This window comes from Parambassis ranga, chromosome 19, assembly GCF_900634625.1.
Source record: "Parambassis ranga chromosome 19, fParRan2.1, whole genome shotgun sequence".
NCBI lineage: Eukaryota > Metazoa > Chordata > Actinopteri > Ambassidae > Parambassis > Parambassis ranga.
Genome location: NC_041039.1, coordinates 9,149,281 through 9,219,669, shown reverse-complemented (window position 1 = coordinate 9,219,669; position 70,389 = coordinate 9,149,281). Strand labels below are relative to the sequence as shown.

Here is a 70,389-nt window from a genome sequence, read left to right as displayed (position 1 = left end):
TGATCCATTTGGTGTACATGTCAGAGGCAATGTTCCCGGAAGATTCTGCATTTTGGAGGAAACCCTGCTCTGCTTGTGTGGCAGCCAGGTGGTTTGACGCACAATAGATCAGTGTCTGGTGTTCCTCTAAACTAGCTGCTCTGGCCTCGTCAGCGATGATCCATTTGGTGTACATGTCAGAGGCAATGGTCCCGGAAGACTCTGCCTTTTGGGGGACACCCTGCTCTGCTTGTATGGTAGCCAGTTGGTTTAACGCACAATTGATCAGTGTCTGGCGTTCTCCTAAACTAGCTGCTCTGGCCTCATCAACGATGATCCATTTGGTGTACATGTCAGAGGCAATGGTCCCAGAAGACTCTGCCTTTTGGGGGACACCCTGCTCTGCTTGTGTGGCAGCCAGTAGGTTTGACACACAAATGATCAGTGTCTGGTGTTCCCCTAAACTAGCTGCTCTGGCCTCGTCAGCGATGATCCATTTGGTGTACATGTCAGAGGCAATGGTCCCGGAAGACTCTGCCTTTTGGGGGACAGCCTGCTCTGCTTGTGTGGTAGCCAGTTTGTTTGACACACAATCGCTTAGTGTCTGGCGTTCCCCTAAACTAGCTGCTCTGGCCTCGTCAGCGATGATCCATTTGGTGTACATGTCAGAGGCAATGGTCCCGGAAGACTCTGCCTTTTGGGAGACACCCTGCTCTGCTTGTGTGGTAGCCAGTTTGTTTGACACACAATCGATCAGTGTCTGGCATTTCCTTAAACTAGCTGTTTTGGCTATGTCAGCGATGATCCATTTGGTGTACATGTCAGAGGCAATGGTCCCGGAAGACTCTGCCTTTTGGGAGACACCCTGCTCTGCTTGTGTGGTAGCCAGTTTGTTTGACACACAATCGATCAGTGTCTGGTGTTCCCTTAATAATATCCCTTCGGAGTCGACGGCATCGTATACAAGCTGCTCTGGCCTCGTCACAGATGATCCATTTGGTGTGCCTCTCCATTTGGTGTGCCTCTCAGAGGCAATGGTCCCAGAAGACTCTGCTTTTTGGGGGACACCCTGCTCTGCTTGTGTGGCAGCCAGTTTGTTTGACACACAATCGATCAGGGTCTGGCGTTCCCTTAAACTAGCTTCTCTGGCCTTGTCAGCAATGATCCATTTGGTGTACATGTCAGAGGCAATATTCCTGGAAGGTTTTTTTTGCTCCATTTTTATTTTTCCTTTCAGTGCATTTTCTGCATCTATAATATATACATATATATATATATATAAACCTAAGTTTGACATCATATGTGTGTGACATCCATGCGTATATGACATCATACATATCTGTATGACGTCATATACGCATGGCTTTAATGTTGTGTCAGATGTACTACAATGTTACAATTTTATTGCACTAATGTGCATGTTTTTTCTACCTATTTTTATGTATTTAAGTACATATCTGTGTAGCTGTTTTCTTTAGGTGTTCTATATATGTGTTAGTACAACGTTATCATGCTCCGTTTTGAGTGTCTTAAATCTCCAAATCTATTTTAATGTTACAAATGAAATGAAATAATAAAGCACTGTCAAATCACTTTGAAGTAACAGGTCATGATTGCTCCTGAATGACACATAAGGTGTCTACTGCACTCTGAGATACACATAGCTTGTCACTGTTAACAGCTGTGCCAGGGCTTCTAAAGCAGGACTGCTCAACTGGTGGGCCTGCAGGCCAAATTTGGCCTGCCAGCTTTTGTTTTGGCCTTTCATGGCATTTGAAAATTTTAGAAAGACCTGGTGACCCCTGGCCTGTTATCAACAACCCCCCCCCCTTAGTGTTAGTTGATGTTAGAAAAATGTGGACTACAACTGAAAATGGAGAACAACTTTGTTTGGCACACCAAAAAATCAAATGCAACAGCTCAGCCATGGATTACATGGATTACAGCCATGGATTACTAATAATACAGCCATGTTATGAAAGAGGATGGAAGGCTATAGGGATGTATTGGAGCACCTGAGAAAGTTGTAGTTGTTGTCATAGTAGTGGTGGGCAATATATAAAAATCAACTAAAAACTAAAAATGCAATGCCAGGATGAGTAGTTTTTTTAAATGTATATGTATACATGTCTCCATGGTGATGTGAGGTGCCTTGACCTTGGCAAGAGTTCCATTCACAGTGTGTCTTTGCGCTTCTGTGAGAGGAGACAGGCAACAAACACAGAGAAAAAGTGTCTGCAAAGTCAACATGACTCAAAAACACGGGGAATTAGTTTACAAGGATTTCTTCGACCTGGAGCTGCTCTGCGATGCTGTCATCAAGGTGGAGGATGATAACTTTTCCATCCACAAAGTCATCTTGGCGAAGTACACTTACTTCAGGTGAACTGATTATCTCGATTTTAAAAGATATGAAACAGACACTGCTGAAGACAAGAACAGTATGTAGTCATGACCTTAAAGAATAGCCTGTGAATAGACCATATGAAAGGTCAGAGGCTGGAATAATACCATAGGATTATAAGAAGCACAGGCTGTGTGATTTTAATGTAGAAAAGTAGTATACAGTTGAAGGATGATCAATATGAGTCATACAATGCTTATAATGTGATAAAGACTACAAATATGGCTGCTTTGTATGCTTCTTGTGTGTCAGCCTGTTATCATCGTAACAACCCTGCCTGCCAAATTAAGCTCAAATAATGTTGCAGACTCAGGTGTGTCAGCCTCCTTTCACTCCTCTCACGGCAGATCCCATGTATTTTATTGGGGGTTGCACCCTCCGAACAACTTTTTGTCCAAACCGAAGCCTTCAGACAAAAAATAAGGACACCGTGAGAATCACAAGAAGTTGCTCTGCAACACAGTATAATTTTTATGTCTTTGATGTCAAAGATGTGGAGATGTTGGAAATGTTAGAGTTAGAGAATATGGCTGCTCTGCTTCTCTGTTTTTGGTTTTACATTATGTCTTAATGGAAGAATGACCGGCACTCAGAGCAATTCAGAGCTTTGTATGCCTCTGTGTGTCAGCCTGTCACCATGGTAACAGCAGAGGCCTCAAAAACCACTCCAACTTTGAGACCCTAGCGTGCAGAAACGATTCGGAATTAGACAATTCTGAATACAAGTTTGATAGAGCAGCATCTAATGAGCGTTTTAAGACTAAAATCGAGTCTGTAGCTTGAAATTTGTAGGAGGAGATACATTTGGCAGATGACACCGATATTGCTTAATATTTGAAAAACTATAATTTCTTTAAAAAACTTGAAGTTGACCCGGAATGTCCTCTGTGAGATGAATATTCTGATAGTTGAATGGCTGAAATCGGTCAATGAATGCTGAAGATACGCTGCGCCAAAAACAACAAACGGAAGAATAAGGAAGAAGAAGAAGAAGAAGAAAGAGGGTGAAGAACAAGAGTTTGAGTGCCGTTGCTAGGCAATCAAACTAATTAATGTGTTAGTAACCTTTACATAGGGAGACAAAAACAAAGATTTGTTGTAGTTTATGATGTGAGTGTTTGGAGATTATTCACTGCAATCTTGTTTTTATAGCTTGCAGTGTTTCAGTGTGTTTGCTGATATTGTTGTGATGACTAGTCAACTGCTGGGGAAAATGTTGTCAGCCTGACCTCATAAAGAACGCAGCGGCAGTCCTTAATGTTTTAACATGACAAAAACAACCAGTGAACAAGTGAGTGTTAATCTGCTGGCCCCAGGTGGGACTTGGATGATACATGTTTTACATGTTGACATTAAAGCATCTAATAGTGATTTCTCCCTCTATAGGCTCAAATTTATTTTATCTTAAACTTAAACTTGATGTATAGTTTAGAAGTCATAAGTGAAAGATAATGTTACAACAATCAGATTTAGACCTTTAACTAGACTGTTGAATAAAGTTACCCATAAATCCACCAGTGACTTAGTGACTAATTTTGCATAAAAGTGGTGTATAATGTTGTGGAACTTTTTCTGTGTCTTTCAGAGCTCTCTTCACACGCTGGTCTGAAGCTAACAATAATGTCTACAGTATTCCTGACATATCCTCAGACGTGATGAAGCTCATCATTGAGTTTGCATACACCGGTTCTGTTAACGTGACAGAGTCGAATGCACGGAGGCTTTTCATGGCAGCTGATTCCCTTAATATAGTGAAGCTGGTGCAAATATGCTGCAACTTTTTTGAAAAGACGCTCTGCCCAGACAACTGCATCGGCATCTGGCAGTTCACAAAAACCTACCACGCCCCTGAACTGCACCTCAAGGCTTTCCACTGTGTCCTCACTCACTTTGAGGAAGTGGTTTTTGATGAAGAGTTACTGCAGCTCTCGGCCCAGGATGTCAGTGACATCATCAGCAGTGACTTACTCAATGTGAGACAGGAGGCAGTTGTGTTTGATGCTGTCATTCGGTGGATCACACATGGACCTCAGGAACGCGAAGGATACGCAGCTTTTCTCTTGTCAGAGGTACTTTATATTATACATTATAATTTTCACTTTATATTTCAAGACAGTGACTGAAGCCAACTTCAGCCCAATAGAGGGTTATCAGTTGTTAGATGTGCTCCATGTCACGACGATGGCCAGTACAGCCATCCTTTTTACGTTTTATAGGCCAGAAGGTGCAATATCATCTATTCTGATGAGTGATAAAAAGAAAGCAACACCGACTACCTGAGTGACGCATTGTGCTCATGTGCATGCTGGTCTCTGGAAATGGAGGAGAATTTATGCAAATTATAATCTTTTCCAAAACCTTACCAAGCATTTGTGGTGTGACAACCTACCTATGAAAGAGCAAGAAATGAAAATATAAGAAAACGAAACAAAAGTTACTAAACCTCCTTGTAGGAGCCACATGAACCAGTTTATGGTAATGTGATTTGACATTGACATTTAAGACTAGTAATTTGGGTTTGATATTATTTAAGTAAGAAGTAAGCAATGTGCACGATTATAATTTAGTCAAATTTATACGATTGTTATTAGTTACATGGTCAGAAGAAAATAGGGCGTGTAGGTTAACGAGGGGAAGGAGGGGCGGATGGCGTATTAGTTGAGGAGATTCAGGTAGGAGGAAGAGTGTGGCTATAGGAGCCGAGAGGAGCGCACAGTTTTCTGACCATGTGGTGGGATGTGATACCATTACCATACCATACATTTTTGTGGAGCTGGCAAGCAGCAAGTTATGTTTTTTTTGGCTTTGTTGGATCCACGTTTTGTTCATGAGTTCAATAAAAACAAGAAAAGAAATCACTGTGGAGGACACATCCTTTTTTATACATGCGTCAGCCATAAGCTCCAGAGGAAGGTTTTACTGAAAAACCTAAACATTAGTCAGAAAACCTTAAGTCTTCCTTACGGTGAAAGAGGACCTGTGGAGCAGACACGGCTCGTGAGGAGAAGGACTGCTTAGGTGGAAAAATAGAGCATCCTGGTAAGAAGCAACAGCATTGCTAAGTCTGTGCAACCTAGCATGATGGAAGAGGAGCTAACGTGTGGAAAGAGGGAGCCGAAGATGACGGAGAAAGCTGTGGAGGAAAAGTTGCGTCGTTTAACTCGGTCGAGGAATGCTAAGCTGGGTCATCTTACCAGCCAGGCTAATGATTTTGAACGGCTAATGGAAGATGATGCTAACGTAAACACAGTTAAACAGAAGTTACGTATTGACTATCAGGATTCTCTAGCCGAGTTTTGCAAGATAAATAATGCATTAGCAAACTTGCTATGTAAAGAGGAGCTGGAAATAGATCAGAGTTCATGGTTGAGAGTTCAAGTTACTGTGCACTCGCGGAACTATGCAACAAGTGGAGATGTGGATAAAGGCAGCAGAGGTTCGTGTCAAACAAGCTAAAGAGTGTGATGCGGACGTACAGCCGACAGATAGTGTGTTGCTGGTTTCAGCTGCTGAAAGCAGACAACGTAGCTCAGCTGTTGGGAGTAAAACATCCAGCTCGTACAGCGCTTCCTCTGCGCGGCTTAAGGCTGAGGTAGAGAGAGCAGCATTACTTGCAAAGGCTGCAGCTCTTAAGCAAAAGCAAGATCTGGAACGGCAAGAAGCCGAGCTGAAACCAAAAAGAGAGGCTTTGGATTTGGAAACTGCCATTGCAGCATCAGATGCAAAACTTAAAGTTTTGGAAAATTATGAGAGTGAACGCCTCTCACATGTGAGTGCACGTGGTGGAACTAGAGAGTTTGGATGCAAGCGGTTACCTGTGAGTGAAAATCCAGTTAACAACATGGAGAAAAGACATGATGAAGTTAGGCCAGTGCAACCTCTGACTGCTGCATCATCACAATCCAGCGGTAGCCTTCTAACAGACAATCATACTATGGAGTCTCTCTGCAATGTTATGGCACAATAGAATGGCATAACAGAGCTAATGATAAAGCAACAAAGAATGATGACATTGCCCAAGCTGGGCATTCCTACATTCAGTGGTGACCCTCTGGATTACCATTCCTTTGTTAGAGCCTTCGAACATGGAGTGGAATCTCGCACTGAAAGCCATAAAGACTGTCTCTATTATTTAGAACAGTTCACAAGTGGACAGCCAAGAGAGCTAATAAAGAGTTGCCTGCACATGAAGCCAGAAACAGGTTACCAAAGAGCCAAACAGCTACTAAAAGAGCACTTTGGAAACAACTATAAAATAGCAGTAGCCTGCATGAACAAAGTGATGGACTGGGCACCTATCAGACCAGAAGATGTCGCTTAATGCTTTCTCACTCTTCCTCACTGCCTCACCATGTCTGAGGTGAGTTACATGGAGGAACTGGATAATGTGATCAATTTGAAGGCTATTGTTGCAAAGCTTCCTTTCAAGCTGCGAGAAAGGTGGAGAAATGTTCCATATGGCATACAAGAGGACTGTGACAGGAGAGTCAAGTTTAAGGATTTAGCTGAGTTTGTGCACAAACAAGCTAAAGTTGCTCTTCATCCAGTTTTTGGAGACATAAAGGATCATCCTGCAGCTAAAATATCCTCAGCTAAACTGAACCATCACCAGGAGCAGAAAAAAGGCCAGGAAGTCGTTCACCACCAGTGCTGTGAAACTGGAAAAGAAAGATACAGGATGGCCTGAACACTCAGCTCCTGCCTCAACACCGAGCTGTCTCTTCTGCAAAGGTGAGCATGCCTTAGAGACCTGTAGCAAGCTTAAAGGCAAACCTCACAAAGAGAAATTGGAATTCTTGAGAAGTAAAGGACTGTTTTAGCTGTCTCAAGCATGGACACATGAGTAAAATGTGCAAGGCAAAGTTGAGCTGTGAGGTGTGTTCTTTAGTACATCCCACACTTCTGCACATAAAGAAGAAGGACACAGAGACTAATGAAACAAAAGGCACAGACAACACTAACAGCCAGACAGTCACAAGTGCATTCCTTTGTGCTCATTCTGAGGCTCATGAGTGAAGTCCAAGGTGGGGAGTGAGATACTTCAGTCATATGCATTCCTGGACCCAGGCAGTTCAGCGACCTTTTGTACTGAGGCCTTGATGAATGACTTGAAGCTTAGCGGACAAAAGACAAGCATGTTGCTAAAAACCATGAATGATGAGAAACCCGTCAGTACTTGCATGGTAGCTGGCCTGGGGGTCGGCAGTTTATCCGGTGACGAGTTTATAAATCTGCCAGATGCTTTCACACTCAAAACGATTCCTGTAGGAAAGGAAAATATACCACGTCAAAGGGATCTAGAAAGGTGGCCTTACCTTCAAGGAATTGAACTGAGATTGAAGCCGATATTGGATTGCTCATTGGAGCAAATACACCGAAAGCCATGGAACCGTGGGAAGTGGTGCACAGCATTGGTAATGGGCCGTAAGCTGTGAGGACCAAGCTTGGGTGGACCATCAACAGGCCTCTGAGAGAAAGCTGCGGGGGCACAGGTGAAAGAAAACCTACCAAGACCATGTACAGACCACAATCGTATTTCGGTGGTTGGTTTAGAGAGCATGTGGCTTCAGCAGGGAGGAAAACATGAGGAAGTGGAAATGTCCAAAGAGGACCATCAGATCATGGATATGGTCACAGAATCTGCGAAATTAGTGGATGGACATTATGTTGTATGTTTGCCTGTGAAAGACAAGATGGGAAACATGCCAAACATTTCGACAAGGTTCATTTGGTCTTCACCTATTTATGAACTATGATAGAATTCTTTTTAGTCAGACCAGTGTTTTTTGTGTTTTACCTTGACTTGACATGTTTCGACTACTTCCTGCAGTCTTCCTCAGAAGTCACATGATGTTACGTGACGTGTCTGCCAGCTGATCTTATGCAGGTTGTGGCGCCATTCTCCCACTACTCCAGGTAGTGGGGGAACAGCGCCACCTGTAGTCCGGCTTCCTCAGCGTTGTGTCCCAGGTGTGGGACAGCAGTCTGGTCTCCTCAGGACAGTGTTCCAGGTGTGGGACAGTGTAAAAGTTCCCTCGTCCCGGTTCATTGTCCTATTGGCCCGCTTCCTTATTTCGATGGATTCCTTAATCCACCGTTTGAATTTGTTGTCCTCGTTTCCGATCACTTTTGCCCCATCCCAGTCCATAATGTGCCTTTCTCTTTTGCAATGATCCGAGATTGCTGATTTCAGGTTTTCTTGTTGTGCTTTCTGTTCTGTTGCCCTTGTGCTCATCCCAGCTGATTCCTTTTCACATTCTGTTTTATGTTCTTTTTTCCGTGTGCTGAATGATCTTCCTGTTTCGCCGATGTATGTTTTATTGCAGGACAGGCAGGGTATTTCGTATATGACGTTGCATTTTTTGTCCGGTTCGATCTTGTCTTTGGGGTGCACCAGTAGTTGTCTGAGTTTACGATGTGGTTTGACGGGTGTATTGATGTTGTGTTTACTCATTGCTCTTTGTATTTTTTCCGTTATTCCACGATGTAGGGGAGTGTCACCATTGTTTTGTTTTGTTTTTGGTTTGTGTTTCTTTTTTTCTTTGTTTTTTCTGTTGTCGATTTGTTGTTTTCCTTTTTTGATTGCCCACATGGGGTACTGACATTTTTGTAAGGCCTTTATGATGTATTTTTCTTCCTCCTGTCTGTCTTGTGGGTCTGTGATCATGGTGGCTCTGTCGAATAGTGTTCGTACAGCAGAGAGTTTGTGTGCGGTGGGGTGTTCAGACGTCCATAACAGGTATTGGTCGGTGTGTGTGGGTTTCCTGTGAATTTTGATTTTTATGCTGCCGTCCTGTAGATTTGTGATGTTTATGTCCAAAAAGGTTATCGTACTGTCTTTTTCCTCCTCGTGTGTGAATTTGATTTTTCCTGTGCTGTCTATTTTGTTGAGGTGGTCTGTTAACTCCTGTGTGTGGCCAGTTTTTATTTTTTCCAGGATGTCATCCACGTATCTCCTCCACATTTTGAGACCGCATTGTGCAGGTGCCGTGCAGATGGCCTTCTCTTCCAGGTCCTCCATAAAAAATCCACTCATGATGGCTGAGAGTGGGTCCCCCATTGCAAAGCCCTCCCTCTGTCTGTATAAAATACCCCTGAATTGGAAATATGTGGATGTGGATACGAAATGTAGCAGCCGAGTTATGTCGTTAACTGCTAGATTGGTCCGTTTGTGTAGTGTCTTGTCTGTCCTGAGGCGATTCTCTACTATCTGCAGTGTTACGTTTACTGGTGTTTTGGTGAAAAGGGATATTACGTCATGTGATATGAATATTTCGTCCGGGTGTACTGTGGTGTCCCTGAGTTCCTGCGCTAACTGTTTTGATTTTTTATAGTGTTGTTCGGTGAGGCCTAGTAGTGGCTTTATGAGGTCAACTAGTGCTTTTGATAGGTTGTATGTTACTGATCCGATGCTGTCCACTATTGGGCGTAGTGGTGTGTTTTGTTTGTGGATTTTGGGTGTGCCATATATGCGTGGTGTGATACTAGCTGTGGGTATGAGGTGGTTGTATGTGCTCTTGTCTATTTTACCTTCCTGTAGTAATGGTTTGAGTAGTGTTTTGAGTGTCCTTTTCTTTTCTTCTGTGGGGTCCTTTTCGAGCGGTTCATATGTTTCAGTGTCCTTTAACATGTTTTCCATCTGTTGCTCGTAGTGCTTAGTGTCCATAATGACTGTTGTCCTACCTTTATCCACGGGTATGATTGTGATGCTCTTGTCCTGTGCCAATGTTTTAATTGCTTTGGCTTCTTCTTTTGTTATGTTAGCTGGTGGTATTTTTGCGGATTTTAGAATACCTGCTATCTCGTTCCTTAGCTCTGCTTTTTTCCCCTGGTCCGGTATGGATTGACACGCTAACTCGGTGGCTAGGATGAACTCTTCGTGTGGTATTTTGTTTGGTGTGACAGCATAGTTAAGTCCGCGAGACAGGACGTCTATTTCTATCTTTGTTAGGCGGCGTTGTGAGATGTTTTTGACCCATTTTTCTTTTTCCGCTTCGTCTGTGTCCTTATTCCTATGTTGTTTTCGTGTTATTAGCGGTGGCGGAATCCAAGATGGCGCCAGTGTGTACGGCCCGCTCTCTGTCTCCACAAACTTTGGTTGTAATTCTGCTGTTTTTATTGCTTGCCCTTTTAAATATCAACGCTCTGCTGGTGTATGATCGCCAAACGCTTCTGAATCTTCGACTGTCCTTTGAGAATTTGGAGCAGTTTGGACATGATGGACAGAAAACTTTCTGCCCCCCGGTTCTCTCTGGTATACCGGCTTACCTTCTCCGTGTTCCGCCTCTACCTGCACGCAGAGGGCGTAGACGCCGGGGAAAACGCAGTGGCAGACTGGTGAAGCTGAAAGCGTGCTTGGCGTGCTCTCCTGAGGCCGCTTTGGAATACTTTGGACCCGACTATCGCCGCTTCGTCTCGTGGCGCTCCCTGGATCCGATCGCCTCCTCCCTGGTTACGGTGGCTGGTACAGACGAGGGACCGGGGACTTGTCACTCCTCCTTTCGCTACCTTCATGAGCGCGGGGTGAACCTGCACATCTTGCGGCCACTTCTTCGGATCCCACAGACGACTAATGCGCCGGCTCCAGCTCCGGTCAGGATGGCCCTGGTGAATGCTAGATCACTAGCCAACAAAACTTTTATCCTTAAGGATTTTTTTACGTCGCGCCGGTTGGATTTTCTGTGCGTAACAGAAACATGGATGACTACCGGTGAGTCCAGTGCTCTTTGTGAACTTTTGCCACCTGACTGCTCATACTTCAACTCTCCCAGGACGTCAGGTCGCGGAGGAGGCATAGTGACTGTTTACAGGGAGAGTTACATTTGTAAACAGCTCTCGCCGACTCCTTCTTACTCCAGCTTCGAGCTGAATTTATTTGAGCTGGGCTCTGTCTCTCCAGTGTTGTGCGCCGTCATATACAGACCTCCCAAGTACTGTAAAGACTTTGTTGATGACTTTGCTGACTTCTTGTCAGGAATAATGCCTAAATATGATCGAGTTTTAATAGCTGGGGATTTTAATATCCATGTGTGCTGTCCTGTAAGGCCATTGGCTAAAGACTTCTTACATCTCATTGATTCTTTTAATCTCATTCAGCATGTGTCTGGTCCTACACACGAACACGGACACACGCTTGATCTTGTTTTATCCCATGGTTTTACTGTTTGTAGCCTAGAGGTTTGTGATGCTGTGTTCTCGGACCACATGCCTGTTGTGTTTGAGGTACCTCTGCCCTGTCACACAGTCAAACCTCGCGCTCCTGTGCAGCGCAGTCGTATTATTAACTCTTCCACTGCTGCTCAGTTCTCCTCAGCTTTTAACTCGGTGTTCAGCCCAACTGAAGATTTGGGCTCAAATTGTGATGTTGAGGCTCTCTCCTCTTATTTTAACTCAACATGCCAAACTGTGCTCGATGCTGTGGCTCCACTAAAAACAAGGCCTTCCAAACCCAGACCTAAGCCGTGGATAAATGACTCTACACGTGCTGCCAGACGCGAGTGCAGGAGAGCAGAGCGAAAGTGGAAGAAGGACAAGCTACAGGTGTCTTTCCAGATGTTGAGGGACAGCTGGCGTTTTTATCAGAGAACTGTTAAGGCTGCAAAAACCAAATATCTTTCTGATATTATTTTATCTAATTGTCACGATCCTCATGTTTTGTTTAAAACTGTAAATTCTGTTCTTAATGCTCCACAGTCATTTTGCTTGGAGAATTCCACTGAAGTATGTGAGAACTTCCTGAGCTTTTTTATCGACAAGGTTGTGAGCACTAGGGCCCTGATTACTCTCCCTTCTTATGATCCTTCCATCTCTGTCACATGCTCGGCTGTGTTCAACCAGTTTGAGCATGTCAGCCTGCCCTTTCTGAGAGACATAATGGATCATATGAAACCTGCTGGGTCTCCCTGTGATCCAGTCCCCCCTCGTCTTTTTAAAGAGGTCTGCTCTACTCTGGCACCACACTTGCTTAACATCATAAACAGCAGTTTGTCAAGTGGGAGTGTACCTGTGAGTTTTAAGCATGCGGTGGTGACACCACTGGTTAAAAAGCCTGGCTTAGATCTTTCTGTGCTTTCTAATTTTAGGCCAATTTCTAAACTCCCATTTCTTTCTAAAATTCTGGAGAAGATTGTCTACTGCCAGCTAAATTCTTTTTTAGAGGGGCACCACATTCTTGAGATGTTTCAGTCTGGGTTTAGAACCCGTCACAGTACGGAGTCAGCACTGTTGAGGGTTTTTAATGATGTTCTTTTAGCTTCAGACGCGGGTCACTGTGTTGCTCTGGTTCTGTTGGACCTAACAGCGGCCTTTGATACAGTGGACCATCAGATCCTCTTGTCTCGCCTGGAGAACTGGGTGGGCATCCAAGGTGGTGCTTTAGACTGGTTCAGGTCCTACCTAACAGGGAGAACCTTTTGTGTACAACTTGGAACAGCGGAGTCACGTGCAGCACCTCTCACATGTGGCGTTCCTCAAGGCTCTATACTTGGCCCTATTCTTTTCCCCCTGTATATACTTCCTCTTGGATCTATTTTCAGAAAGCATGGTGTCACATTTCATTGTTATGCTGATGACTGTCAAATTTATCTGCCACTAAAACAGGGAGAGGCTTCTTGTTTAGAGAAACTTTTAGAGTGTATTGCAGAGATTAAGGCATGGATGTCATTAAACTTTCTCAGCCTGAATGACGAAAAAACTGAAGTCATGTTGTTCGGCCCTTGTGATGCTTCCAGAATTCATGTGGATCTGGGTCCTCTGAGTCAACATGTGACACAAACAGCCACAAATCTAGGGGTAAAAATGGACAGTGGTCTGAAATTTGATGTGCAGATCAAATCAGTTGTCAAGTCCAGTTTTTATCATTTACGACAACTAGCCAAAGTCAAGCCATTTTTATCAAGACATCACTTTGAGATTTTAATCCATGCTTTTATCTCATGTAGACTTGACTACTGTAATGCACTTTATGTTGGGCTCAGCCAGACGCTGCTGTCTCGTCTGCAATTAATTCAAAACGCTGCAGCCCGTCTTTTAACAGGTACCAAAAAATTTGAGCACATCACTCCGGTTTTAGCTTCCATTCATTGGCTCCCAGTGCATTTTAGGATTGATTTTAAAATTCTTTTATTTGTTTTTAAATGTCTTAATGGCCTCGCCCCACAGTATCTGTCTGACCTGCTTCAGCCATACACTCCCTCACGCTCTCTTAGGTCGGCAGATCAGTCTCTTTTAATAGTCCCACAAACAAAGAGGAAATCTAGAGGGGATCGTGCTTTCGCAGTCACTGCCCCCAAACTATGGAACAATCTGCCCCTGCACATTAGGCAGACTGACTCTCTTGTAGCTTTTAAATCCTCTTTGAAAACATACCTTTTCTCTTTGGCTTTTAACTCAGTCTGAGATGTTGACTTTTACTGTTTTATGTTTTTACTATGTTTTTATTGTTCTTTTTATCTTCATGTGTTTTATATGCTTTTGTATTTGTGGACAGCACTTTGGCCAACTTGGTTGATTTTAAAGTGCTCTATAAATAAAGTTGAGTTGAGTTGAGTTGAGTTATTAGTCTGTCCAGTTTTTTGATGTGTCTTACCTTTGTCTGTTCAAAAAGTATTTCGTGCGTCTGCCTCAGGTGTTCTTTTACGAGTTTCTGTGTGTTTTCTTCCGTGGGGTATTTCAGTCTGAAAGCTTCCGTTTGTGTTTTTATCTCTGTGTTGATGTTGGTTATTTTGCTTGTCGTGCAGCGTATCCTTTCTTTAAGGAGTGCTGTGCGGGTTTTCTCTATTATCCTATTTGCATTTTGGGTTGGGATGGGGTTTTTTACTTCCAAGCTTGGTGGTGTTACTCCCTCGTCTCGGCATCTCAGGTTGAATTTAAGGTGGTTGCGATAGCGTGCCCTTTTTTGTTCCAGCTGCTCCAGGCGCCGGAAATCTTTGACACATTGTTGTCCAAAACTTGTTCGTAATATTTCGACAAGGTTCATTTGGTCTTCACCTATTTATAAACTATGATAGAATTCTTTTTAGTCAGACCAGTGTTTTTTGTGTTTTACCTTGACTTGACATGACTTGACTTATTTCCAAATTCAAACGGTGGATTAAGGAAGCCATTGAAATAAGGAAGCGGCCAATAGGACAATGAACCGGGACGAGGGAACTTTTACACTGTCCCACACCTGGAGCACTGTCCTGAGGAGACCAGACTGCTGTCCCACACCTGGAACACAACGCTGAGGAAGCCGGACTACAGGTGGCGCTGTTCCCCCACTACCTGGAGTAGTGGGAGAATGGTGCCACAACCTGCATAAGATCAGCTGGCAGACACGTCACGTAACATCATGTGACTTCTGCGGAAGACTGCAGGAAGTAGTCGAAACATGTCAATTCAAGGTAAAACACAAAAAACACTGGTCTGACTAAACAGAATTCTATCATAGTAACATGCCAAACAATCGAAAGATGGCTGAGCAGCGAACACAAAGTTTGAAGAAGAGATTTATCAGAGACGCTAACTTTCACAGGGAGTACACAGACTTCATGAACAACCTTCTGAAAGGTTACGCTGTGCAAGTGTCTGAAGAAGTAAAGAACAAGGAAGGAAAAGTGTGGTACATACCACATTCAGCTGTGTATCACCCTGTGAAGCAGAAGTAATTTTTTACGTGGATGACTGCTTGAAGTCTGTGGCTACTGAAGAGGAAGCCATAACAATGTGCCAAGACCTCATGGAGATCTGTGGCTATGGAGGCTTTCGTCTCAACAAATGGGTGAGCAACCGTCGAAAGGTGCTGGACTCCATCCCAAAGTCTGAGCTGGCAAAGGAGATGAGAACCCTGGATCTCGACCAGGATGAACTTCCTATGGAGCGGGCCCTCTGTCTCAATTGGTAGTGTATGATCCATTGGGCATTCTGGCACCTGTGATTTTGCCTGCCAAGATTCTCTTGCAAGATTTGTGCAGGTTGAAGGTTGGATGGGATGATGACTTACCTGAGGACATCAAAAAGGGATGGTGTGACTGGTTGGCTGGCCTCCCTGCTTTAGAGGAGGATTCAGTTTTCCCAGATGCCTGAAGCCTGAGAGATTTGGAAACTGTGTCAGCACAGCTACATCACTTTGCCGATGCAAGTGAGCAGGCATATGGATCAGTCAGCTACCTTCTCATGCAAAGCACTGCTAACAAGTTGCATTGTGTGTTCATGTTGGGTAAATCCCGAGTGGCACCTCTCAGGTCACCTACCATACCTCGAATGGAGCTAACCGCTGCCACGGTAGCTGTGAAAATGGATGTCGTGCTGAGAAGAGAGCTCCAGTTAAACCTCACACAGTCACTCTTCTGGACTGACAGTACTGTAGTTCTTAAGTATCTGCAAAATGAGACAACACGTTACAGAACGTTTGTGGCAAGAGAGTCAGAGTGTCAGCTATTTTAAAAGACTCTGTTGTGAAGCAGTGGAGACATGTTGGCACTGACAAGAATCCTGCTGACTGTGCCTCTAGAGGGCAAAGAGTTGGAGAATTTCTGAAGAATGCAAGTTGGGTGTCAGGTCCAGATTTTTTGCTCAGCCCTGTTGAGTATTGGCCTAAAAACCCAGTGGGTAATGCAGAAACCGACCTGGAAGATCCTGAGATCAAAAGATCCACTGTAAACTACATCGCTGCAGAGTTAAGTGATTCTCCATTCAAAAGACTGGTCAGTTACTTCTCCTCTTGGATGAAGCTGAAGCGGGCCGTAGCATGGTTCATGAAGCTTAAAGCTTTGCTTCATAGTCTCTGCAAAAGACGGAAAGAGTTGAGATGAGCATGCCGTCGGTGGTGGTCAGCAGCATGTGCAGAGCCAAATGAACAGCTTTAAAGGTAGCTACAAGAGCACACATGTATCAGTGGAAGATCTGAAGGCACAGCTGTGCGTTATTCAATTTTGTCAGGAGGAAAAATTCTCAGAAGAGATTGCAGCTCTAAACAAAGGTAAAAATGTCAAGCGCAGCAGCCCTTTGTACAGGCTTAACCCAGTCTATCAAGATGGAGTACTGCGGGTTGGAGGAAGGTTGAGCTGGGCAGCTATGCCTGATCACAGCAAGCAACCTATCATCCTGTCCAAAGATTTTCACATCGCAGATTTGATCCTCCAACAGATTCATAAAGAAACTGGGCATGGAGGGCGCAACCATATGCTCTCTGAGTTGCGTCAACAGTTTTGGATTACAAGAGCCAACACGGCTATCAGGAAGATGTGTGGAAGGTGTGTGACATGTCGCCGCCTGCATGGAAAAGCTGGAAAACAGCTTATGGCCGATCTCCCACAAGAGCGAGTGTTACCGGATGACCCCCCTTTCACGAGAGTGGGTGTGGATTATTTCGGACCATTTGAGGTCAGGCGTGGGAGAAGCCTTATAAAAAAGTATGGAGTTATATTCACGTGTCTACGGCCCTACGGCGGTTCATAGCACGGTGAGGACAAGTGCTAGAAATTCGCTCTGATAATGGAACGAATTTTGTCGGAGCCAACCAAGAAGCCATTGCTGACTGTAATTCTTCAGAGTTTCAGCATCTGTTCCACCAGCACAGCATTAAGTGGACATCCAACCCCCCCGCAGCCTCTCATCATGGCGGAGCATGGGAGCGACTGATAAGATCAATAAGGTTCTCAACTCTACAGTGAGGGAACAAATCCTGGATGAAGAGAGCCTTTCACACTGTGTTGTGTGAGGCAGAGTCAATTATAAACAGTTGACCTATCACAAAGGCGTCTAGTGACCCAAACGACTTGGAGGCACTAACTCCTAATCATCTCCTGCTCTTGAAAACCAAACTTGTCTTACCTCCAGGAGTGTTTGTTAAGGATGACCTCTATGCACAGCGTAGATGCGACAGGCTCAGTATATGTCCAACTTATTCTGGAGAAGATGGGTCAAAGAATACCTGCCGCAACTTCAGGAGCGCCAGCGGTGGGCCTCAACTGCCAGAAACATCACAGAGGGAGATGTGGTTCTTGTTGTGGACGAGTGCACCACGAAATTCGTGGATCATGGGAAGGATCATTGAAACAGTTCCAGATAAGAAGGGTGATGTCCGAAGAGTTCGGATAAAGACAAAGACTAATACCCTGGACAGACCCATTACTAAGGTCTGTCTGCTTGTGGAGTCTGAATGGGCCAGTGGTAAAGATTAAGCCCCAGCGATGAGCTAAGTGCTAGTAACCTCTGGCTCTATTTCAACTTTTTCATATGGACTTTACATCATGGAGTTGATTAACATGGTGCTACATGTTCTTTACACCTGTTAAAGGCAACCTTTTCATGTTTAATTGTTAATGATATTCAGTGAAATATTAAGAAAGTGTGGTAATTGTTTTAAGTTACTGTGTTACTAAAACAATTAGGGGCTGGTATGTAGGAGCCATATGAACCAGTTTATGGTAATGTGATTTGACATTGACATTTAAGACTAGTAATTTAGGTTTGATATTATTTAAGTAAGAAGTAAGCAATGTGCATGATTATAATTTAGTCAAATTTATATGATTGTTATTAGTTACATGGTCAGAAGAAAATAGGGCATGAAGGTTAACGAGGGGAAAGAGGGGCGGATGGCGTAGGAGTTGAGGAGATTCAGGTAGGAGGAAGAGTGTGGCTTTAGGAGCCGAGAGGAGCGCACAGTTTTCTGACCGTGTGGTGGGATGTGATACCATTAAGTTTACGTTGCTGGCAAGCAGCAAGTTGTTTTTTTTTGGGTTTGTTGGAACCGCGTTTTGTTCATGAGTTCAATAAAAACAAGAATAGAAATCACTGTGGAGGACTCATCCTTTTTTTTTTTATTTATATCAAACATTTTATTTATATTTTCATTTGAAAATCAACAACATAATACATGGTACAACATTTACCACGCACCCCCCCCCCAAAAACAACCAGACAGCGCACATTCTCCATAATTACATACAACAAATAATAATAATACTAGTAATAATAATAGAGTGAATAATTTAAATGCAGAAACAAAAAAACAAAAACAAAAAAAAAACAAGAAAAACTGTGTGTTTTAAAGGTCACGTAACCAGTCTTCTACAGAATGTTACATATTTTCCGGTTCATGACCTACATAAAGGAATTTTGTTCCACTCAGAAAATGGCCTCCCCATTAATAATAGGTTCTTTAGGTCTGGAGGTATATAATTTAAAAAAGGCATCCAAATGTCTAAAAATAGGTCATCTTTACCCTTCAACACAGCTTGTAACCGTTCATGGGGAAGAATACTAAATATTCCTCTGTACCATTGGGTGACAGTTGGTGGAGAGGGTTTAATCCAGTTTTGTAGGATACATTTCCGAGCCACCACTAGGAGTTTCTCTAGTAGTTTGTAATGTATTTTAGGGAGATGTAAATCCTTCGAGGGAAGACCTAAAAGAAAAACACCTGGATCTTTCTTAATTTCTTTTCTTAATATTCCACAGATCACTTTGGTAATGTGCGTCCAGAATCTGAAAATCAGTTTACATTCCCAAAAGCAGTGGAAATATGTCCCCTGACACAAATGACATTTGACACACAGTGGAGAGACTGAGCGATCCATTTTGTTGAGGGTAACAGGAGTAATATGTAACCTATGAATGATTTTGTATTGAGTTTCCCTCAGTCTGTTACATGTAAATGTGGACCTGACCTGGTGTATCGCCGCTTGCCAATCATCCTCAATATACTGATTGTCTAAGTCTCTTTCCCATCTCTGTGAAATGTTTGGTAAATGGTATGAATTACAGGAAGTAAGAACAGAGTAGCGCAAGGCTATGAAATGTTTAGTGTTTTGGCAGTTAAGGAGAAATCTCTCAATGTCGTTGTTATGTACATCTACTAAGGAAGAGGGGAGGTCAGCCAGTATCCAATGTCTAACTTGTAAGTATCCAAAGAAATGATGTTTGGGAATATTGTTTTCTTCTTGGAGTGAAGAATGGTTCTGAACGTCGTCCGTTAGTTATAACAGTAGCTGTCGGTGAATCATATATAGTCTGAATCCATCTAAGAAAGTCACCTCCAAGGCCAAACCTTCCGAGAACATCAAACAGGTAGCTCCATTCTACTCTGTCAAAGGCTTTTTCCGCGTCTAGTGAGACAGCCAGAGCCTTTAGCTTATTCTGAGAAGAAAACTGTATGATATTAAGAAGCCTTCTCATATTGCTTGTTGAAGTACGTCCATGAACAAAGCCAGTCTGGTCTGGATTTATGAGTGTAGGAAGTAGCTTCTCCAGACGTTTGGCAAGAAGTTTTGAAAGTATTTTGTTGTCCACAGAAATCAGACTGACAGGCCTATAGGAGCTGCAGAAATCTGGAGGTTTATTCTTTTTTAAAATAACTGAGATGTTAGCAACACGTAAAGTTGGAGGGAGATGACCCTTATTAAAAGAATCTAGGTACATATCAGTAAGGGTGTCCACTAACTCCTGGTTAAATGTCTTATAAAATTCAGGGATAAATCCATCTGGTCCTGGTGCTTTACCTCCTTTAAGAGTGCGTATGGCTTCTAGCACTTCTTCTCTACTGATTGGTTTGTATAAGCCTGCCTTCTGCTCATCTGAGAGTGACGGTAACTTTATTCTGTTGAGGAAATCAGTTCTAGTTTCGAGGGAGGGTGTGCATTCAGAACTATAAAGATCTTTATAGAAGCATTCCATCACTTTATTTATATCAGCTGACCCAAGGCGTCTCACCCCCTTACTATCTATAAGAGAAGGGATAGTATTAGGTTCAGTTTTACCCCTGGCTATACGGGCTAGCAATCTGCCAGGCTTGTTGCCAGATTCAAATAGTCTATGCCTAGCAAAGAAGAGCTGTGTCTCTGCTCTCCTAGTTAATAGTTGATCCAGGGCTGAGCGGGCTGCAGCCAGGCGCTTTGCCAGAGAGTTACTCTGAGACACCTTAAACTCAGCCTCTAGGATGAGTATTGTCTTCTCCAGATCCAACTGTTTCTTTAGCGCATTTTTTTTCTGTGCTGATGTGTAAGAGATGATTGCCCCTCATAAATAAGCCTTGGCTGACTCCCACAGTGTGGAGGGACTAATGTCTGGGGTCTTATTTTCAGCAATAAATTGTCGCCATTCTGACGTGATATAGTCAACAAACCCATTATTACTCAGTAGGCTGGGGTTTAAGCTCCAATGCCTCTGGGCTGGGTCCTTATAAGGAGGGCCAATAGTTACACTCACCGGAGAGTGGTCAGAAAGGAATTTAGCACCAATTGTACAGTCTATTACCCTGTCTAAAATTGTTTTGGAGGACAAGAAATAATCTATTCTGGAAAAGACCTGATGGGGGATTGAGAAGAAAGTATAATCTTTGTCCAACGGGTGCAAAACTCTCCAGACATCATACAAATCCATATCCTTAACAAATCCACAGGTCTCCATGCCTTTTTTGGACTGAGTGAGACGGGAGGGAAGCATGTCAATATTTGGGTTGAGTGGGCAGTTAAAGTCGCCTCCTAAAAGTAAGTGTGATGAGGAGAAGGCTGCCAGATCTGAGAGAAGCCTTGGAATGAAAGGTGCTTCATATGTAGTTGGGGCGTAAATACATCCAAAAACCACATGTTCTCCATATAAGTACCCAGACACCAATATGTAGCGTCCTTCCTTATCAGATGCTGATTTAACAAAAGTGAATGGCAACGAGCGGTGGAGCAGGATTGCAACTCCCCTGCTCTTGGAATTATATGATGAATAAAATACCTGCCCCACCCAGCTCCTCCTCAGCTTTACATGTTCCAAGTCAGATAAATGAGTTTCTTGGAGAAAAGCAATTTGGCACCTTTCTTTTTTAAGAAAGAGAATTTTCTGGCGTTTGATAACATGGTTAATACCCTTAACATTAAGTGAGGTAACCTTAATATCACTCAATTATTATATCTAAAGAAACTAAAAATAGTGCAGTAAATGAGGCTGTCTGTAAAAAACAAAACAAGAAACACAACAAAAAAAACCTCAAACAGTGGCTTAGAACACAAAAGCCAAATCCTTCGATTATACAAAGGATAACAATTCTCCCTTCAATCGACACCATCCTGTGGAACAACTCGGGGTAGGTGAAACTAAGAGGTATGCCCCCACCAATGAGAGGGAGTAACAGTCCAGCTGCAGGAGCATCACTAGGAGCATCACTAGGCATCCTACTATGGTGTCCCCCCTCTACACCAACCCCCCGTCCCCCAGTTTATCAATATAAATCATACTGAACCCCAATTTTTGTCAGCTATACAACAAAGACACATAAACATATTATTAAAGTGGATGAGTCAGTGCATATCCTTTATAGCGTGTATACATCCAAAATAGTCCAGGAAAATATATCAACAGGAAGCCGAGTAAATTATAAACTCAAAATTGAGACCACTTAACAGAGCACCTCCAGATCAGCAGTGTAGATCGTCTTCGTACGTTCCGCCTGTCTTCTGAAGCGTCTGTAATCAACGTCCGTATGTGGTCAGCATCCCAGTTCCTCAAAATAAGCGTCAGACCAGTCCACAGCAGGTCAGGATGGCAGAAAAAAAAAAATAACATAAAATAAAATAGTAATAGTCCTCGGAGCGCACTTAACCTTCCTTCGCCTCTTTTAAGAAGTTATCCGCCTCCTGTGCCCTTCTGAATGAGTAATCCTTCCCGTTGTAGGCAAAATTCAGGTTGGCCGGGTAGCGCATCTGGAAGCGTATTCCTCTCTGGATAAGTCGTTCGCACACTCCGTTGAACTGGCGCCTGGCATCCCTCACCTGGACCGAGAGGTCTTGGCGGATGTAAATCTTGCTGCCTTGGTAGTTGAGCTCACCTTTCTCCCGGGAGGCTGTGAGGATCCGTTGTTTGAAGTTATGTAGCTTGAGGATAACCGGGCGGTTGTAATCCTGCTTCGGTGGACCGAGAGCTCTGTGTGCCCGGTCAATCTTGATTAAGCCTTTTTTGGTCTCCAGCTCTAGTATTTCTGGAAGCCAACTCTCAAAAAAGCCTACGGCTTGTTTACCCTCCACACCTTCTTTGAGGCCGGTGATCCGTATGTTCCCTCTGCGGCTCCTGTTCTCGCTGTCGTTAGCTCGCTCTATCAGCACCATGACTTTCTTTTCAAGCTCTGCAACTTTGTTTTCCAAAGAGCTAGTGCGATCCTAGCCGTCAGAAATTCGGTTCTCAGTCTCTGTGATCCTCTTAGTATTGCCGTCTACGTGGTTGCTCAGCTTATTCAGGGTGGACTGTAGCTCGGCAAACATAAGTTTCATAAGCGCGCCGATCTTTTCAGTAACAGTTTCAGCCACAATACTAGCCATGTCGAGTGACACACTGTCGCCGTCCTCCATGTTAGCTTTGGTGTTAGCTGCATGTGGCCTTTTCTTTTCAGAGCGTGTTCTGCGCTGTAGTTCTTGTAAGTTCGTGCTCTCTTCGGTTCTCAACATATTCTCCATCTGATCCTGCTCGTATAGTCAAGGTTCAGCAAAGTTCAAACAATAAAACTACAAATTAAGAGCTGGGAAGACGGGAGGTCGCGAAAGACAATCCTCTCAGTTGAAGCCCATCACATGACCCCCCCATCCTTTTTTATACACGCGTCAGCCATAAGCTCCAGAGGAAGGTTTTACTGGAAAACCTAAACACTCCTGTTAAAGCTGGGCGCTGGCACAAGCATTTATAATAATTGATTATTATTGCTACAAGTACATAAACTAATAAGGAACATATACATGTAATGCTGGCTATTTGCCTTGTGTGAAGGTTAATGCAACTCAATCAATAAGCTGATAATGTGACAGATGAAGGGAGGAGAGTAATGAGAGGAATGAAAAAAATATATTAAAGATAAGACTTCAAAGAGGGCTCAGTCCATCCTGACCAGTGGTGGAGGAAGTACTGATGCTTGGTACTTAAGAAAAAGTACAAATACCCAGCAAAATATATACTCAAGTAAAAGTAGATGCGCTACATCAACAATCCTACTTAAGTAAAAGTCTTAAGTACTGACTTTTAAATGTACTTAAAGTATTAAAAGTTAAAGTACTCAGGCACTGAATATATATTATTGAATTCCATTGGATATAATTCCACTGGATATCTGAACAGGTTAAAATAATCAACGAAATCATCTCAAAATTAAAATGGACAATGTGTAGTAATTTACATTTTCAGTCCAGAAGCAGCTATGGACAGGTCTGTGTGTCATGAGGCAGGCTGTGGGCATGAAGTGAACAGAGAGGCTGGTGATAAAAAAACAGGCATTCACCATTTTTACTGTGTAAGTATTCCTGATTTAGATTAATGTTATGATTAATGGATGGACTTGTGTTAGCAGACAGTAGCTAACTAGTTAGCTAACTGAGCCAGAGCACCGGTATGATGACTGAGCCTCATTATAGAAACACAGCTGGCAGCGCGACACCATCTTCTGACCTCACATCAGTCCAGCACTGTGTTCATCAAATGTAACAAGTAGAAAAGTAGTGGAGTAGAAAGTACAGATAACAGCTGCAAAATGTAATGGAGTAAAAGTATAAAGTATGCATTATTTACAGTAACGAAGTACAAATACTTAGTTACATTCCACCACTGATCCTGACTGCCTGCCTTGATGTAGAACAAAGAGAATGAAGACCTTGTTTGTTCCGGTTGCTAATAGCATTTCAAATAACTGACCATTATTTTATTGTTTTACTTGTTGTATTTATTGTGATGTTCTTTATTAGGAACCATGATTTTTTTTATGTATTTTTATTTATTCTGACACAGTTAAGTTACATCCTCTTTATTCTCTGTATTGTCGTAGGTCAGGCTGAGCATTATTCCTACAGAGTACATACAGAGTCATGTGCTGTCCAATAAGCTGGTGACGGACAACTTGAGGTGCCAGGCCATGGTCTCTGAGGTCATCAAATGCAAAGACAGAATCCTCGGTCGGCCTCGTCTGCCTTCTGCCATCCTATTGGCCATTGGAGGCTTGAACAGCAGCACAAATCTAACTAATGTAATCGAGGCATTTGACGTCCGTGCAAATCACTGGATGAACATAACAAACCTTTCTGAGCCTCCTTGCTGCTTTCATGGTGCAGCCTACCTCGATGGGTATGTCTACTGTGTTGGTGGCTTTGCCCAGGTGTTCAAAGCCACCAATAGTGTGCGCAGGTTTGACCTGAGCTCACGGACATGGCAAGAGGTGGCACCGATGCACTATCGGCGCGGTTATGTGAGTGTGACTGTGCTGAACGGGTGCATCTATGCCATGGGAGGCTCTGATGATCACACAAATCTCAGCAATGCTGAGTTCTACCAGCCAGAAACCAACCAGTGGCTTGAAATTGCACCCATGCATGAGCATAGGAACCGTGCCAGCTGCACAGCACTCAATGGCAAGGTGGGTGGAACACAATGGAACATAACAAAAAACAGAAACATTTGTTTACAAAACACTGCTGCCAGTTTGAGCCAACAAAAATGACAATTTCTTATTGTCCCCCCCTTTTGTATTCAGATCTATATATGTGGTGGATTTGATGGGAATGAGCAACTGCAAACAGCAGAGTGCTACAACCCAGAGACCAACCAGTGGACCTTAATCTCTCCCATGAGCAGCCGGCGCAGTGGAGTAGGAGTCATTGCATACGACAACCGTGTTTATGCAGTAAGTGCATGAAAGAAATCTGTGACCAGCTTTTAACAGCGGTATGTGACAATTGAATTGATAAGTGATGCATCTTCTCATCTTTGACTCCAAAGGTTGGTGGCTTCGATGGAACAGGCTGTCTGCAGACCGCTGAGGTCTACAACCCTCACACCAACACCTGGCACAATGTGTCCTCCATGATGACCCCCCGCCGCAACTTTGGCATCGAAGTAGTTGAGGACCGGCTCTTTGTTGTCGGGGGTTTAAGTGGCTTCACCACCACCTCTAATGTTGAGTACTATGACAGTGAGACGAATGAGTGGTCTCAGGCCTCCGACATGGACGTCGACCGCAGCACTCTGAGCTGCTGTGTGGTTTCTGGTCTTCCCAACATGGCCGACTACACCATCCCTCGTGATTCGTGATTTCTGTAAATCTTGTATAAATATGAATGAATGAATAAATGTGTAAAGTGATGTAACAATACTGTCACAGTACCTGGCTGTAAATGTATATCATCTGTTTATTCCACTCTTATGGAATCTGCATGTATGTTTTAGGCTCACAGTTATGCTGTACACACCTGGATTACTAGACCTGTCCCATCCACCATACAGTATGGTACTGTTTGCAACAATGAGCTCTCTCTCACTTAGTGTCAATTACCTTAAATTATATATATTATAAAATGAAGCACTCTCTCCTTGGTAAAAGGAGTGTACCATTAAAACACTAGTATTTGCTGATTTCACCCAAAATGTAACCTTGATTAAAAGTAATTTTTAATTATTCTGCCCAGATGGATGAACTTCCTGTCTCTCTTCAGGCGGTTCACCTCGACATCAGAGCGTAAACGTACCAATAACTACACAGAGATCGCCCTTCAGGACAAACTGACAATGCTGCTGCTGGCAATCACTCTCCTGACGGAGGAGGCCCGTCATCCTGAGGGAGCTGGAGTACCAGCGGGTCAGTGTGTCTGCCTGTGTGGGGGTCAGGGTGGAAACGTTTGTGTGTCTGTCTGTCTCTGTGTGTGTCTGTCTGTGTGTGTGTGTGTGTGTGTGTGTGTCTGCCTGTGTGGGGGTCAGGGTGGAAACGTGTGTCAGTGTGTGTGTCTGTCTGTCAGCTTCAATAAAAACATTGCAATTAACCAATGCTTCATGCAAAACATGTCAAATTGACAGGGGTGCCAATACTCTTGTCTCCTACTGTAGCTACGGCCTTGCACCTCAGGTAACAGCACATAAACATGAATACAAGCTTTTCTTTGCTCACTCTGTCTGCACAGACTTCGTCTGCAACCTGCATATGACAGAAATCCTCACACACAGCACACACGCAGAGAATCATGATTCTCTGCATGGTGATTTGATAAGAGCTGTGGTGAATGTCATCTTTTCACCACAAGAGGGCAACAAAGCCTCTGTTCAATCGCTGCAAGACAGATTCGAGTTCATGGCTTTTATGTGTGTCATTTTAGACAAAAACAATTCAAAGATAAACAGGGAGACATTTATTTGATGTATTCAATAATTTTAAACAGTTTCAATGTCCAGGCCTGTTTTCACTTAAACTTCTAATTAGTCCTCCGGAGGTCACCAGCGTGTTGGCACCTTACACACTGCATCTGAATTCTGAGTCTGTATAAGCCAGTAGCTTCAGGGTATTTGTTTGTTAATCCTTCATACTGATATACCTGTCTGAATGCTGTTTTGATGGCACCCATAGATGACATTTGAAGAAAATGCTGTGACATCACACCAGAGATTCACCTTAGTACTGGCTGAGTCAGACAAATGGTCAGTCTATAGTATGAAAATATCCTCTCCAACACTTTGTGTACACACAGGTTTTGGAACGTTCATCACATTTCCTTGATATTAAATAAATGTCAGGCTATGCTGCCATCCTAAACCACAGAACTCACACGCACCAACGCATGCATGCACTCACTGCACTGCCTGCACGCAGAAAAACTGTTGCCATGGCAATGAAATTCCCAAATAACCTCAGTATATATTTGCAGTATAGCCTGTATATGCACAGGTCAGAGAGTGTCCTTTTTGATAAAAATGCATCAGTAAACTATGTCTATACTATAAATTAAACATAAACAAAGGGATTTTGAGGAGGTTCACTTGATTCCACTCAGTCTTTCACAACCTCATCACAAATGACAAAAATAATAAAGTACCTGAGAGTTGTGAAATGTACCACTGAAAGGAAGTGTGTGTGATCCCGCTAAATTACACAGCATAAAAAAAATCGTGTGTGTGGTGAGTGAGGTAGGGGCGGGGCGTGAGAGAGGCGGAAGCTGGCAAAGCTGTTAAACGCACTTCCAGACACCAGGCGGACTGTCAAGAAAGAAGGATGCCACTGGTCACTAACTTTGAATTTCTTTAGATGTTTTTTTTTGCAGTGGCTGTTTATAAGTGATAACTACAGATTATTCAGTCAGTCACATCATTCTTGATCCTACTTGGACTTTAGAGTTGCGCGCTTGGCTGCTGCGGAGGTGACCGGCTGGATGCCATGGACCCGCTGCTGCCCGCAGAGACAGAGGTGATGGAGCGAGAGTCGGACAAGGACGCGAGGAGGAAGATCCAGTTCTCCGTGCCTTCCTCCGTGCCCACCCAGCTGGACCCGCGACAGGTGGAGATGGTGAGGGCGTTGTAGGGGTGTGGATGGATGATTTTGAGTGATGTGTGTGTAGAACTTTCCTCCATGACTCACACAGAAGTGAGTGCTGGCTCCCTTTGGGGCATCTGAAGAATCAGTCCCTGCATCTGAGGTTGACACAGTTACATAACTAATGGAGCAAGACTTTGCAGAACGGTGTATTTTGATGTTGGTATTAGTGCTCTGTGGGCAGCACTGGGATTAAGCTTAGCCGTGCAGTTTTTTGGAGCCCTTAAAAGTGATGAGACATCTCTGCCCTTCATAAACAGATGAGGAGGAGGAGCAGGGGGAGGATAAAGCACATGAAAACACACAAATATGGAACAAAGAGCAAGTGGTGTTAAATGTGTTAAGTTAAAATAAACAAATCAATATTTTATGCTTAATCTTGCCGTAGCAAGTGAAACATGGTGTGGTGCATGGTACAATATGGTGGCCTGTGCTGTGGCATTAATGCTACCAGCCCATAAAGCTAGCACAAATTTGGACCCAGGACCGGAACAAATGATGTTCATGTGTTTATTCCATATTAAAAAGACACAAATCTTAACCTCGCTGGAGGGAAATCTCACTAGAGACCAGGTGCTAAGTCTGACATTTCCCCCAAGTTGGGGATTTGGAGGATTTCACAGGGCATCTGGTTGGAAAGTTTTTCTCAGGCTGGAATGTAAAAATAACCTAATAAATCAACTATATCTGGGTACTCAAAGATTTTTCACACATCTGTTGTTTACATCCCACTTGTGGTCTTACAAATGCTGCTCATTGTTTCAGCTATTAAGTCTCTTCCCCTCATGAATGGTCATTGACATTATCATGAGTTGTGTCAGGTTTCTGTGTAATAGCTGGCAATTTGTCAGCTCATGAGCTACTGTCATAGTATATCCAAGGTCTTCTTATAGCCAACAATGTGACTAATTCACCTGTTGCTGACCACACAAGAGAGGAATCAATTAGAATCAGAAATACTTTATAAATCCCAGGGGAAGTTGCTGTTGTTTCTGTTATACAGGAATGATTGCAGCTGCTACATTTGTTTATAATGCACAGAGAAAACAAAAACCTCTCTACTTTATCTTCAGTTGGCTACTACTGCAGCCAGGACTCGGAACTGCCCTCATCATGGTCTCTCTGAAAAGGGATTCCTGGTACAGTAACTGATAAGCAGCATCACTTATCTACTGATTTATAAATTAGACCTGAGATGTACTTGAATGTGTCCTATATTTACAAATAAACTGAAAGGATTCTTAGGATTTGGTCAATGATTCACTTCATCCAACATGACTGCTGAATAATACAAAGATAGTCTTTAAGGCCACTTTAATGTCACAGACACAGACAACAGCAACTGTGACTGCTCAATGGGTTCAATTCCTGGCCGTGACTGCATACCAGTATGTCCTTGGGCAAGATTCTCTAAGTTTAAGTTGCTCCCCACCATTGCGCCATCAGTACATGCAAAATGGTATGAGGTTCATATTTCTACTAGTTACCCCTTTAGCATCAATGTTCATGAAATTTTACATTTAGGAGCAGAAGCCATGGCGCTGTAACAGTCTCTCCTTTTCTTGTAGGTCAGGCAAGATGTGTTATGGTGCCCACACCAAGTGTCACCTATTACTGAACCTTGCCAAGTAGTTTTGGTGCCTAAACAAACAGCATTTTACAGTAAAGACTGTGACAGTGCGAAAGACCCACCACTGCTTTGTTGCATTATCCTGCTAAAGAAATCCTGCAGTTTTGTACCTGATGACTTCCTATATGATGAGTTGAAATGATGATGGTATGAAAATAGGTCTGACATTACCGGGAAATTATCAGTCGTTGTTTGAATTGTTAAAGCAACTTAAATTAAACATCCATATCTGATCGTTTGATGTCTAAACCTAGCAAGGACATGAAACTCAGGCTCCTGGGTTTAAATTGAATTGGATCATATTATCCACCACACTTTCTTCTGTATAAAAGCATTGTCGCTGTACTACCTGTGTCAAAACATCCGTATCTATCATTCTGGGAGTCACTGGCAATCAACATATTTAAGCATGTGTTGGACCAAGGATATGTGGAGTCCTTTGTTGCACATGTGCACGAGATGTAACTGGGCTATTGTGAAATAATGTATAGATTTGTTTGATTAAGAAAATCAAAAAGGAATAAAAAATACAAAGACAGCTGACAGGAGGCAGGCAAGATGCAAAGGGAGAAACATTATCAGCCAAGGAGACAACTGATTAAAAGAGATTTGCAGTGGATGATGAGGCCTGAATCAAGGGCAAGGACAGCTAAAGTCAAAAGCAAATTTTCACCACAGCACATCCAAAAGCCCAAATAGGGTCTTATTCAACAAATACAGCATACCATCTACCATCCGCTCTGACACATCATTCGCTCAACTACCACCAGTTGATTAGAATAAGTGCTAAAATCAGACTCTGTGCACCCTCTGATCTAGTTTAACAAATTACTCACTGAAAAAAACTAAAGTCAAATGTCACCAGTCTTAATTTTTGAACATGTTGTAGTCAAATCAACCTGACAAAGGATTATTCAGTGAATCAATTGAAAGCATCGTATGAACACAGCAGCAGGGATTTATGCTTTCACTGTGTGGTCTTAATTGTTAAGGAGATATTTTAGCTTTAAAAAGGCCTCTTTAGGTCACTGTGTCCCTCCCTGGTGTGCATTATACACATCCGGAATGATGCACTAAAGTTATGTAATCATGAAGGTCATCCTACCTACCACAAATTAATTAAGAAGTAATAACTTACTATGTAACTGTTATGGTGCTATGTCACCTAAATTTAGTCGGTTTCTTTGTTGTTGTGCTGACAATAACAGTAGTGTGTCAGTCACACCTGGGGTAGACTTCGTCTCTCAGCTGTCAACAGGAGGGTGATAATGTGCGAACCATGATGAGTTACTTTTTAATTTAATTTTAATTTAATTAATTTAATTTTAAATATTTATCAAGCATTTTCAGCCCTTGAATCATTCGTAGTTTATTTTTCGTCCGGTTGTTATTGTTTGTTGGTCTTAAGCCGCTGAAATTGTACACAATCCACCAATAACTGCTCATCTCTATATCCCAGTGCTGCCCATGTACACTCAACAATACAGAGGACTTCATAAATTAGGTGTGATAAAATAGCAAAGCTTGGACATAAATCTACCACCACCTTTCTGCATGTGTACTAGCTGCTGCAAACAATTAGGTGCAACAAATAAGTGTTCTAGTGCCAAATCACTGAGCCACATTGGTATTAACAGGCATTTCAGACATGCACAAGGACCTGATGAAAATACTATGTTTACCTGCAGGTACCTGACCTGCTAACCACAACAAAACACTCAGAAAAGGTCAGCGTGGCTGAAAAGGCTCTCAGACAGGTGCTCAAACTGGGATTTTCGGTTTCTGCTGAAGTGTGTGTGTGTGTGTGTGTGTGTGTGTGTGTGTGTGTGTGTGTGTGTGTGTATCAGTGTTTCCTCTCACTGCAAAACCTGGTGAAAGTAATGACAGTGTTTCCTTGGTCTGTGTGGGTTATTGTGTTCTAATTTTTTTTAAGTAATATAACTAATAGAGGTGTGTGGGTATGGGTGTGTGTGTGTGTGTGTGTGTGTGTGTGTGTGTGTGTGTGTGTGTGTGTGTGTGTGTGTGTGTGTGTATGTATTTGGGGTGTCTGTTTCTGGGAGATTTAACTTCTTTCTTTAACTTCTGGAAAGCACTTTGATTTTTTCTAAAAGGTGCTTTATAAATAAAGTTTGATTTGATTTGATTTGCATGTAAAACTACTCATGTTTATTATTAAAAACATTGATAACACTTTTTCCCCAGCAATGGCCAGCATGTTTAACTCTTGTGTGTGTGTGCATGATAAATATTTATGAATCTGCCGCACAAAGGGAGGCAGAAGCTGTAAGAGTTACTCCAGAGTGAAAGCATGCCCACACATTTCATGCCCACACTCTCAGCTGTGATTGGCTTGGCAGCCTCTCGCACCTCGTAACACTTTTATTGCCGTAACACATGGCAGCAGAGTGATGAATATCTTACATATTTCAAGAGATAAACTACAAGGACACACATATCATATCATATATCATACACCATGTCACACGTTGCATCGTGTCGTGTTGTGTCATGGCGTATTTGGTCACGTAGTATTAATATTACATAATGTTATCATATCATGTGAGCTCAAGTTAAGTGTTTTTTTTATTAGTAAATTAAGAATGACCAACTTGAATTCACATTATTTGCCAGCTGAATTGCGTAATGCTCTTTTGACATAGGACTGATACCGGTTTGAGATATTGATATTGCATCTCAGTTGCATAACTGATACTTTCTGTGACTCACTCTGTTTCACACAGAAGACAACAAGTTGCCACATATTTGAAGGAGAGATCACAGTGATCAACAGAAGTGAAAAGCCTCAATGATTACCTGCAAAGGATCATGGAACGCATCATAAACCAGAAAGCAAATTTAAATAATCCAGGCGCCATCTATGATAAAATGTAATCCCATCCAGGAACAACAATCTTTTGCTTGGTGTTATGTAATAATATGCATTTTCTCATTGCATAGATGTCATAGAACAAATCCTTTGCCGACATTACAACAAAAAACAGATTGTTAATAGTCACTCTTTGTTCTTGTTTTTTGGACACAGTTGGTTTTGCATTGCACATACACGCACTCTCTCACACACACATGCAAATACACTGAAATTCATACAGAAAAACACTGTTTCATACTCTGTTTCTCTTTGCTAAGATTCGACGCCGGAGGCCGACACCCGCCACACTATTCAGACTGACAGACCCGCCATCACCAGAGGAAGACAGTGGCCCACATCAGGTAGATCAGCATGTGTTCACTTATTACAAGTCACAACAAAGAGCAAAAGAAGCAGGCGAGCCATGTTTCAGTTTAAAAAGATTTTTGTGAAAAAACACATAACACTTGCCACATTAAGGAGTCAGGTTACTTGTGGCCAGCCAGGTTTCACTAGTTAAGGGTCATAGTCACTTTTGTTTTTAACAATACAATAAACAATAAAAGTAACACTTTATGACACATTTTCTTTTGGGGCTCCAGAAAAAAACAAATTTGTAATGACAGCAGAGGTTAGAATGAAAGAGTTAACTCCAATTCTGATTTAGATGTTTTTATTCTGCAGTGGGTTCTTGGGGAAAATGGAGCTTTAAAGGCCAAACTGGTTCACATGTCCACCTACCAGCCACCCTCACTTAAAGGTAAATGTGCTGTCTGCATTTATTTTGTGTTTGTTTTCACGTATGTGTTTTAATTTATGTAACAAGTGACACAAAATGAGAGAATTCGGGAGACCTAATTCTGCTGTGGCAACTGCCATGTGGTCTCTATCCGTCTGGAGTACTGGCATATCCAAAAAACACTGTGAGAGTTGTGTGTGTATGTGTGTGTGTGTGTGTGCGCGCGCATGTGAATGTGTGTTATGTGAGATTAGGAGCAGAGACAGCTGTGGGTCTGTTCTGGATCATCCTGGATTATAGGATGGGCACACAGCTGCAACATGGTCACGCACACACACACACTCACACACACACACACACTCTCTCTGTCAGATATAACTGGTGAGTATGTGTAGGAAATATGTAGTGTATTTCATCAAGTTGTTATTTCTTCAGTCAAACAGCCAAACCCACGATCTTGCCGGCCAGATCGTGAGATTATCTGGCTCATCAAACGCACAGTATTGTTTGCCAAACGCACAATATTGTTTGCCAAATGCACAATCCCAATCCCAGAACCCACAATCTTACTCACCAAATGTGCACTGTACTTTTCACCACATGCATATAAAAACCCACATTCTCTCAAACGCTCGGCAATTGGACAATTTAACTTGGCAAACATACAATCTCACTCATGAAGCACACAGTATTTTAATCATTTATTCCATCCACCCTGCATCCTTCCCTCAAATACTGTAGAGCTGTAAAGTGATTTGTATTTTCAGCTGTCCAAAGGATGGCACAGGCCCACTTGTCCTCCCTGGACATGGCATCTGTAGACAAAGAGGAGTCATCCTCTGGAGAAGAGGAGGATCAACACGAGGAAGTGAGCCAGCAAACAGCCTCAGCTACAGGTGAGTGGGATAGGACAGTCAGATAGATGATCATTGTTTCTCTCTGTGACTTTTTCTTTTTGAATTTCCTATTGTGTCAGATCTAAGAGAAGAAAGCAAACCATACAGAGATCAGTGTGGTCTGCTGGAAAGTTCATCCACAAGTGCTGATCTCAGCCATCACCCTGAGGACAAAGAGGAGGCCAAAGAAAGAGAGGAAGGAAAGGGGGAATGACTGATAAAGAGAGGAATGTGATGGAGGATTTGACTTGCATTGTGTGGACTATTTGTATCTGCATGAGTGAATGGGTCTGTGAGAGTATGCATGGAAAAGGTAGGGCAAACACGCAAGAGGTCACTGAGAAGGATCAGAATATTAATGATCTGGCGTGTAGAAAAAAGTTTAACCTGAGATTAAGTCTCAGTCAGCAAAGGAAGCCAGCGCTAAATTAGAATTGGCCAAGTGTGAGAATTGCACATTAAATTCTGAAGTTAGTCCACGTTAGAAGAGTCAGATTTTAAATTGTGCATGTCCATGACTGGAGTGCTACAACTCCTCAACAATGAAAGAAGCACATCATTTATGAAAGTACCTGTATTTGTTACAAAGGGTAGCAAACACATTATAAATACTGTATATTATGATTACGCGTATATGTCTGATACACAGAAAAAGACTGTTACTTTTAAGTGAGTGCAGAAGATAGATCGGATATTAAATGATATTTTAATATGACTGATGCTGCAGTGCTGTTTCCAAACTTCAGCTCTGCTTTCCTAAGTCTTTGAGACATCTGGTTGCAAGGTCAAGGAAATAAAAGGAGGATGGATTACAGATATTCTGAGCCCAGCCACAGCAGACCAGATTATATCATTTCAGACTAATCCAACTAATCATGATAATGCAGCACAGTTTTTCCGCACTATATTTTGCAAAGGGTTTTTGTAACATGGTGATTAGCAAGAATGATCTGTTTTGGACATGTTAAGTAGGAAGAGACATTAGATTTATTTTTAAAACATATATATGGTGAGAGTGAATTATTACCCTGTACATAAATGATGTTTTGTGTTGGTTGCTAATAAAACAATTATAATAGGCCGTTATGTGGTTGTGTGATTGCATGGATGGCTTGCTACCACTTCATGAACTCGAGCATCTGAAGCCAAAATTAAGTAAGTGCTCCTCGTGGCACAATTATTAAATGCAGATCCTTGGTGATTTTTTTTTTTTTTTGCATAATTTTATCATCATATAACCTTTCTGCAGTTATACAAAGAAATCAGAAGATGAACAGCAAACTAAAACACACCTGAGGTCAGGAAACCTGTTTTGGTTGATAAAATCCCACCTACAGTGTAACTGGGATGAGTTTGGTTAATCTGAGATGGTTATATGGTGACACCCAGTGTTCAAAAATACACATTGCACAAATTATGAAATAATAATCATAATTTGGAAAATGGAAAATTGTTGAGATAAGAAAACATAATAGAATTAGGGTATTCATTTATTATTTATTTTATTCACAAATTAAAAAAAGAAAAACACAAAATTGACTCAATTTTATAAAACATGTATACACAGACTGGTTCCTGGTGCTGTAGTAGCTGTGATTAAACTGCAAGAGGCGATGTCTAACTACATTTCAAACACTAATTAGTACTTTGGCAACAAAAGGGGCTACAGAAGACATCTGCATCTTTTGAAAAGACTCTGACAAAAATAATATGTAATGAAGTTAAATACCTGTTTTCCATGTTAAAGTGTTTTCCTGCCTGAGCACCTTCTCAACCAAAACAAAAATACACCTGGATGTTGAATTGAAATTTATTCTGATTCTGTTTTCTTCAGTATTTTCTCCCACAGCCTAATCCTTCCTTGCCTTTGCAAAGAACACTCCTGTCACATCATCAACCCCCACCCTCATATCCTGAGTGAGTGTGTAAACCTCCAGCCGGATCAGTGTGTAGCCACTCTCCTTTAAACTAGCACAGACCTGGGCCTCACTCAGCGGGACCACGGGGATCCTTACCCCAGGCCCTCCAAAGTAGTAACTCTCTCCCAGGGCACCAATGAGCATGAGATGACCACCGGGCCGCAGAAGCTTCCGGATGTGGCCTAGGGCCTTTGTGAAGGCAGCCAGGTCGGGGCTGACACTTTCTAGGCAGAAGCAGGACACCAGACAGTCGGCTCCTCCTGAAGGAAGGGCATCAGGGGCCAAGGGCTGAGAGCAGTGCACATCAATGGGGAGGATGTCTGTGACAACTTGACGTAGCCTGGCAGCCTTCTCTGTCCATGCTGAGGGCCTTGAAGAGACAAAATAGATGAACTATCATTTTACATGCAAGCTTCTGCAAGTGCATATCACTGCATCCTATCAACATTTACAGGTCATTTTATGAGAAATGTCTTGCCATCAAATGTGGTACACACTTTCATGTCTGCCTCCAGTTGAACTGTAATATTTTGCTGATTTTGTCATAGTCTAAAAATCATGATAAATCATCTCTCTTGGGATTTCCATACCTTCGCCCCTCCAGCTTGCAGACATGCTGTAGGTATGGCGTCCAGTCCAGACTGCATCCTCCCTTATTGTGGAGCCAGCGCCTCAGCTCCTGCCGGTTGACCTCCAGGAAGTCTGTCAGGATCACCTTGTCGAAAACCTCACAGCCGCTCAGCACCTGGTACAGTGTGGGTCCTGCGCCTATGTCCACCAGGAGCCCGCCACTCACATCAGCTGGGGTGAGAAAAACAAACATTCTTTTAAAAATAATCAGTTTTTCAGAAAATGTTTTTATAGGCTAACAAAAAAACAGTAAAAAAATAACTGCCTGATCCTGATAAAATTGTCTGATCTGAAGGTGGCTTCATTATTTAAGATAAAAACTGAAATGTTTTGGTTCAAACTGTCTTTTTTGACCCCTCTAATGTCTACATTTGTATTTTCGCTGTCAATTATAGGACAAGGAAAACCCATTTACGATTGCGATTTTACACAAGCCATGTCCTTACCTTCAGTGAAAGCTCTGTGCAGGCAGGCCAGCTTCCATGGCACAATACTATCATTTCTTGTAAAATCAGCCCGTGGTGGAGTGTAGTTGTACTGCAGATAAGCTGCAGGGTCAAATTTCTGGTAGCAGGCTTTCATCGCAGCTACTCCATTCTCTTCTCCCTTTTCTTCCATCGTCCTGTTTCCTGTCTTTCTCTATACCTCACACCTCTGGTCAGTCTTTAGGTACACTGCAGCCCCCTAAGCAGAGTTTTATACCTGAGTGTATGCATGTGTGTGTGTGGGGTGGGGGGTGGGGTGTCTGTGCTATTATGTGTCTGTGCTTTGGGCTACTCTGAGTTTCATGGGCAGAGATAGCGATCCTGTTTTTCGGACCATGCTGCCTGATAGCATTTGTTCTGCTCACCTTCCCTGCCCTGAGGCACTGATACCATCAGATCAGGGGGCTTCCTCCAACATTGGACTCACTAATGGACTCTTCATATGGCTTTCAGGGCCTTCACAGTACCTCTCTAAGGCTTGTCATATCTATGCAATCATTCGAAAGGCCCTTTTATACTCACCCGGTTTGTCTCAGTTTCAAACAGACAAACAGCTTAAAGACAAACAGATCTGTCTCTGTCTTAGTCAACCATTTCAATTGATGGAGATGTTTGTAGAGATTGTAGCAAGGAGACATTGTCTTTCAAACATGCAGTGTGAGTGCATGTCACTGTCAACAAACCTACCTTTTCAATATTGTATATATTTTGTGCCTGAGAACAAGACCAATCTTATTTATTGTTCTGTCAAAATTACCAGCAGCTCCAGATTTAATGAATGTGCTCTATTCCCAGCATATCCCAAAACAGCATTTTATATCAAACAGTGTGGAACATAGCCATGTAATAATCAAACCTATCTTTCCCTGGGGTTTTTTTTAACAGCTCGCATTCATCCCTGGCAGCTGCAGCAGAATCCAAAACACACACACACACACACACACACATATACACAGAGTAGCCCTCACAAGACATTCAAAACATCAGTGTCCAAAGGGAAACATGGTAATTTGGATGTGGAATTGTGCCATTCAGTGCTGTTAAAATGAGGATATTTGGAGATTGGAGAGTAAAAGGCTTTCTTTTCCAGCAGGATATGAATGTCAAATTCTTTTTCACCTCTCTTGTTGACAGTATATTTACCAAGAATAAGAAACATCAACAACCCAGAGGCTGTATTCTAGGGGGTGCTACTGAGCCATTTTGCCATGCCCATTTTCAGGTTTATTGAGGCCTCTCCCATGCATCATTTGATGAACTCTACACCACCACCAGCAACAATAGAAACATGGCACTAAACGCACTTGCACATACACATGAAGTCATGGACAAGCAACACACACTAAACACACAGAGGATCATAGCAGAGGTGGGCGTTAGGTAGGTTCAGTTCTTTGCCCTGAGTCAGATAGATGTCAGACAGATAAAAGAGGAAAGAGGAGGAGGAACACAGAAGAACAGATAAAGGGGCAAAAGCAGGCAACAGAGAAAAGGACAGGACAGATATAATGACATAATACACATTTAGCCAGAGCTACAGGAGCCAATTTAGTTATCTATGGTCCTGGGGGGGGGGGTTGACAATGTCAGCCAACTCTGCTCTGGTCTGGGCTACTTTTTGTTTTGTCCTAGCAGGATGGAAAACTTTAATCACTACCATAGGTCTCAGACTTTTCTTCCCCACCACATGCAATAAATGAAAGGTGACAAGTTAATGAAACCTAATTATAGCAAAATGTTTGGCTTCCTATCAAATTGATTAACAAGTTACCGTATGCTACAGGCTCCTAATGACAGGGAACATTTAAATAATGCAGGTAAAGGTGGCTACAAATTTAGAATGGTATGTCTGGCACATCACATTTAAACTCAGGAGTGGACACACTACATACCTTTTTAAAAAGCCTGTATTTATTATTTGGCAAAACACACAGCATTATTTCTCATTAACAGATATCCATCCATCTGTTTAATCATCAATTTTCTGAAACACTAACTCAATCAGGGATAAATGGTCACAAAGAGAAACTACTTTGATATATGTTAAAATAAAATGTTTAAATATGACAAAATATATTTCTTCACCAGGAATGTGTAACATCTGCAAAATATGCAACGTAGATTACACATTTTGTTTTGATCTGTGTTACATTTGTGTGCTTAAAGGAATGTGTAGCATCAGTTAAGGGTTAATCATACAGATTTTTTTTTGGTCATTGTCCCACAACATTTATTTAGACTACTTATAATTGTTCCTTTTGCTACTTTGCCTAAAATTACTTTAAATGTTTTGTTATAGCTTTGTTCTATCTAATTATACTAACTAATTACAGAAGCACAGTTTAGAATAAAAGCATTTACTTTTGTTGCATGGTTTTATTTTGAAATTCCAGCGTTTGGGCAACGCTTCCGTTTTACTTCCGCATTTCGCCGGCTGGCCTGACGTCAGACCCTGTCGCTTAACTGCATTTACGAGCTTTTCCTATATAATGTAGATCAATGCAAAGCCACCAAGAGTTGGCAGCCAAATGAAGCCCCCCCCCCCCCCCCCCCTTGCAAGTGGAAATAATTTGGAGGCTAACGTTAGCAAGTGGTTTTGTTACTCTTTACTAGCAAAGTCCAGCCACAGTTCCATCAGCAGCTCGTCCAGTTAGGGGAGGAGTCGTGCACGTGTAGAGCCCACCTCTGTTCAAACTTTGTGAGTGATAAATGAGGCAAAAACTGGATAAAGAAGGTGAACAAGAGTATATAGAAGACACTACACAGGGCTGGTGCACACACAGGAAAAGATATACTGGAACTCCACAAGGCTGAGTAAGAACAATTACTTTTCTATCCAGGGAATCACTGAGATTTACATTCTGATTGTGCATGTGGACACAAATGATTGCTGCTTCTTAGGTTTAATGTCTCTGGCAAATAACACAATTTAATGTTGTGATGTTCTGCATTTGTTTGTGTTTTAGCCGCCTGTCTCTGACACTGAAGGCTGTAAAATGACCATGCTGCTGCAGAGGCTGACCCTGTGTTCAAGGATCCCCGTGGATTCACAGAGACACGTATGCCGGTTATTCACCAGACCACTGACACAAGGCAAGCAGAGCTACAATGCCATACTGTCACACTGTGTATAAACTAGCTCTGTGTGTATCATGCTGTCACGCTCCATGAAACCAGCTGCCGGGACTATAATGTCAAAACAACACCAGATCTTTAAATACAAGGAGGATTTTCTTGTAATGTAAATGTTGGTAGATTAGTTCAAATCATTTTTGATGTATGATTAATTAACTTGCAAGAAAAGTTAATTTTTTTTCAAGTGTGACCTAGATTTTCAAATTCATATTTTCTTTATCATTGGTTTCTAGAAAATTGTGCTGGCAGTTTGTTAGTATTATGTGAAATTTATTCACCATAGAATTTATGTTCAATCAAAAAAAGGAATAAAATTTGTATCTGTTGTGGCCTGAAAAGTTTTTGTTGTATCCCAAACAAAGCTTTTTAAAATATTTTTTTTAATGTAATTGAATTAGTGTTGGATATAGCAGGATGACCTAAATAACCATTAAGTTCAATATAGGCTTTACAAAACTGTGATGTGGATGTAATGTAATTTGCAGCCTCTTTCTTACTAATTAGAAAACATGTTGTTTTTCTTGTGAAACTAGATAAACAGGTTAATCATTACTGTTTGTGAACATATAGTCAATAAAGCTTGTGCAGGCACATCCAAACATCTGCAGGGACATTAAGCCCGGTGAAGACTTTTTTGTGCCTGTGGGGAGTTTTCTGACTCTAGCCTGTAAAAGATATCAGGGGCTTCTCTAACTCTCTTCTGTCTCTTTCTGCTCTCATGCGCCTCATTGCTCCTGAGAGATGTGTAATGTCAGCACAGGCTTTTCTCTGCTTGGCCTGCTGATGTGGCAGTTTAAAGGCTGTGATTATCTGTTTCCAGGTTACAGATAGATGCAGGGGAGGGCTGTTTGTCCAATGCATGTAATCAATGACACAAATACAGCAGCAAAACATGCTGCTTTGCACAGTTATGTAAAGGAGAAGCGTTGTTACATAAGCACATTTGTTTTTAGGGTTTTTCAAACACCTTAATACTATTTTTACTTTGTGTAACAAGTCAAAGGATAAAGTTGAGAAAGAAATAATCAGTAAAAGTCTTCTTCTGTTGAGGTAAACATAACGTCCCCTCTTCTGTTTAGTTCCACAGGGCAGGGTTCATGGTAACTCCTTTGCACACCGCGGTGAGCTGCGCCAGGCCAAGAGGATTGTGGTGAAGCTTGGCAGTGCTGTGGTCACTCGTGGCGATGAGTGTGGTTTGGCCCTGGGAAGGCTGGCCTCTATTGTGGAGCAGGTGAGATGTTGATCCGCAGTGGTAACAATATTTGCAGTTACTACTGGGGATAAGTAAAAAAAAAAAGTTTGTTTTTCTTAATCTGTTGTGAGTTATTTTTCCTACTTGGTTGTGTTGTTGTCTAGGTGGCTATGCTGCAAAACCAAGGCAGGGAGATGATGATTGTCACCAGTGGAGCTGTGGCCTTTGGCAAGCAAAGATTAAGACACGAGATCCTGCTGTCCCAGAGTGTCAGACAGGCGCTGCACTCTGGACAAAATCAGCTCAAAGACATGGTAGGGAGAGGTGGAGCTACAAGAAAGAATACTGCTGCTGGTTTTAGGACTTTGTTGCTACTCTCACTGCTTCCCAATGCATATTTGATTTGATTTTATCTAAGCATGTCCTAAACGTTTGTGATGCAGTCTTTGCCAGTGCTGGAGGCCCGGGCTTGTGCTGCAGCTGGACAGAGTGGCCTCATGGCTCTGTATGAGGCCATGTTCACCCAGTACAGCACTTGCACTGCACAGGTACTTATGTCTTACTGCACTACAAATATTTGTACTTTACTATTGTCACTCACAGCTCATACTAAAATCTTTGTGTCCCTCTGTGCTGTCAGGTCCTGGTGACAAATCTGGATTTCCATGACGACCAAAAAAGACAGAACCTGAACAGTACGCTGCAGGAGCTGCTGCGCATGAACATCGTGCCAATCATCAACACCAATGATGCTGTGGTGCCCCCTCCTGAGCCCAACAGTGATCTGCAGGGGGTAAATGTGGGTACAGACAGCATGGGGGCGACGCTAGTGGTGGTGACGGTGGCGGTGGCAGCAGCAGGGGTGCTAAGGGCGTTTGACAGAGATGGTGTTTATTAACATGCCTTTCTGAAACACCTCTGCCACCCTGCCTCACCTTATCAGCTCTGCCCTCAACCACTGAAGCATGTGCATGCAGGAGGTGCTGGGACCTGGGCTAACATCTGTTGGTAGATTCTTCCTTTACAAAAGCTCCTTCAAGAATGACTAACACCATTTTCTCACATAATTCAGTCTCACTTAAACTTTTACAGCCAGTTAAGTATTGCTACCACAAATTTTGGTGGTAAAGATGGTTTAATTTTCGAAAGTATTTATTTTATTGTTTAAAAAAATATTATCACAGACAATATTGGTAATGCCTTTGCACACTTTTTTACACACTTTCTGTCACCAGTTTTTTTATCATTAGGAGCTTACATTTGTAATTTTTTGTTTCTGTAGGTGATCAGCATTAAGGACAATGACAGCCTGGCAGCACGGCTAGCTGTAGAGATGAAGGCTGACCTGCTCATCGCACTGTCTGACGTGGAAGGTGTGTGTGTGTGTGTGTCTGTCTGGGTCAGTTGTTGGGTAACAACACCATCTGTCTGCGCTCCTTAACTTGGGGAAGAAAACATCACTCTGAGTGTCAAATGAGAAAGACAAACACAGACCTTCTGCCTTCATGTTTGACACTGATACTGATGGGGTTGACAAAAGGGTTCCACATAAATCAGGGACACGGCTATAGAGCCAGCAGCTTCAACTGTTTGGGTTTAGGGCTGATGTTGGAGAGATTTCAGCTAGTGTTAGAGTGTATTCTGTCCTATGTGTGGCCAAATAAGTTGGTTTTAAGAATTGTTAATCTTTATAGGACTATACAACAGCCCCCCTGGAACTGATGATGCCAAGCTCATAGACATTTTCTACCCTGGAGACCAGCTGTCCATCACATATGGTACAAAGTCCAGAGTTGGAATTGGAGGCATGGAGGCCAAGGTATGTTTACAGTTACAGCTAATTTAAGGAAACCTGTATTTAGTTTTGTATTAAAGTTCAAAAACATTTTCTAAAATGTGTGTCTGTAGGTGAAGGCTGCGATTTGGGCTCTTCAAGGTGGCACATCAGTGGTCATTGCAAATGGCACCCACCCTAAAGTAACAGGCCACGTCATCACTGACATTGTAGAGGGAAAGAAGGTGGGGACCTTCTTCTCTGAAATCAAACCAGCTGGTGAGTCTAGTTCACTTTCTTCATTTGTCATTATCATCATGGTTAGATGTGATTATATGTACTTTTCTCCAGGCCCGTCTGTGGAGCAGCAGACAGAAATGGCTCGTAACTCTGGAAGAAGCCTGGCATCTCTGCATCCAGACCAGGTGATACATTGTTCTACATTTACATCTTTTTGTAAATATGTTAATTTGCAAGTCCTGCACGTCAGTTAGAGAGCCTGACTGTATCTATGTTGTCAGAGGAGTGAGATCATCTGCCATCTAGCTGAGCTTCTGACCGAACGGAAGGAAGACATTCTGGCTGCAAACAAGGTGGACATGGACCAGGCTGTCTGTGCAGGTGACAGGATGTTTCATCTAGTCATGTTAAGTGGGGATGGAGCAGTATAAAACCCAGTTTATAATATTAGGAAGTTTTTAACCTCCTGATATTTTATATTCTAGCAATTTTTCTGTGTTTATACTGCAAATTAACAGTAAAATTTGAGACTGGATGTGAAGTTGTTCTTGAGAGGGCTTAACTGATTTAGGGAGATGATTCCATACCTCACCACCAGAGGGCAACAATCCCTTTCCCCTCACATGGATGTACTGTATTGTCCACTGTAAAGTTTAACTGTGTTTTCTCTGTCTAGGCCATTTGCCTCCAGCCATGCTTAAGCGTCTGAGCCTGTCACCAGCCAAACTTAATAGTTTGGCCATAGGTCTGCGCCAGATTGCTGTGTTAGCCCAGGATAGTGTGGGCCGTGTGCTTCGTAGGACCAGGGTGGCTCACAACCTGGAGCTGGAGCAGATTACCATACCTATTGGAGTTCTTCTGGTCATCTTTGAAGCTCGACCTGACTGCCTGCCGCAGGTATCTCTGCAGAACATGATGCTACACAAAAATACGGTTTTTATTTTTGCCACTCTTTCTTGAGATAAGCTATCCATATGTGTTTCTAGGTGTCAGCTCTGGCCATAGCCAGTGGCAATGCCCTTCTGTTGAAAGGAGGCAAAGAGGCAGCAAATACCAACCGCGTTCTTCACCAGATCACCCAGGAAGCTCTTACCATGCATGGAGTCAGAGAGGCTGTACAGCTGGTAAAAGTTTACATGCATATTTAAAACCAAACCTCATATAATCTTTATATAACACAGGGAACAAACAAGTGTTAATGAAAAGGCCCCATCGTCAGTTCCAATCTTGTATCCCTTACAAAGGTGAGCACTCGTGAGGAGGTGGAGGATCTGTGCCGACTAGACAAGATGATCGACTTGATTATCCCCCGAGGTTCATCAAAGCTGGTGCGGGACATTCAGCGAGCAGCCAAGGGCATCCCAGTGCTCGGTCACAGTGAGGGAATTTGCCATGTTTACGTGGATGCAGACGCCAGTGTTGATAAAGTCGTAAAAATCGGTCAGTTAATTCAGTGTTTCCATTTCTAAATATATATTTCTTTTATGTTAGTAAGATAAATGTCCCCTCCTAAATGTAAGCATGTTAGTGATTGATGCATTTTTTTTTTTAGTAAGAGACTCCAAGTGTGACTACCCAGCTGCATGCAATGCCATGGAAACGCTGCTGATTCATCGGGACCTCCTTAGAACCCCGCTGTTTGACCAGATCATTGACATGCTGCGCAATGAACGGGTAAACTACCAAATTAATCCATCCATATTAATATGAGTACAAGCAGTGTGGGACATTTTGTCATGCTGTAAGTGACTTGTGAACTAAACTAATCTCAAGCTTCTACCAAAAGATGATTAAAAAACAATATTTGTTTACCAGGTGAAGATTTATGCAGGCCCTCGGTTCGCCTCCTACCTGACCTTCAGCCCGTCAGAGGCCAAGTCCCTGAGGGTAGAGTATGGTGACCTAGAGTGCTGTATGGAGGTGGTGGACAGCATGCAGGAGGCGGTGGACCATATACACAAGTATGGCAGCTCCCACACAGATGTTATCGTCACAGAAAATGGTAGGTGGCACAGTTTCTACAGATGTGTATTTTAACATAGAGCCCTGCCCTGTAATGCTAGTCCCATCTTACCTTGGGTGTACAAAGCAGATGTTCATGAACTTCTCCTTCTCTCTATTGAATTAGTTTCCTCTTACATCTCACCTTTCTGCCACAGTGAGTAATGAGCAGTGACACTTTTTTGTCAGAATGAGTACACGCCCTCCCTTTGCGACTCCTCTGTAGTGGACAGAGTCATTTTAAAATGTAGAACTGTTTAAAAAGACTTGTCCCTGTCAGAACTTTGAATCACGCTCAAACATTTTCCACCTTTTGAAGCTGTGTCATCTTAACTCATTTTGATAGAAACTTTCCTGTGTAGTGTCCTCAGAGCTTTTCCTTTGGCTGTGGCCATATTGCACATGGACAGTGAGGACTCACATTAGCATGTTTATGGAGCAGTCATCTCTTATGCAAAGAACATCATGAAACCTTGATGTTCAATTTTCTTAATGAGAAAATATGCACTAAACCTGAGGTTTACATGGTTTGGTGATCAGAATTTACATTTAGCAGCATTTGAAAAAGAAAAACAGGACAAAGTGTGCTGCTGATCATTTCTACATTGAGGATTATTCTCACCTGCAGTGGAGGATGTGCTGCTGCCATCTTGTGACCACAGAAGGTACCTCAATGAATACTATACCCAGTTCTTTCTGTAGAGACACATTCATAGATACACATAGGACAGATAGAAATCGAGCTAGGGATGGATGTATGGTTAGATAGAATGTATAGGTAGAATTGTACAGCAGAAGCAGTCGGATTGACAGACAAGTAGATTGATTTGCAAAGTCATTAAGAGAAAAACCTGTCTTGTCGATACCCATAAATGTCCATATCAACTTAAAATTAAATCTTCAGATGAGCTTTTGGGTGGCTGTTCAGAGTTTAAACACTTGTTTCACTGGGTGTGTACATAGTAGCTACAAAAACTTCTTCTTCTTATGTTGTGAAATCCTCATATTAGTTGCATTAATGCAGTATTTTAACTCTGTTTTATGATCGTAGGCCTAGTTTAATATCAGTTTAAAGGGTTGTGATCAGAAGAACCAGCCACAATAAGCTGTCTGTCTCTTACAGAGAGCACAGCAGAGCAGTTTCTGCAGCAGCTGGACAGTGCATGTGTTTTCTGGAATGCCAGTTCACGCTTTGCTGACGGCTACCGGTTTGGACTGGGTATGTTATATCATGATATCCTCCATCTTTTGTTGCCTCATTAGCTGTGATTAAAAAAAATATTCTTATTCACATTTTCTTTCTCTCCACACATATGTTTGGTTTAATGTCACCACCTGCTGTCTTTCTTTTCTGCCTCCAGGTGCAGAGGTAGGCATTAGCACAGCTCGTATCCATGCCCGGGGCCCTGTAGGCCTGGAGGGGCTGCTCACCACCAAGTGGGTCCTGAGAGGCAATGGACACACAGCAGCTGACTTCTCAGAGAATGGCACCATGAAGTACCTGCATGAAAACTTGCCTGTGGGGCAATCTTTACCTGGACAGAGGGACAGCAACTAGACAGCGTGAAGATGATGGCTGATGGCTGTTTTTATTCACTTAAAGCACACATATTGGAAAGAGTTGCTCAACACACCAAAGGTTCATTTTATAAGCACAAGCAAATATTTTGTTCCTCTTTACATTATACTATAAATCAAGGACTGAGTTAGCAAATGTTCAAAAATCTACCTCCGCTTGTGACACTTTTATATGACTCGCCTTAGTAGACATGACTCCTCTATTAGGTGACCCCTGTTTACTACATGATTTATCAAGTAGTAACTAAACATTGTACAATATTGATCAAAATTCGAAAGCAAATGTCTAAGACATTAAATATGGTTAAAGGCCAATTTTATTTTAACACACTGCATCAGATCGTTACCCTAAAGGTTAATATTGATAGAACTATAAGTGCTTTCATCATTTCTTTACTTGCTAAACTTTCTCTATGTGTTTGCATTTACTAGTTTCATTTGATTTTTAATGCATTTCTCCAGCTTAAACCTAATAACAAGGTTGAAATTAAAACAAAATTCTGTGTGACAAACATACGACCTGATCAGATTTGTTACACAGCATTGTCAGTTTAATACGCTCCAACTCGTGCGCATCCATTTTGTATCCTATTTATTTATTTGATTATTGTTACAAGTTGTGCTCATTTTTCTGTGCTTTGTTGCTTCCCTGCTTGTGGCGCCTAAAGCCTCTGTCAGAGCAGGAATAGTAATTGACAAGCTGCCTCCTTAAAGCTGGAGGGGAGAAGTGCGACTGCTTTTAAATTAAGCTCTGTAACATTCCAGCCTCTGAGCTGCTATCTGATGTCTTGCAATGCACATGTGAGGACTGGTTTGGCTTATTTAATAACAGTATTGTAGGATTAAAATAAAAGTTAAAAAGAATATTTGGATATTTTTTTACTTTCTTTTCTTTTTTTTTTCTGTTGAATATTTTTATATGTATGTTCTTCTCTGTCCGGGCACTACAGCAGTCTTTTTACTTTCACAGAGAACACAAATTAATGGGGAAAAAAAGTCATACTGATCTGAAAAACAGATGTCTAAAAAGGGCCTTTTTAAAGTTGCCCATAGGGGAATATGCATTGCTGGAAGTGGGGCAAGGAAGATAGAAGACAATACTATAGAGGTTTAATTATCCAGCCATCAGAAATGAAAAGAGAGAAAAGGAGAACTGAGACTAATAATGGAATCACAGACTTATGTTCTGGGTTTCTCTGTTTCTGTTATTTTTTTTCTTTGTCTTTTTCTATCATCTAAAGAATTCATTCTCCAAAACGCACTACTTACCCTTCAATCAGCTTCCCATCATAAGTCCAAAGGGTTCAGAGATGAAGAGGGAGACAAAACTCGGATCTCACTCTTTTTTTTCCTTTTTATCTGCAAAGCTATTGAAAACATCATCCAAATTACTTGAGGTAGAGATGGAACAATCTGGGGACACTGAGTATCGGCTCTTTGATGCAGTGTTTTATAGAATTGTATCTTATGTGCTAGGAGTTGTTTGCTACCATTATAGCAGCTATTAAGGTGTTAAATGTGCATGCCCAGTTGCATTGACACAAGATTTCTGTGTAAGAGGATGCTGATGAGTGTTTTTGGAAGGAGTTGGTTTCGAGGTGCCAAGTGAAGTGAAAGTGAAATTGCTTTGGAATCCTCAGCTAAACTCAGTACGACAAGGGTCATAAAATTCTCTTGGCTCTTAAAACGCTTTTGATGTGAAAAAGGATGTAATATTGTGAATATTTAGCCAAGTCTGTTCGTAGACTCTCAGGTTGTTTTGTTGTGTAAACACGTTTATCACTGACTGAAATTCTGATTAGAATGTGAAGTCATTCCCTCCGTGACCTCAGATTAACTTCCAGGTTATGTCTCTGCTCAGGCAGCCTGTAAATTTCCTCTCATCTCTTATCACTCATTGCTCTCAGACCACAGCTTTTCAGATCCCATGTTGCACCCTGTTGATGTTGTGTTGTCTACTGGGCATGTTGTCCACAGATATGTAAGAAAAGATGACAAGTGAAAATCACTAGACATGTACAGCAAAAGCTGACAATCCTTTAATTGGACATTACTCAAGGCCAAAACTCATGTTTCTTGTTGGGCTTGATCTTAAGAGACTCCAATGCACTTCCCGCTGGGCTTCAAATTTTTTTGAATCAATAATTAATGGTCAAAGTTATTTATTCATGTATATCTTCGCCAATTACGCAGCATCTAATTAACAATTTCAATAATTGATATTTATTTCTGAAAGGGTTCAGTATCTTGGGCTTATGTATAATGCATGAGCAGGGATGTGGACTGGTGTTTTGTTTTTTGTTCTGAGAGAGCTTGATGCTCGGGGCGAATACCAGGCCACTTTGACTCCAACTCTTTGAGTTGGCACTGGCCCTGTGATGTGGATCTAATATGGGCATCTTTCATGGACCCAAAGCGCTCACTCTGTACCATGTGATCTCATAAAGACTCCAACATGCCCATCCTCAGATACCCTTTTTTTTGGTCTTTAATAGCAAACTTCAAAGAATAAGCTTCTGTTTCCTTGATAATTTTTCTTTGTGTATGTGGAGTGACGGGATCACGAAAACTGTAGAAACTCTTGGTCTTGCTAGGACCTTAATGGTTACACTAAGTCTAACTCTGTGGCCTGATGAAACTTATGTTCAATCGTTGTATTAAAGAGACGAGTAGCTCTCAGATATATGACAAGCCATATCCCCCTGATCTTTTGATAGTGACAGCTGTAGTAGTCAATAGAAAATTAACAAAGGCGCTCTTTAGTTGGCTTTCATCAAGTTTCCATTTATTGTGATTCCAGTAGGACAGGAGGTTAGGGACTGGCGAGGCAAACCATTTTGCTATGGAAAAACCAAAGCAAAAAAACTATTTACTGTGAGCATTGCTTGAGCACTTGAATTGGAGAGAGAACTTTATCCAACAGTGCAAAGCAACCCAACAAAACCAGAACCCAACATCAAACACACTAAAACCCCCACCATAAAATGCATGATATCAGGTTTGGACACCACAGTGGTGAGACCACACTCAAACAGTGCTGCCATAAGGAGAACAAGAGGGTGAAAATCTTAACAGCAGGGCTCAGTAAGGGTTAAAAAAAACAAGCAGAGATTCAGTTGATCTCAGTGACGCGCCTCAGAGAGCCAAAAGTGGGGCTGTTGCTTCCCCACTCGCTGTGCCTCCTGTACTCTCCAGGGCGCAAGAAGTACTGGCGTCCCCTGTAATTGGGGTGTTCATGCAGCATCCAGTAGCCTTCCATGACATTGACAGAGGAGATGTCACGGGTGTGGAAACGCTCACTTAGATTGGGGCAATCATCCATTAGCTCCAGATTCTGACCGGTGAAGTCAGAGCGTTCAAAGATCTTCATCCTGTAGTTCCCGGTGTACTAGAGAAGAAAGCATAGCATTTAATGTTTTAATACTTAAACAGGAGGTCTAAGATAATAAGTAAGTACTTTTTTAGGAACTAAAGACTCACAGGTGGCACCATACGGCAGGAGCGGATGCAGTCATTGAAGCCTGCCCAGCGTTGGTAGTCAGGGTACTCTCCCTTGTGCAGCATGTACTGGTAGCCGCCATAATTGGGCTTCTCGTAGGCCACCCAACAACCGCTATCAACTCTTATGGAGTTACAGCGGGTGAAGAAGTTTTGCATCTCAGGGCAGTCACTAGAGCACTCATAGTGACGCCCCTGGAAGTTCCTGTCTTCATAGAAGATAATCTGCACATGACAAACAGTATTGTTTTTGAGAAGAGAAAACACATAGTTTTTGTAACCATATTTTGCTATTGTGTCTCAACGTGGTGAAACTAGAAAGTTTAGAAAAGATAAGCTGAGAAAAGAATAAAAAATGTCCCCAATGATATGCCATAAGCAAACCTAAATGAAATACTGGTTGTGGTCATGCTATATTTTAACAACAGCTTTGTAAAAAGTTCTTGTTCTATATTTAGAGGTAACAGGACAGTAAGCTTAGTTATCACAGTTTGTTGTTAAAACAAGACAAAGGGATAACTTGCATCTTTTTATTCTTTATCCGTTTCATCATTAAAATATGTTAAACAATCTATCATAGTTTAGTTATCAGTGCATCTTTACAGCCTGCTCCTAAATAATAAATATACCACAAATCAAACATTTTTAGTGCTGTTTCTATAACGATTTGAAATTCCACGCTTACCTTGCCCATTGTAACTGTGTTAAGTTCTGACCAGACCAGATTCTGGGCTGTACCAGACCTCTTTATAGACCCTGCTGGGATCAGGGCTTTGCAAACATGGGACAAAGCTTTGTCATGTCAGCAGAGTGTGCTCTATAGACTGCAAAGCACTATAGGACTGGTTAGCTGCGGCAGCTGCTTTGTCTCTGTCAAAGCTCTGTCTGTCTATGGAAAACACTGTACAGTGGCATTTTCTCAAAGGCCTACAATAAGAGTTGCAACATCTGCCTTTATTGATGTGAATGCCAGAAACCTGCATGCAGGACATAGGTCATCAAGCAGCCGTGGGTTTTCATGGGTTTGACATGGGCAGGAAGCAAATGCGCTTTTAACGAATGTTCACACACCTTTGTATGTTGCATGTATTTGTTGAAATAAGCTCAAAAGACTCATAAGTATTTGAAAATCAGGGTTTAATGTTCATTTGAGTTTGAGCGCATGTTTAGAGTTTACATCTGAGTCCTCATCCTTCTGAAAGAGCCCACCCAGGGGTTGTGGCAGCCCCAGTCACCGCAGGCCCTGTACTCTCCTGGGCGCAGGAAGTACTGGCGTCCCCTGTAGTTGGGGTGCTCGTAGAAGATCCAGTAACCCTCCATAATGTTGCAAGAGTACATGTTGTGGTAGCCGAAGCGATCATACATGTTGGGGCAGTCATCCATGAACTCCATAGTGTGTCCCATCATGTCAGGCCTGTTGTAGATCCTCATTCTATAGGATCCTCTATACTGTGTGAAAGAAACCAGAACATGGTTATTATGCAGTATTGATAGGCGTGTGAACCCGTGAGATCACTGAGTGGATGTTTGTTCAAGCGAGCACTTGTAACTACAAATGAGCATGAGCAACAGATCTTTTCGAGTATGACAGAACTAGATTTTGACCCCCTCCTTAAACTGCCAGAAACACTCAATGTGACTAACGGAATTAAAGTGAAGGCACCAAGTCTTATGGGGGGGGTTTATCATATTCTTTTTAAAGGCCAACTGGGTCTCCTTGTGGACCTTGCTGCAGAGACTTTTATGCTATGACCTGTGTGAGTATCTGTAAATGACATCAAAAAGCTTGTGATTGACATCCATTTATAAAGCAGCATTTGATGTACACGGTGAGGGGTGAGGGGTGGGGGTGGGGGGTTGGGAGTAGGGGGGCCCCTACCAATCCTATCTGTCTGTTTGATTGACTTACAGGAGGGAACATCTGGCAGGAACGGACGCAGTTGTTGAAGCCCATCCAGCAGTGGTAGTCAGGGTACTCGCCAGGGTTGAGGATGTACTGGTAACCCATGTAGTTAGGCTTCTCATAGGCCACCCAGTGACCGCCGCTGACACGGATGGAGTTGCAGCAGTTGAAGTGCCTGAAGGTGTCCATGCAGTCGCTGCTGCACTCCCAGTGGCGGCCCTGGAAGTTGCGGCCTTCGTAGAAGATAATCTTGAGAAGGAGAGAGAAGCATGTGTCACTAAATTGTACACATTGGTTTTTCTAGCTGCCATACTCATGAATAAACTGCAGGGGACACTGCTCTCCACCATTACATTCCTTCAAGTTTACACACCTCTCCACTGCTGTGCTGTAAATGTGTTTCATCTCTCTCTTTCAGTGTGTGACAGGTGTAAATTAAGGCAATTGGAAGGCCTTTGTTTTAGCTGATTTTTATTTTACGATATCTAAATACACTGTCATTTTCTCAATGTTTAAAAAAAATAAGTGCTAGCAATCCAGTCTAGTCTCTTCTCATTCTTTCTGCTACAATTTCCTCACACATACGCTCAGATTTCCTCCTTCCCCCTGATGCATTACTGCATGTGAGCTCATACCTTTCCCATGGTTGTAGGGCTGTGGATGTTTGCGCACCGTAGCCCCAGACACACTTACAGGTCCTTTTATACTCTCCCACTGATGATGAGGCCTCTGACACGTCAGGGACTACTACTCTTTACCTTTTCAGATTCAGATTCCTTTTGTCTGAGAGCACACAGTTAACTTATGTCCTGTCTGCTAGAGTTTACCTATAGAATTGACACCACCCACCCCCCCTTCCCAAAAATGAACACCACACAAGTGCTATTCTATGTTTGCATGACCCTTGTTCTGCCATGACCTTGTGATGCAGCCTTTTGAAATACCACACAAAGGCCCTTTTGGTTACGTGGCCCCCCAACAACAAAGCGTTTAAAGTATACAGTGGATTTTTTGGGGGGCACTAGTACTTAACCAGGTCATGATTTTCATTTGATGTCTTGCTTGGGTGTAAAATTGTTGCTTACTTTTCACTCACTCCCATTAGAAGTGTTAAAGGTGGCTATTTAATTGTCGTTCAGTTGCCGTTGATGAGGCGTTGAGGCTGTGGACTGTGTTAAGCTTTTGTGTTGATATAATCTACAGTGATCTGTTGTCTCTTTTTGCTTCCATAGCCTGCAGTTGTACTCTGATGCCAGACGGGACCGGTCTGTTTGCAGATGTACAGACAGAACTGCTCTGTGTGTGTGTTTGTGTGATATAAAAGGAGGGGTTTGGGGCATGTGTGCGTTTGAGTGTTTGTATAAAATGATAGATGTTTGGACTTGAGTATTTGGCTTGTAAGCATAGCCCAGAGCTGAGGGTAGAAAAGGCCAGAAAGAGTTGCCGCCATGTATTGTGTTTCCAAAGCCCAGCTGATGCCAGAAAGGTCAGTCCCATCCTTTAGCCTTTCATCAGGATAAAGAGCTTGTGCCCCATCTCCACTTTGTGTGCTTTTTGCAGCTTCAACTGTGTAAAAAGGCTAATGTTTTCAGAACACACAATAGCCATTATGTTCCTGGGCAAAAACACTGCTACCCTGGTAGTATATCCAGAGCCATATGACACTGTTTGAGTGTTAAGAAACAATGTTGATAAGCTTTTGCTCCTTTGATCACTGATCGACTTGAAATTCTCATAGGCTTCAATAGGTTTCATGTTTGAAGCTCCACTCTATTTCTATGACATAAGTAGACCATTGATATCCTTTCATCACAGTGTGCAGCTTAATTGCGGCAGATTATCAGATGGGATGTTTGGTTTTTTGAGTTTTTTGGAGCAAATGTTTACACTGAGAGGAAAGGTTTTTATCAGAATGTATAAGAAACGTTTTTCTCATATGTTCATAGACTAATGATTTCTTTCATCCTGCTTATTAAATTTAAAATCTTTGTACTTGCAGAGGCAGCGGTGAAATTGTACTTTGTCAGTCTCAGGTGATACAGGCCATTTTTATACTGTTGTGGCTTTGTGCTGGCCTGACCTTTGACATTTTTATTTAGAGAGGCATGTAACTGAGGTGCAATACAAGTAAAAAAGAAGTGTTTGCCACTATCTGCATTTTCATCGCTGAGGAACATCAGCTAACCCTAACTCATTAGTCGGGACCCCAGCCCTCTCCTTGTCTCTCTGGCTTCCAGAGGGGAATCTTGTTCCACAGGATCTCAAATGATCATCTTTAGCTGTGCTACAAGACATCTCCTCCCCACCCTGAAGGGAAACTAACATCACAGAGGCCCTTGCCTGCTTTCTCAGTTCCCCCCGGAGGAGAAGAAAGCTACCCACTGTGGAGCTTTCCACTCTTCATCTCAGAATGATGGAAGAAAAGGAAAGGAGAAGGGAACAGAGTGGGGGGCTAGATTTGTAGCTCCATTGTGTCCGAGGATCTCATTGTGCAATCTGTGTAATCGCGTGGGAGATGACGACACTATTAGCCCGCAGAATGACTGTCAGTTGGGGACCTCTGTGATTGATGTGCACCCCACAGAGAGAGGAGAAACTTTGACAGATAGCAACCCCAGCACTAGTTAACTTGCAGCCTTTTTCATCTATCCGGCTTCCAAAAGAAAAACCCATCCGTGTAGCTGATACCTAATTAGAATGTGAATCTGCTGTTCACTCAGTAAAACACATTTCAGGTCAGGGGAGAATTCTTTTCAATATAAAACAAATCATATTCCCTTATTCCAATCCATGGACTCTCGCTATATAGAATAAGTCTCATGCCTAAAATGTTGTAGGGAGAGATAGGAGAGCAGGCGTGCTTGCAGTGCCTCCAAACTGAACAGTCATTACAAAAACACTATGGTACTGAGGTGTAAACAAGGGGTCTATGTGAGTTTTGCTCCTGAGAACTGGCTAATCTGGTGCTGAAAATGTGGTATGATGGGAAAGTGCTCGCCAAAAAGCCTCCCACGCCGGGAGTAGAATGAGGACCTCTCTTTTGCTGAGAGATCATCCTCTCCATTCTTTCTGTCAGAAAATCTCCAGGCATCCTCCCTCTCTTGTCATTGCCAGCGCACGGGCTCTATCGGGATTGCCAGACGCAGGAGCCACTGTGAGCCTGTGCCAGGGCCAGGATTTACCGCGATGCGTCTGATGTGCTCCATCTTTTTGCTGGGGGATAATTAAAAGAGGAAATGGTGTTGGAAGAACAGAGTGGAAAAGCAGAAGGGAGGGGGCTTGGACCAAGCAAATGGATGCAGCTGTCAATTATGTTAAATTGTTGATATGTTTGTTTTCCTTTCTGTGAGATTTTATATTGAACTGTTCCCCATCAGGATGTAGTTTTAAAGTTTCCTCTCTGTACATGGAATTAAAAAAAAACAACATTTCGGCTAATTAAGAAGTACTCTTAGCAATGAAATCACTGTAAAGATTTCCTCTTAGTCTGGTGCTGATGACCCACATGTTATCCTGACAGCCTGCCTTAACAGCAGTAGGACAGAAGTGTCCAAATATGTTGAAATGGACGGTCATGTCTTGAGGTGGAGGCAAAATCTTCCACTTAGGTGGGCTTGTCTAGTCTTGTCTAGAAGATAAGAGATTATTGCTTCATAAGATGTAGCTTACAATTAGTGCTATCAGTATCAATATCAGTGCTGTAAGAGAGTCTATTTAAGGCCAAATTATGATTTTTGGTGCCTTTACGTAACCATGTAGTTTTGGCGATTTAACCTAACCAAGTACTTTTGGAAGCTAAATGGAAAATGACAGTGATTGGCAAAGAAAGACTCATACATCAGATGAAAAAAGGAGAATGTCTCATCATCTACATGTATAAGCCTCCTATAGTAAAAGGCAGTTTTTATGCTTTATATTTAATTTCTGAGTCTTTCAGCAAACCTGCACTGCTTGAATCATCCAAGCATCTTTCCTTATTTGACTAAACCCATTTGAGATGCTCCACCATGCAGCATGACCCGAACTCAGTGAAAAGCAGGACAACTCCTTCGTCTCTCAGCAGACACACCTGGGGGACTGATGGCTTTTAGTTGCTCTCACTCCTCATCTCCAACTCTGTTTTGACGTGGTGCGTCTCCCATACCCCAAAGCTTTAAAGGTTTAAAGAGCAACTTTTCACCCTGTAATCCAGGTGCCTTTCAAACCAGTCACGTTGTTTACTGACACATGACAAAAAAGTTCAACCCCCTCTCATCTCTCTGCTTACAAGACTGTAACTCACCTCAGAGCCTGGTAGTCATTCCTCCAGAGCACTCTGAACAAACAGAGCCTCAGCGAGAAGGGGCCCCTGCCTTTCTCCGCTCACTAAATTTGTAATAAGATGTGATGCTGTTGTTCACTTCTTCAAATTTGTCATCAAAGCAAATGTGTTCTGACAACAGCTAGTGACAAGTGCACCAGAGGAGAGGCAGCAAATCAGCTCTTTTACACCGCATATCAATTATTGATCATGTTGCAGCCCCTCCCTCCCTTCCCCCACTACCCCACCAAGTAGACACCTTGTGATAATGAAATACATCAATTTAAAAAATAAATAATAAACTGGGGTCGGCTCCATTGTTGCAAAGCCTTAAGAGCTTGATTGACTGCCTGCACATTTTCCTCGTTGGCAGTCAGGCAGATCAAAGGAGGGTTCCTCTTATTGCCCAAGGCCACTTGCAATTTATTTAGAGGAGCAGTGCTGCTGTCCCAGCAGGTAACATTATTGGGCAGAGACACTCAGGATAATCATAGCTTTGAGGTGCCTCTCAAATCTGCTGGCTCCATCATGCACAAAAAATACACGCATATGATTTACAGAAACTCTTCATTATTGTGAAAAATTAGGCGATAGATATGACTCACATGGATCTAGTGCTAAAAAGCAGTGACACTAGCCGACCTAAATATGTTCAGCTACACTGGTTTTGGTTATGTATGTCAAGATATATCAGTTTTTTTAACTTAACATGTAAAATTGCCTTTGACCTTAATTTTAGCATATTCCTCTAATAAAATAAAACACTCATGTTAAACTGTTTAAGCATAAATCTTTCACAACATACAAAGTTGAAGAAATGAATCAAATAAAATGTTTTAACATGTTTATGAACAAATAGCATTTATGTTTTTTGTTCCGAATGTTCCTCGTACTGTAAGATACCTCGCCTTTTTTGAGAGGCACCTCATTAATAATACAAACAGTGAGCATAATAACAGGGCGTACTTTTTTTGTCCCAACTCACACGTTTGGTTAAAAGCACATAAATACATGAAATAATGTAAGTGTTGGATCCCATAAGACTCAGCTAAAACAAACTACTTTTAACCACTTCACTGTTTGAGGATTTTATCTCTGCTTATAGCTCTGCTACTATAATCCTAGTAAAATATAAAAAGTATCTAGATTACATATTTTAGAAAAAGCAGTTAGTTTTACAACAGCTACCCTTTTTTCAGTATAAAATAAAATGAGCTTGCTGTTATGGACATTTTTTGGTTCTCATTAAAATGCTTTCATTATTAAAAAATATGTGAGAGTGGTTTAAAAATATATAATTTGTCTTTTAGCTCTAAATTTGTTTATCACAGAATTTATTGTTCAACAGCCTCGTGTGTTTTTACCATTTATATACATTTAATACATATTACATAATGTAAAGACTTTTGATTAATGTATGCCTCTTTAACCCTTTTGCTGAGGCCTGAATATTTACAATCAAATGATCAACTTATTAATATTGATAGTATGCATCATTGTAAAACACATTGTAAACTTTGTGTACAGTATTATTCTCTCTGTGAGAAGCAGGACTCAGCTGGTCTTCACAGTTGGCCAGTTGAAGCAGGTGTCCCAGTTAATTTGTCAGCACTAGAGGGCACTAGAAGCCAAAGCATTTCCTCTCTGCTGGATGGCGGTTTTAAGGTCTTTGTACAACAGCACTGTCTCTCAGCAGCTTGCATGTGTGTTTGCTTGTTTGCCTGTATACACTTATATGTAAGCATGGACACACAAACATGTATATAGACAAGAGTTAAACAATGGCACAAATAAATGTGCTACTGTGAATGTCAGAGCCACGGCTCCTGTCTGTACTGATGCCTATCAGTGCTCCAACATAGCTTTACCAAGGGAGGACAAACAATCACTAACTGGCTGACATGACCTACGTCCCAGCACACATGCTGCGTGTCCACTTTTTTGTCAAAGCAGCGCACACATTTTCTGCACACACAGAAGCTTGTTTTTTTTTGTTTGTTTGTTTGTTTTTTGTAGTTTCAAACAAACTTAGACACACACATGCACCCAGCATGGCCAAACAAAGTCTCGGACAGACAATGAACAGTTAGCTTTGTAGCCGTTTCAAGCCAGTGTGTGTTTTTGAACTGCAGATGTGGATGCTGACTGAAGGATCAGTGCACAAACTGCAGGACTGCAGAGATGGCAGTTCTCCCATAGGGTTTGGCACAGCCCGGGCCCTTTGTGTTGTATCCCATTTACACTGTTCATTTAGCCATGTTGAAGAGGTGGTGGTAGTCTGTGGCTGTGTGTTGTCACGGGTGATCATTTGAAAGGGCATCCTCAAGCTTATGTGCGCGCATTGTGCTCCATATGGCATCCGTTTGCTTGCAGGCAAAGGTTTGTGGATATAGTGCTTTAAAGGTTTCTGTTGGGAGCGGAGTAGGAATCTAAATTGAGTTGTCCGTTGTCTTGTTGGTATTGTAAGCTGCGCATCTTAGATTTATGAATTCTACAGAAAAGGCTTATCTTAATGGCAAGCACTGGTTCCATTTCTACTGGGAATGAATTGCACAGGCATAAAGCGCAGGTATGCAAGATGGAATCAAGGATGTCATTAAAATTCGTGCACAGTTGTTTTGTGTTGAAGGCTGTGAGGGTAGTGAGATGCAGAGGAGGCTTGACTCGATCAGAGTGAGGCCTCAGAGGAGCAGGAGAGAGGCGCTGCTGTTTCTGGACTACGGAGAGACGGGCCCTCAGCAGAGTCCCTGGAAGACCGAAAGCTCCACTCAGGGGAGTTTCAACCAAATTAAAAAACAATGATACACTAAGGGAAAAACTAATGCCTGTTCCCATCATCAAGACCCACATTCTTCACTGTTTTGCTTTTAACTTTTGTTTTTTTTTCTTTTCCTCTCTGTCTCTGACTCTCCTTCTCTTTTCCCTCTGCACTGTTGTTTTCTAGTTTGTTTTCCAACCGTACTCCTCTGGCTGTCGCCGAGCGCTACAGCCACTTTCAAAGGCTCGGCTGTCACGCGCCGCCTTTGAGTCCCGTTTGAAATTTTAACGTACATGTTGTCAGGGTGCCGTCAGGAGTGATTGACAGGTCCGTCCCAGAGCAACACCGGGCTTGGCAGGCTGGCTGTCTTTTGTCAGAGGCAGCCGAGGAGAAGCAACAAAGGAAAAGGAGCAGAGGAGGAAAAAACATACATAAATAAAACAAAACTGCTCTTACCCATTTCTCAATAAAGACCAAATTAGATTAATCTTAAGGCAGAGCAAGGCAGGCAAGCAGTTGTGGAAAAAGACGTGATGTTTTCTCTTGGCTTTGTTCCCTGCCATTGATGGTGCACTGCTTAGACACCCTCTCAACAGGACACCAAAGGCAGCACAGCAAGAGTTGTCTAAAGAGCCAGCTGTACATATTAATGTTCATTATCACCTTCCTTCAATGCAGAGAAATTCCAAAGCACAGAGTTTGTCCTGCGCTCACCTTTGTTTGAACATGGAGATGTGATGTTTGTGGCCTTGTCAGCTGCTGAGTCTTAAGCAAAAACTCAGCTCAGATCTGGTGCAAAAACACAAAACATTGTATTTTTCTTTTACTTTTCAGCCTTTTAAAAGTGGATTTATAAAGTAATTTCATCCTTTAAAATCACAATAATGTACACTATAACTACTAGAAGCTTCAGAGCGTTTTTGCTGGCAGATCTGTGTTTCAAATGGTGGAGGAGAGTGTGACAACACAAACTTCCATCTTCTCTGCTTCTTTTCCCTGTAACACAAAGAATTACACATAGCTTAGCTGTTTACAGTGACAATGATGACTGTATTGGAAGTACTTAAACTATTCTAAAGACAACATGTGGCTCTCATTACAGGTCGGCTTCAGTTCTTTTTGGATATTTAAAGATTAAATCACTGATTGCTTTCTGTCTCTTTAGACAACTCAAGAACAAATGTGCAAGATAAAAATATTCAGTCTTTAAGATCCAGATCTGCTGTCAGTGTTCGGGTTGCAGGGCGGTATAGCTGAGCTGGAGGCCTGCAAGTACCAAGCACCGTCTGCTAAAGTGTCTTTGAGCAAGACAATGAATCCCTGCCAGCTCCAGTCTGATCTCTGACCTCCCTGTGCAGCAGGCAGAAAGCACAAAGAGACTTTCTCTGAATAAAAGCAAAAATAATGAGAACAGAAATGTAAGTTCTTGTGAAAGTTGTGCAGAAGTTTGTTTGAACAGCTCAATAGAGCAGTAATGATTGATTCAGTGGTGTACATAAAAATGAGGGCATTAATAAGTCTCACCACTTTGAAAATCAAGGACATCAGCAGTCCCATCTCTCTTTTCTCGTGCAAGCGTGGTTCAGTGTGAAGGGATCTGGGAACAACATCAGCCACAGGAACTGGAACACCAAATTACAACTGTGCACCCAGTGTAGAGCAAGCTGTTTCTGTCAGCCTGGCTTGTTGATTGAAATCTTTGCAGGCCATAATGAAACAGAAACAGCAAGGGTGGCTGCAAAGGGAGTAAAAGTGACCCTGAATTGAAAGAGAACTTACTTATAGTGAGACGATTTTTGTGTTTTTCTTTTCTGAATCTTCTTCCAAGTCAGGTACTTTTACACGTCCATTTATTCTAGTCTTCAACAACATGTCAACAACTATAGATTTGAATCAGAGGGTGGAAGTGTAAGCCCTGTAAAGAGCAGGGGTTTTGCTTGTGTGGAGTACCGCACATCATGTGTTGAGTGACTTCCACTCACTTGCTGAAAGGTTAGGCTTTTCCTTCTCCCGGTATCTGTTTTAAAAGAAAACATGTTTGCTGTTTGATAACTACTTGACATTTGACAGTCTTTTCAGACCAATCAGACAAGTTTTTTTTTATTTTTTATGTTAGCCGTCTGGAGAAGCAGCAACAAGGAAAAAACATACAGTATTGTCACTTTCCTCAAGCCTTTCAAAGGCAGGCTTTCGCCACAGCTATCAACATCAGATACCGCAGGCGCTGTGCTTTTTTTTCTTCTTTCATTTGTGTTTATTTTTCTCCTCTTTTTTTTGGCCTAACCCAGTCTGCTGAGACCTCATCGCTACCATCAGAGCCCAACTGAAGAAAAATCACTTTCCAGTGTCAAAAGTGTCAACCACCTAACCTTATAGCAGCATAGCCACATCGTGAACCTTCTCCTCTCCTCCTCTCTGTACTTCTCAGCTCAGCCAGTTGCACTGAAGCACTCTGTTTTGTTCTCTGTGGGGCATTGTCGCTATATCTTTCTTTATAGTTTCAGAATGTGTTCTACTGTAAATTATCAACTGTATGTTATCATGGAGGAAAAGCAGAGAGCTATAGAGGGAAGCAACAAAGCCACCAGTCTCTATGGTTACATAATTCATGTCAGCCATATTCAAATAAAATTTATCACATTGTCAATCACCGAGAAGCAAACGTGTGTGTGTGTATGCACGTGTGTGTGCGAGAGTGCAGATAACTCTGAAGTGATAAATTAATAACATCCTACCATGGGAGCATGTGAATGAGCATGTTTAGTCATTCTGTTTGACAACAGAAGGAAACGGCCTATTCCGTGGGGTAGAAATCAAATTTCACACTTTTCATAGATATTGTTCCCTCCTCCAAATGTTTAAAATATGGATTTTTTTGCTCTGGCAGGGAAGTGGCTCAAACAATACTTTGCACTGAAGTAACTTTTGTTTGGCCATAAACCAAGAGAACATTCTCTCAAAGAGGAAAACAGTATGTGGTCTGACTGTTCTTGTTTTAAGATGGAATAGTTTATTGAAGAAAACACTGGTGTAGTGCGTGACTTCTGAATAAACTGGAGACCCTTGAAAAACAAAAAAGGACGCACCATATGTGTGTTTACATTTTTGTTTGCCTTTTGCCTTGTTGTCGTCCCAATCTCCCTGTTCAGGATTATAATTAAATTGCAAGCAATTCAAATAAATTAAAGAAAAAAATGTAATCTGTTTAATCACACACGCACAAACCATCCACATGTCCTCAATTCTATGCTGCAGCAGCCGGCCCACACCTGCTCTCCAGTCAGCTCTGCGTCTGTATGATCTGTCTATAGAGGGAGATCTCCCTGAATGCATAGGCTTGAACATGTGAGGAGTGACTGAATGGATGATTAAAAAAGACTGAGACACACAGACTTCTCCAATGATTTCAGCTCTGAAGTCAGCCAGCCAGGTGTCGAGTGTTTGGGAGATATCGTTTGAAAAACTTGTGAGAGACAGAGAGACAGACAGAGAGAGAGAGAGAGAGTGACTGATTAAGACTCTTGAGCGATTATGAGCAAGAACAATGTGCCACAGATAAACAAGCCCTCACATCTCAAAACTGGAAGTCTAAAATGTTGTACGTTTGAAAGTCTTTTTTTTAAAAGATGAGTCTCCTTCTCATCGGCATGTGTTTTCAGCATGTGCATCGGCACAGGCAGCCTACCACCATATGCACCTTCTACCTACTGCATTCTGTCCTGCTCTGCACAGCGATAGAAGCGCTGCTGCTGTCTAAACGGAGGTATGCCAAACAACTCATTCCTCTTTTTCCCTCTCGTTTCCTTTTGTGTAGGGCCAATCTGACCCCTGTCTTGCACCAGGTGTGCATTTCCTTGATCCCGCTCTCCTTCAGCCCTCCCCTTCATATTTACACCCCTGCCGCCCGCAATGAATGATTCACTTGGAGAGGCTCCCTTCCTCCATCAGAAAGCTTTGCAACTATACACTACAGCCCAGCCTCCATTTCTCTGATCTCGCTATGTTGTGTAACGCTTGAAACACCCTTGCGTTCTCGTACTTGTTTCTTTTTTTCCACGCTCCCTCTCTTGCTCTTTCTCTGAGTTACATTCAGTATTGACTGTTTATGCTTTTTAATGTTGTGGAGAGGGCCCGGGGCTTGCGGATGGGGGAAAAGCGCTCTTCTTGACACACTTACGCCCCCGTAGTGAACTCTAGCTCCCAGCACTCTAGCAAGTACACAGACCTTCTTCTTTTTCCTCTCCCTCCCTTCTCTGTCTCTTTCGCTCCCTCTTTCTTTCTACAACTGGGAGCTCCTCTGAACATCAGCACCCCGTGTTGCTCCACTCCAAAGATCACCTTATGGAAGATTAAGATGCTCAAATGCTCAAGCAAAATATTTACACAGTAACCCCCCTGTTTGTATCAAAGTGGAGGCAGTAGAGTTGACTGGAGTGATCTCAGGAGGGTGTTAGAGGGCACCAGAGAGTGCAACAGTCACCTCTGAGCTGGGAAGGCCTCGGTCAAACCTGACAGAGAACAAAAGTGATCTCTCCATCTTTAGGCCCTGCATGTTTCTTGCATCTGTCAGCCCACCTTCAGATCCCCTTTTGACTCATACTCTTTTTCACACACTTACTTTTACCGATCGATAGTCTGAAATCTCTCCAGCCCAGTTGTGTGATGAGGTATGACTACCACAGATTATTCTTAATATGAACATGCAGACTTTAATAGCTATTTGTCTGCTGGTATATTTAACTCACGTTTCATCTGCCAGAATACATTTCTTATTTAGTCAAGCAGCTTCATTTTGTGTGGGTATTCTCAGTAGAACAGTATAGAAATAAATCACAGGACACGTATACAATAAAGAAGACACTGCTAGACCAGGGAGCCATATGTTGCCTGCTGTAGGCAGTGTGGGTCAGCCAAGTGTCTTGAATAAGTCTCTGCTCTCTCTCTCTCTCTCTCTCTGCAGAGCTACATTAGCAAACAGGATCTCAGTTCAATGCAAACTGTCGTTGCATGCCTGCAGCTAATACGAAGCGACAGTGAGCTGTTGGCTGAAAGGCCCGATGTCTGCTCTTTGTGTCGACGCTGATACTTGTGATGGCCATCTTAACAGTCTTCTGTGGGTGTGGGAAGCCTATGTATTATCACTAGATTTTCTTGCGTGTCCCTGCTGCTTTGATATCCAGTGATTGACTCCTCACTGGCATTTTCAGAAAAAAAAAGGAAACTTCAAGTCCCGCTCATCTTTCAAGTCTCGCTCATCTGCTTAAAGAGCATTTCATGGTCAAAAATTGCATTCAGGTGCCTCTTGTTCTAGAGGCAGCCACTAATAGAGTCGGTTTGAAGGCTGTTTGGAGTGTGTTTAATGAACACTAGTACACAGTCAGATCCATCAGTGCTGGCTCTTTGGCGGTGACAACCAGATCCTGTAAAGTCGATGTTTTGAGATAATACTACAAATTAAACAAGCACGTCTGTGCCCACGAGGGAATATACGTTACAGTTCACGAAACAATGAAATACAACTCCATCCCAACATGTGACCAGATAGATGGCTATGATAAGAAATGCTAAATGGGATTCTAATGTGAAAAAAGCTAAGCTGGGGTCTGTTTCTGCTGCTTAATCAGAGAGTCTGGTGACAGACCAAAGAGGATGCTTTCACCGTTCAGACAAAGGAAGAGAGAGGCTGAAATCTGCAGTGTCTAGTGGAGGAAGGGGGGGGGGGGGCAGTGCCCCCTCCTCCATCCCTTGCCCCCCTCCCTTTTCAACTAAAGGAAGACATCATTATGAGTAAATGACATGAGGCGGTTGGTTCTGTTCCACTTCTGGCCCCCCAAGGACTCTTTTGCCCCACTGTGTAGCCTGTTCCCATCCTGCTTTGCTGCTGGCCACAGGCCTTCAGAAGCCCGGGCTCAGGCTGCAACTCAAAGGGATGGACGCTCGCACATTATTGATTGGACACTCGATAAAAGGTCATGGGGGCCCTCCTCTGCTGTGGGGTCCAGCTCTGTGAGTAAGCCCATCTCCATCAAGTCACACACACACACACACACTGTCCCCTGCATCAGCCACCTGGGGGATAAGCAGAGCTTGCAAACAAGCTAATCATTCTCCTTTTTCTCTGTCTTTTCCTTACACACACATACACACACATGCACACACACAGTAGCTCCTGAGTGGCTGACAAATGTCAGAATGGCTTGTATGGGATTTTTAAGAAAATTATTTATTAATTGAACTGGTTAATTAGGTCCCTGAGGCCTGCACGCTAATTGAGAGCCACAAAGCTGGCGAGGCAAGAAAGCTAAAACAAAAGCGATGGCTCAAACAAACAGACAAGCGCTTGAGAACTGCAAAATCTCTCTCTCTCACACACACACACACACACACATACACACTGTCACCCATAAATTAACGAAAAAATAAACAAACAACTGTTTACATTTTTTTTTCTTCTCGGGCTTCCCCTTTTCCTCGCATAATTTTGTGACCTGCCAAATGTTCTCCTCTTCTTGATGTTCCAGCGATGGAGAGAGACGCGCAGCCACTGAAATCTGCCACATTGCACAAAGCATCTGTCTCCACACAGCACCCTGCATTCATTAAGTTTGTACCAATTAGCAGCAATAGCTTATAGCACAAACATCTATTTGTGCCTCCCACTTTGAAAAATCTTCCTAAAGTAAGTGTGTCCCTCAGTATGCCCTTGTGTCACCCAACTTTATCTTCACAAAGTCTCCTTTCCTTGCATAATTAGAGAAGAAATCCATTTCTTCTACTGTCTTCTCTCAGGCTCTGTCTTTGTCCCTTTTTACACCGCTCTCGAGTGCACCTTGAGAGCGAACGCGCTTTTGTCAAGAAATCACACCAAGGTTGTCTGAAAGACTTATGAGATGGAGTCATAGGCGGAGGTTGGTTTGGGGACCAGAACACAGAGAGAGGCGCTCTGACACTTCGACAGTTACACCTGTTTCAACAATTATCCTGCTCTCTGATAAGAGCTGAACTCCTTGGATGTGTGCTTCGTCGAGTTAACTGAAAGTTTTCATTGGTGACAAAGTCTTGTGTATTCTAACTTCCAAGCCCCAGTTTCATAGCATTTTGAAGGTGGGATTACTGTGGAGGAAAAAAAGAAAACTAGCTGATGCTGAACATTATAAATAGATCTGTAAATCTCTTTGTATTTTAATTTAAAGTGCAACATAGGAACATAAGATTTTTGATCCACGGAACAGACTTAAAAGATTCATGTAGTTTAATTGGTAACCCTGCTACAGTACCTACTCTCCATGTCAAATGAGTGATGATAGTGACTTCTGGTAAATATCCATGCTGGCAGTGAATATCTGGGTCTAAAGTTGTTTTATAGGGCGTATATTTCAATTTATTACCACAACTTATAATTTGTGTTTCCATTCTGACATTATACATACGATGCTCTTATACTATATTTTTCTTTCATTTGATCATGAGTAGTTTGAAGAGGTTCACATTTCCTCATGTGAAATTTAGCTAAAAGCTGCACACATTATAATTTTACTCATCATAGCATGTTGTAGTCTTTACAAAAGGTCAGTGTTTGATATCAGGGGTAATTTCGAAGGCCTTTAAAACAGTCCTCCTTAACATTCATAAGCAAACATGACCCCAGCAGCTAGAGCACCATCACATTATGATTACCCGCTTAACATTACCGCATTGTGAAAATTGCCCCCCGCCCCCTCCCCAAGTAAACTCTGCCTCTGACCCGCTTTTCCTCACTCTTGCGGGACTGCTTGTGCTCTGTCTCGGAAGGGAGAGTTGGATGATGGGGCACCAGGGTCAGATGCTATTGAGCGATGCTTCAAATAAATGTATGAATAAATTACTCGATAAATGAATGGCTGAGCTGAAATCGCTGGAGAAAAAGATTTGAACCTGACTGAGTAGTTGTAGAGAAGGAGAAACAGGGAGAAAAACTGTGCTCTGTCTGAGTTTGGAAACTTACGGTTTAAAATCCTTATCAGAAAAGAAACTCTTTTGATCGATTAATGAAAAGCTCACCTAAAATCATGAGAATTCAGTTTTAAAGTCTGTAGTTGTAAAAAAAAGCAGGGCAATTCTGCAAATCTTTGGTAAAGAAATAGATACTTTACCAATGAATTGCAGGTCAGAAGAACAATAACACATCATTGAGTTGGCGCTTTTTGTCTATCCAATTTGCATTTTTTAAACCTGTAGGCAGGATGAAAATGTTGCAGCAGAATGTCTTCTGCAACTGGAGCCCTGCTGAAAGGAAAAGGACTGCAGACATATTAGTGTCAGGAAGTGTGCACGACACCGTTCTCTTTAGCCTTCAGAGCTTTGAAGTTCTGAAGGCTAAAGGCTGCCACGTATGATACAGAAGCTGCTCTGGCCAGCACAGTGTGCCGCGCGTGTTGATCATGGATGTGTGCTGTTGGTCCGTTTGTGTCACATGCAGGTGCATGTTGTGGTGCATCAGAGATTAAAAGAACTTTGCTGTCATGGAATTTCTCCCCTCATCCGCAACATTCATGAAAGTTGTTTACTGCTCACAAGTGAAGTCCAAATAAAGTCCAAGAAGTCAGTTGTTTGTGAAGTGAGTGAAGCTCCAGTCACATATCTGACTCAGTCTATAAGACGGTGTTGTGTATGGGCAGTTTACTGTACATAGAAAGGCCAAGAAGGTGTTTTTGAAGCAGTCGTGGTCTTCCTTACAATTACCATACTGTATGTGTTATCATTTCAAATGTGCTGTATCCTATTTACAGCCATATTTACATATGTGTTCTGTATTTGTTGAGGGCTCAGTGTTTAAGTGGTGGAAGCAATGGGAGTTGTCTTCAGAAATGTGATCTCTGATCTGTGGTTTTTATATTTTTAAATTAAATGTACATAAACTCATGTTCTGCAATAGCTTATGAAAATACACAATTTTCTCTGCTTTGTTTTATGTATGCATATGCATTTTTAAACATGATGAGAATCAATTCATCAAGTCACTCATATTTGTTTCTTCTAGTTCCCTGTGCTTCATCACAAGGTAATCAATTGCTTTTTCTTGTTAAAAGCATTATTTTATTTTTGCTTTATCCGCTTGTGGCTCTGTACTAGATCTTTTTATTGTACATGTGAGCAATATGGAGCAGCTTTGGGATAGTATTGATTACACAGTCACAGTTTACATCTATGTTAGATCTCATTCAAAAGCCATAAACATCTGTTCTGTTCTGTTTGGCCTAAACAATGTCCACATTGTCATGTATGTGTCCATTCAGGACAGGTTTGAGGTTGTTCTGTAACTGTGGCCTTAGCCTTTAGCTGATGAGAAACCCCCTCTGCACCTCAAGGCCCCGCTGTCCCAATCCCCCTCAGACTGGCACTGATCGATCGCTGGTTGTTATTGACATGACACCTGCCGAGCCGGGCTTTAAGCTATTGAAAACCGATGTGGTAGATCAAAAATGGGACGCCAGCTTTCATGTTTGTAAACAGTATCGATTTGCATAATAACCTTAAAAATTAGTTCCCTGGATTAGGCAAGGACAAACCTGTTTCAGCGTTTGTTATGATGCCTCCAGCATATGCCTAATTAGAGAAAAAAAGGCAGAGGCTGTGATCGGCTTAAAAAACAGGCTGTGATCGGCTTGACAAGTCGGTGCATCGCTGTCAACACCTTTTGGTTTGCCACTGTTAATGAAAGCCATTTTCCATTAAATAATAAAATAAAAACACACCTCTAGACTTCTTGGCAGACAAAAGCGCTGATGCGTCACTTTTTACACGGATGCAAATTATTGCTGCGTGTCACAATCATTTATTCATGAGGGGGCCTTCTATCTCTTGGCGGGTTTACCTGCACCACGGAAGTGCACTTTCCTCCATTGTGCCACAGTGCTGAGAGAGATGTCAGACTCCAGAAGTGATGAGGAGACAGATGTACTAAAGAAACAACACAAGCACCACTCGCTTCGTCAGACAGGTCCAGTTTAAAAGCACTGAATTATGTATCTCAGTGGCGCAGTCATACAATTACTTGTCATTGTTGAATTTTCTTATTTCCTGTGACACATTTGGCTTTCAAGGAGCACTGATTAGCTGCAGAGGCTTCCAGGTAGTTGACTAATGCCATTTATAATGACATTACGAATAGCATGCCTTTAACAAAGGTAGAGAGGGAGCAGAAATTAAACCTGCAATTCTATAATTTCTGGGTATTTTAATTCTTTTGCACTCCAGTGCTGCAACACTCTGGCATAAGAACAAAAGATGCTGCAAGGCAAAGATGAAGGAGGCTTCTATTTCAACTCCCAGTTGTGGACATTTTTCGTATAATCCGTTGCAACACCATTCCTGCTGCAAGAATTCCCCAGTGTCAAATGCAAAAAGATTAAAAACAAAAACAGAAGTTTATGGAAAAATAAAGGGCTAGCAGTGTCTGACAAGCCTTTAAATCTAGGACAGTCATCCCAAAGAGGAATGCACATACTCATTGCAGGGACATAAAAGAAGAGTTTTAACTGTGCTACAAGGGAGATGGAGATGCTAGACCATTAACTGGATGCCAGTCTGTGAAGACTTCTTCGGCACCCCACATGTTTGAAAAAAAAATGTTTCACCGGTTTTAATACAAAAGGCTTGTTTGTGAAAGCCAAACATCTGTACGCACATTCATAGTGTCCAGATGGAGCAGTCACACCTCTTCACACAAAAGCGAGTATGTGGTTCCCAAAAGAATCCCAAGATTACATTTGGTAAAGACAAAAACTGGGGATTGTGTTATTGTTGCTTCTCTTTACTTTCATTTGCAGTTGCTTTATGTTTTGTTGTAGGCACCAAAAATTCTTGATTAGGTTTACCTAAAGATTAACAGACTCTTTCTGAGAATCTATATAGTGACCAAGCCCATGCAGAAGTGGCAAAAACTGAGCCTAACAGACCGCTAGGCTCATTTTAATGTTATTTTAATGTAACTTGCGTGTTTGAATTACATTAGGACTTTGCATGACAAGCAGGTGCTTCCTGCCTTCCACAAACCTCAGCTCTACTCACACTCCAGGTCTTTGCCTGCATTTGGATTAATCAGGACTGCAATTGTCCATTTGTCCTTCATTACTGACAAGTCTCATTCTGATTGATCGATTTTATATGCACGGCAGGGTGCC

At 42.3% G+C, this 70,389-nt stretch overlaps 5 protein-coding genes across 7 annotated transcripts; 2 read left to right on the top strand and 3 right to left on the bottom strand.

Moving 5' to 3' along the window:
- The first annotated feature begins 27,307 nt into the window (after positions 1-27,307).
- LOC114452083 (protein phosphatase 1 regulatory subunit 1B-like) lies at positions 27,308-34,889 on the top strand. Of its 2 annotated transcripts, none has more exons than XM_028431190.1 (6): positions 27,308-27,371; positions 27,483-27,644; positions 32,458-32,541; positions 32,864-32,939; positions 33,686-33,814; positions 33,895-34,889. In XM_028431190.1, the coding sequence occupies exons 1-6, from the start codon at positions 27,363-27,365 to the stop codon at positions 34,026-34,028; spliced, it is 594 nt and encodes a 197-aa protein (XP_028286991.1). In that variant the 5' UTR covers positions 27,308-27,362; the 3' UTR covers positions 34,029-34,889. The 2 variants fall into 2 exon arrangements, with proteins under 2 accessions (XP_028286991.1, XP_028286989.1); XM_028431188.1 differs by having other exon boundaries at positions 27,483-27,653.
- A 505-nt stretch (positions 34,890-35,394) lies between these two features.
- pnmt (phenylethanolamine N-methyltransferase) lies at positions 35,395-37,014 on the bottom strand. The gene is made up of 3 exons (XM_028431692.1): positions 36,810-37,014; positions 36,324-36,534; positions 35,395-36,103 (listed from the first exon to the last, which is right to left on the bottom strand). The coding sequence occupies exons 1-3, from the start codon at positions 36,979-36,981 to the stop codon at positions 35,665-35,667; spliced, it is 822 nt and encodes a 273-aa protein (XP_028287493.1). The 5' UTR covers positions 36,982-37,014; the 3' UTR covers positions 35,395-35,664.
- A 4,103-nt stretch (positions 37,015-41,117) lies between these two features.
- Positions 41,118-47,095, top strand: aldh18a1 (aldehyde dehydrogenase 18 family, member A1). 2 transcript variants are annotated; one of them, XM_028430604.1, is made up of 16 exons: positions 41,118-41,214; positions 41,340-41,489; positions 41,619-41,723; positions 41,816-41,968; positions 42,458-42,548; positions 42,870-42,994; positions 43,084-43,228; positions 43,301-43,374; positions 43,471-43,570; positions 43,866-44,086; positions 44,176-44,313; positions 44,434-44,629; positions 44,742-44,863; positions 45,005-45,191; positions 46,314-46,409; positions 46,552-47,095. In XM_028430604.1, the coding sequence occupies exons 2-16, from the start codon at positions 41,346-41,348 to the stop codon at positions 46,746-46,748; spliced, it is 2,094 nt and encodes a 697-aa protein (XP_028286405.1). In that variant the 5' UTR covers positions 41,118-41,214; positions 41,340-41,345; the 3' UTR covers positions 46,749-47,095. The 2 variants fall into 2 exon arrangements, with proteins under 2 accessions (XP_028286405.1, XP_028286404.1); XM_028430603.1 differs by having other exon boundaries at positions 41,816-41,974.
- Positions 47,096-49,880: 2,785 nt separating this feature from the next.
- On the bottom strand, positions 49,881-50,960 carry crygmx (crystallin, gamma MX). Its single transcript, XM_028430605.1, has 3 exons — positions 50,952-50,960; positions 50,249-50,491; positions 49,881-50,156 (listed from the first exon to the last, which is right to left on the bottom strand). Exons 1-3 carry the CDS (start codon positions 50,958-50,960, stop codon positions 49,881-49,883), a joined length of 528 nt encoding a protein of 175 aa, XP_028286406.1.
- Positions 50,961-51,439: 479 nt separating this feature from the next.
- Positions 51,440-52,574, bottom strand: crygmxl2 (crystallin, gamma MX, like 2). Its single transcript, XM_028430390.1, has 3 exons — positions 52,543-52,574; positions 52,176-52,446; positions 51,440-51,715 (listed from the first exon to the last, which is right to left on the bottom strand). The coding sequence occupies exons 1-3, from the start codon at positions 52,572-52,574 to the stop codon at positions 51,440-51,442; spliced, it is 579 nt and encodes a 192-aa protein (XP_028286191.1).
- Between the last annotated feature and the right edge of the window lie 17,815 nt (positions 52,575-70,389).

Excerpts from the sequence above, each read along its gene's own strand:
- LOC114452083 (XM_028431188.1), top strand. Across the intron at positions 32,940-33,685 it reads CCAGCCACCCTCACTTAAAG|CTGTCCAAAGGATGGCACAG; the intron begins GTAAATGTGCTG and ends TTGTATTTTCAG. Across the intron at positions 33,815-33,894 it reads GCAAACAGCCTCAGCTACAG|ATCTAAGAGAAGAAAGCAAA; the intron begins GTGAGTGGGATA and ends CTATTGTGTCAG.
- pnmt (XM_028431692.1), bottom strand. The coding sequence starts at position 36,981 with ATGGAAGAAAAGGGAGAAGAGAATGGAGTAGCTGCGATGAAAGCCTGC. Across the intron at positions 36,535-36,809 it reads GCACAGAGCTTTCACTGAAG|CTGATGTGAGTGGCGGGCTC; the intron begins GTAAGGACATGG and ends TTCTCACCCCAG. Across the intron at positions 36,104-36,323 it reads TGCAAGCTGGAGGGGCGAAG|GCCCTCAGCATGGACAGAGA; the intron begins GTATGGAAATCC and ends TGTCTCTTCAAG.
- aldh18a1 (XM_028430603.1), top strand. The coding sequence starts at position 41,346 with ATGCTGCAAAACCAAGGCAGGGAGATGATGATTGTCACCAGTGGAGCT. Across the intron at positions 43,571-43,865 it reads GGACCAGGCTGTCTGTGCAG|GCCATTTGCCTCCAGCCATG; the intron begins GTGACAGGATGT and ends TTCTCTGTCTAG. Across the intron at positions 45,192-46,313 it reads TGTTATCGTCACAGAAAATG|AGAGCACAGCAGAGCAGTTT; the intron begins GTAGGTGGCACA and ends TGTCTCTTACAG.
- crygmx (XM_028430605.1), bottom strand. Across the intron at positions 50,157-50,248 it reads CCTGCCGTATGGTGCCACCT|TACACCGGGAACTACAGGAT; the intron begins GTGAGTCTTTAG and ends TTTCTTCTCTAG.
- crygmxl2 (XM_028430390.1), bottom strand. The coding sequence starts at position 52,574 with ATGAAACACATTTACAGCACAGCAGTGGAGAG. Across the intron at positions 52,447-52,542 it reads TACAGCACAGCAGTGGAGAG|TGACACATGCTTCTCTCTCC; the intron begins GTGTGTAAACTT and ends TGTACAATTTAG. Across the intron at positions 51,716-52,175 it reads CCTGCCAGATGTTCCCTCCT|TATAGAGGATCCTATAGAAT; the intron begins GTAAGTCAATCA and ends TCTTTCACACAG.